Genomic DNA, 72,089 nt, shown 5'->3' with positions numbered 1-72,089 from the left:
CAGCATGTCAATTTTTGTGGTGGATTTTTAACGTGAATTTCACCCTTTGCAATGTATCCTGTGACGTCTTACTTCTGGTCTTATGAACATGACTAAGCCACATGCAGCAGGCTGTCCTGAGGTGTACAGAGTCACTGCGACTCTGGAATATGGAGCTGTAAGCATCCTGACTGCTTTTAGATGGTGTTATGGTGATCCCATCCATGGACGAGGAGAGAAAACACCTCATCCTACTGGGGGAAGAGAAATCAATGGTGGAGATCGCCGTCCAATATGTCACCACTAGGGATGAGTGAATAGCTTTGGATATCTCCTTATCCACATAGCTATAGCACTTACCGAATAGCTGCATCGAGAACCCAGATACCTGGAGCGCTCCCGATAATCAGCTGTTCGGCGCCGCAGCTGCATGTGTCACAGCTGTGTGACAGTCATAACACATGTATGGAGATCCCAACAAACTGACTCTCCATGCATGTGTTCTGACTGTCACACAGCCGTGACACATGCAGCTGCGGCGCCGAACAGCTGTATCGGGAACGCTCCAGGTATCCGGGTTTCTGATGTAGCTATTCGGTAAGCGCTATAGCTATTCGGATAAGGAGTTATCCGATTCTATACGCTCATCCATGTCATAAGCTGAGAGGATCTTAAGACCCCCAAACGGGCTATTACTGCCCAAACTGTGCCCCCCAACATCCCATCCCCATGACCCTGATCCCCTACCAGGTTACAATTACTTTTTCTTGCTTTTGCAACACTAATTTTATTTTGGTCCCGCCAATAAAGCTTATTTGAATTTGGTGTGTCTGGTCACACTGTTTTGTTAGATTATTCAGGTGACCGAATCATGCTGCTGGGGAAAATAATAGATCATAAAGGGGTTGTTGTTACACCGCTCCATCATACTCACCTGGCCTCCGCTCCCACGCCACTGCCGGCCTCCGCTCCCACGCCGCCTCCTCTCTCCTTCCGACGGCCGTGGCACTCACCTGTGACGGGCTCACGGCCGATGCCATCCCTGCATGCTATGCACATGTGCCATAGGCCGTGGCCGTGCCTCCCTCCGGCTTCTTGTGTCCGGCTATGCCCTGACCCGGGAGCACCTCCCTAACCAATGGCAGACCAGACAGGAGCATATCGGGCCGCTTCCCCCTGAGGGAGGTGCCTGATTGTTATGTTTCCTAGCACACTGGCCTTGCTGCATCATGTGCTCTCTGCTCCTGCAGTTCCGTTCTCACCTGCTCTCCGCAGCAGCCTCTCAGTCCTGCTACCCATGTTCCTTGCTCTCTTCTGCAGTCCTGTCTCCAGTGTTCCTGCCATCCTACTCCAGTCCTGCCTCTGGTGTTCCTGCCATCCTACTCCAGTTCTGCCATCCTACTCCAGTCCTGCCTCCGGTGTTCCTGTTCCATCCTGCTCCAGTCCTGCCGTCCTACTCCAGTCCTGCCTCCGGCGTTCCTGTTCCATCCTGCTCCAGTCCTGCCGTCCTACTCCAGTCCTGCCTCCGGTGTTCCTGTTCCATCCTACTCCTGTCCTGCCTCCAGTGTTCCTGTTCCATCCTGCTCCAGTCCTGCCATCCTACTCCAGTCCTGCCTCCGGTATTACAGTTCCTTCCAGCTTCTGTCCTTCTGTCCTCCTCCCATCCTTTCTCCTGTGTTCCTACTCCTGTCATCCCTCCTCGTTCCAGTCTACTATCTCACTCCATTCCTGCCTCCTGGTTCCAGCTCTGTCATTCTGTATTTCAGTTCCACAGTCCTACTCCGGTCCATCCTGAGCCGCCCCTCTCGGTACCGGCTACCGTGGTACTCGAACCCCTGGGCCTCCTCCTAACGGTCCCTGTATAGGGGTCGGTCCCACCTGGCAGCCCGCCCGGGGCCCCTCGGTGCCACGGTCCAGAGGGTCCTCTCCTGGAGTTCCAGGTCCAGACCAACCACACTAACAGTTGTTGAGCTTAGAGTGACTACAGACTTGTCGCCTATGTGACTGCAGACTTGTGAAATCTCACATCCTGTGCACTGCACGCTATGAGGATTCTCCATTGCATAGATGCGGTCAATTGCCAACCAGATGGCCAAAGCACCGCTCAGTGCAATTGTATTGAGTGACACTGGACACATCTAGTCGGAGTGTACCCGGAAGTATTGAAATCACATGTGGGCACGTGATTGACAAATTTGTCACCCCCACCACCGGCGCCGTTACTTACCTGCGCAATCCCAGGCGCACCTCTCGCCGCGCTCCCGCTCCACGGTGCGTCCCCGCTCCCGACATCCGGCCACCTCGATGTCGGTCCTGCGCGCCTGCGCCCGACGTTCCACCCGGTGCTCAGACTGATGGGACCTGTGACGCGGTGGCTCTGCCCCCACATGACGGCGCCCACCGTCTATTTCTTCCCGGCGTCTTCCCAGGTAAGACGCCTGTTTATCCTATGCGATGACGCTGTCCGTTCAGCCAGCGCTCACTCATCCTTCAGGCCCTGTATCGCTACTTTGATTTCCCTGCCGGTGCTACCGCTGGTAGCCTCTGTGTCCTCCTCCTGTCTATACTCGGTGTCCCTGTCTTTCCGGCTCTTGTGTCTCCCTCCGTGCTACCATCTCTGGTAGGCCCTCTGAGTGTATCCTGTCTTCGAGTTTCTTTGTCCTTCCTGAGGTCCTTGTCTGCTGTATTACCATATCTCTCCCTCTTTTGCAGCCTCCGCCAGTCCCGTGTGCTCCCAGTCCCTTAGTCTCTCTCGCTCCGTGGTCTCTGTTACCTCCCCCTGCTGTTGCATCTCGGACTCTCTACCTCTGCTTTCCTAGTGCCTACCCAGTCGTCCCTTTGGCTCCGGCTGTCATGGTTTCATCCCTTGTGGGCCTTCCCCTAACACTCCCTGTATAGGGGGTGGCTCCACCTGGTCAACTCGCCCGCAGGGTCTCTGAAGCCGTGACCCAGAGAGTCCACTTCCGGGTTGCACTAGTGTTCTCCCCTCACCATAGCACAACCGTAACACCACTCCTGCTGCCGGCATAGGAGAACTATCACAGCACGAAGTGGGTGAAGGTTAGCAAGTCTGCAGCAGCATAGAGTGACTGCAAACATTTAGCCTAAGGCAGGACAACCCCTTTAATATGGCATATGACTGAGTGTTTCATATTGATTTATCTCTTGGATACTTGGAACCCAAATGAAAGTCCTTCATTGAATTTGGGGACATATAGCATTAGAGTAGAGGTCTATGAGTTGGATAAGATGGCTTTGTCCAATTTTGAAGTCATGATAAGGTCAGGTGCCTGAGCCCAGACATTGTTCTTATGATTGCTATTCTCTCTAATTGATTGGATCCCTTAATTGGCTAATGTGGTTTTCACCCTCAGTGATTCATATAATAAATAAGTGAAATAAAAAAAGAATAATTCAAAAAGTAATAATTATATATTTGGGGTCCTGAGTTCAAATCCCACCAAGGACAATATCTGCAAGGAGTTTGTATGTTCTCCCTGTGTTTCCGTAGGTTTTTGCTTTGTACTCCAATCTCCCCCCACACTCCAAAGACATAATGAAAGGAGATTTGGGTTGTGAGCCCCAATAGGCGCAGTGAGGATCATGTCTGTAAAACGCTGTAGAAATTAATGGTGCTGTATAAGTAATTAAAAAAATATATATATATATATTATCTAAATTGAATGGTTTTAATGTTTTTCTGTGTTTTCACATGGCCTAGATTCATGCACATGTGCTGCTGTATTCTTTTTGTCTATATTGTGCAGTTTTTGCAGCTTGCACGTGTTCACACTGGGAGGTGCTAGTCGTTTTTTTTTCTATTTAGTTGCTGGATGCTAGCTGCCTCCAGTCTGATCTTGCACCCCTCGCATTGGCCTTGCAGGTGGCCGCAATCAGCTCTACCTGCCCATAAATTGTAGGCTTAGCCTGGTAGTGACATGTTTGTCCAAAATTGTAGGCTGATGGCCCAGAATTGGCTTGTGTACGGTAGAGCAGGGACCCATCAGGGGGAGGTCACCTTGCCGTGGTTGATGGGCTTACATGAATTGGCCAATTTGTGCACTAAGAACCATCATTTTCATCTTACTGTAAGTTTAAACAAATTTTTTGAAAAAAATATTTTTGAGGATTATTATCTAAATTGAATGGTTTTAATGTTTTTCTGTGTTTTCACATGGCCTAGATTAATATATATCTGTAACACATTTTGAGTCATCTAGGATATTTGAGTCATCTAGGATATTTTTTTTTCCTTTTTTCTTTTTTCTCACGTATTTTGTTTTTCTATAGAATTAATGAATAAGCCAAAAAAATAATTATGATAAGCAAGTGTAGATTGTGTGACTTCATCATTTGTAATTCTATTCAATTTGACAGTGTTTACACTTGTTAATGACTTTCTTTATGAGCGATAATTGATCTGCTTCATTATCATATTAAATCCTTGATCTTATGCCATTACCACTGAGTGTAATAAATGGTCTATTTGATTTCTAGTGTAATGAACTAATTAGACTAATTAAAATCAATACGTGTGCCAATATTAGCCTTTCAATCTGAATGCCGCTGCTTTCAGTTCTGCAAGCATTTGGTAAAATCACCAACTCAGTAAAAAAGGGGTATAATACTGATTTATGAGCACTCGATGCTTGTAAGACAGAATAAATTGCTTGTACTGGCAGACTCAACATTAGTGAAGTACAAGATACTTAGTACATTATAAGGTCAGGGATAAGGACATACTAACATGTGTAACTGGATGGCATCTTAAACCCTGTATAATATATCAGGTCTGCGAGCTTCCGAATGGATTAATCGGACTTTAATTGCATGTGCCAGACACACATTTACGCCTAAATCATTATTTCTTGAGTTTCTAAATTAAATGTAGCATTTCATAATATTAATATACTACTTGCAATAATAACTAATCATAGTAATATCTAATAGTACCAGTTCATAATGGCGCAACGTAGGGATCAGAACTTTTGGAGTAGAATCCCAGCACTTCATTTTTCTGTAAAAAAAAAGTTATTTCCATCTTTATATATAGGTATTTTGTATTTTTAATAGTACATGTAAAAACAAGTGTTTATTAAAAATCTGCAGCCGTTCTTGAGATGTCAGCATCTTCTGTTTTCTTTTGTATACATATCAATGGTAAGGAGACCGACCACCCCTGATGTCTAGCAGTGGTGGATAAACATGTGCAGGATAGAAGCTGAGCTGATATTTCAGCTAATAGAGGCAGTAAGGCCGGGGTCATACTTGCGAGTGTGATGCAAAAAACTTGCGCGAATCTCTCGCATTAATACCCGACCCTGCCACCGGCAATCGGAACCGGAGTGTGCGGCTGCATAGAAATATATGCAGCCACACACTCCGGTCCCGAGTGCTGGTTGGCAGTGCCAGGTATTGATGTGAAAGACTCGCACAAGTTTCTTGCATCACACTCGCAAGTATGACCCCGGCCTAATGCTCTGGATATACTTAAAAGTTCACATTCAGCCTATATTACTGAGAGAGACAATCTCTTGAGAGAAAAATCTGAAAATTGGCTCAAGCTGCAAATAGTATACCAGTGTGGTGAAGGGATCTGAAAATGAATTAAGAAATAATAATTTCAGATAAACTTAAACTTATTGCCATTTTAGCTACTAAAAGTAATCAACAGCATGTGTAAAAAGAAGTTTTTACACAAAGTTGTCCATATCTGTATACTGCATGGACAACTTGTTGATTTTAATGGTCACAATGCAATACCTAATTTTTCCCATGGTGGCGCTACAGGAGAATTGTACACTTTTCTGCTGATCTTCCCCATGGATCCCACTTGACTTTGCAGCTTGTCATGATCCCTAGTATAGTGAAGTAGTGAAATTGTCTCAAAGTTGTCACCATCAGACAGACTGTGGAATGATCATGCAATTTTTCCACAATAAGGGCTGGAAACGAATGCTCAGAAAGGATCACGATAGGGTATCTGAAGAAAAATACACAAAAAAATGAAAAGTTTGAAAATTGACAGATCTCCAAGTTATGGCAATCCTAAACTGGACCATTACAATTATCTCTATGACATCTCTTATTGCAGTAATTCAGAATTCCTAACAATTCTTCTGTAAATCCTTAGATTTCATCTTTCATCTAGTGGTGAACCATCCCGTGCTTGTGACTGGAACTTGTGTTGTCTCAATTTTATTTCATTCAAAATTAAGGGAATTTTTGAGAAGTCAAATATATATGGTCAATGCTTAAAATTGGCCATCATGGCTTGATAAATGGTCTCTAGCCTCCTAGTAGAATGAGGGAGTATAGTGCTCCAATACAGATAGGTCATCAATGTAAGACTCCCCAAAAACCCTTTAAAGCAGTATTCTCTTATAAAAAGTGGCATTATTTTTCTAACATTTGGATTCATTTTGTGATGTGTGGGAACTCTGGTATGATAGTGTAAAACAAGTAAAGTTCATTGGATGCAGTGAAGAGCCAGAGGCAGAGAAGGGGACAACAGGATTTACTGAACAGGCAATTAACAAGTAATACTCCACGCAGAGAGGGAAGAATAAGATATACAAAAAACAAGGTAACTTATTGCTTGTAGCTCTTGCAGGGGAAAGGCTGGAAAATCTCCTGACGGTGATGCAAATCGTGGACGAAGTCTCTAGCTCTGCTACGGAGGAATGAAACACTATCTCCCGATGGTGCTGATGGATCCAGTCCTGCTTGACTTGAGTGCGCTGGAGCATGGAAACAGTCCTTTATGTGGATTCCTCAGGAATGGCGCCAAACACAAGCCGTTGGCACGTTCACAGACTGCGGCAGTGGGCGGTCATTTAGTCTCTAGGCATCTTATCCGTTACCACAGACAAGACAGGGCTGTCCAGAAGAGCAGGGTCAGATGATAACTCAATAGCATCAAAGTCAATCTCATAGTCAGCACGCTGAGGGATGAGCGGCGTGGAGCAGCAGAGAGGGAGTCAACCTTCTCCTGGCGCTTTCCCCCCAAGTCTTACCTGTTCCTGCTCTCAATCCTTCTTATATACCCCATGCCCCCTGCTGTCCAGTGTGAAGGTCCTTCCCTCCCAGAAGAAGCCTCCCCTGGCAACAGTGATGACAGTCCCAATAATTACGGCCTTAAAGGGCACCGGGAACCGCTGACTCTGTCTCGGCTCATCTTCTTACACCAGCTAACCCCTAAAATGCTCTGCTACGATGATTTAGCACTGCGGCCCCTTTATAGTATTTCCTGCTCATAGACATTTCTGACCACCTGATTGTGTAGGAAACGGCAGGTGACCCCAATCACTTGAATTCAGTAGAATTATGTAGCCTTGTATGTTTCTTCAGGAAATGCCATGAGACAGCTTAACATTTAGAGGGATTGCTTCATTTTTTTGAATGATGGCATATCTAACATGGGACCTTCATATATCCATAGAATGGAGCCCTGTCATGCCCCAATGTTTGAAGAGAGGTTTCTCATTTAAAAGGAATATGTCAGCAGGTTTTAGTTATGGAATCTGAGAGCAGTATAATATAAGACAGAGAGTTTGATTCTTGGATGTGAAAGTTGCTCAGCAACTTGCTGTAGTTTCAATACAATTAGTGCTTTATCAGCAAGAGATTATCACTGCATGACTAGGTCTCGTGTGCAGGCCAGTCAGGCTAATCTGTGTAACCCTGCCCCCATCACTGATTGGCAGGTGATAGGAAGCTGTCAATCACGGGTGTGGGCGACGATACACACAGCTCAGTTTTCTGATGACTGCTAAATCTACAACAGAGAAAAAGGAGGAGCGAAAACTACACCATGCACCCTAGTAAGTGATACATCGCTGGAATCATGCTGTCTGTCCCTACATCATATTGCTCTTGGATTACATAGCAAAAACCTGCTGACAGATTCCCTTTCATTTGTATATTTACTCCAAAAATTGCTGAGCAAATGTTAGGACCCACATCTATCATTCATTTATTGCATATACCCTGTAGGGATTCACACTGTAAGGTAGGCATTAGGTACCGTTCACACAGGCACTGAATTGTTTTTGTCAAAACAATGTGACGTTTATTTTCACAGGTTGCACAGCACCAAAACAAAATCAAAAACATAAATCCCTAGTCTTGCCCAGGCACTATCTAAATAAGACAGAACCTGGCTACTGATACATGGCTCAGCTAGTCCCGATCCATTCAAACACAATGGCTATAGTCCAAAGCAACCAGTGATACTTGCAGTTTGGTGCCTACGGCCTGTACAGTCTCTTCTTGGAGAGATATTCTGGCTTGTCTGTCTCTTGAGCTCCAACACAAATCCACTCTGCTCAGCTTCTCCCAGCTGACTCACTTAGATGAACACCTAGCCTTGTTATATGGAGAGCTAATAAGAAACACCAAATCGTAGATAACTAGGTGAGGCAAAAGTCAAATTTATACAACCACAAGAAAAAAATAGACCCCTAAAAATTAACTTTTAATAATCTTTCTAAAATCATTAAAGACTCATCCCAAACAGCACATATAACAGACAAAAAAATGCTAGGATGTTGCAAGGTGTCCGGAATCAGTCAAAGTTTAGCAAGAAGTAAAGTTTGTGGACCTGATAAGCCCCTAATTCTCCCTTATTTCTTTCACTTCCTGGCAGTGTAGCTTGACAGCCTATTTTGTGCTTCGTGGCACCCCTGTTCAATGTCGGTGTCCCTATTCACCCTATTGCACTCTTGCCCAAATTGTAGACATAATACAAATAGAAAAAAGTGGGAAAAAAATTACAATATGTAGATCAAAGTCCCAAATTGATCTAATGGGTATATATCTGTGTATGCAGCCTGGTTTATTAGCATTTCTAGGATGTGAGTGTGCACCACATATAGATGGAGACGGCTAAGTCACAGAGATCACATATACAGATATTATCCCTATAAGCAATGATAATAAGGAGCCCTCTGTTTTAGAATATGGTTTTGGATGGTCATCACAATATACTGTCCCTCAAATTAGGGATCACACACATATAATGCAAGAGGTCCCAAAAGCTGGTTCTCACACTGTAAACCACCATTGAGGGTATAGTAATATCCACAGGGGCAAAAACACACACATGTAATACAATAGCAGTATCCCCAGTCAACGTGGACATTTTGGGCAGATATCGCCTCTTAACAAAAGAACCACCAATCTGGTATCAGAAAACACAACCATCAGTATGGTATCAGGGAAGTAAACGCACTTATTATAAATCCCTTATTCATATTTCCACCATCAAATATGTTATCAGAAACAGTAGACAATAATCTTTTAGAATTCCCTTTTTCATAGTCCCCTTCATAGTCCCGACGCATTTCTCCCTACGTTATCAGGGTTAATCAGGGGACAGAATGGGAGACATCACACTCTCTCCATGTGGCCAGACAGTGCTTATAACACCCTAGCATTTTTTGTCTGTTACACGTAGTGTTTTTGATGAGTCTTTAATGCTTTTAGAAAGATTGTTAACAGTTAATTTTTATGGGTCTATTTTATTCTTGTGGTTGTATATACACTGCTCAAAAAAATAAAGGGAACACTTAAACAGAATACAACTCCAAGTAAATCAAACTTCTGTGACATCAAACTGTCCACATAGGAAGCAACTCTGTCAATCAATTTCACATGCTGCTGTGCAAATGGAATAATAATAATAAATTTTATTTCTATAGCGCTGACATATTCCGCAGCACTTTACATTTCAGAGGGGACTTGTACAGACAATAGACATTACAGCATAACAATAATCACATAGATCATAACAGATACCAAGAGGAATGAGGGCACTGCTCGCAAGCTTACAATCTATGAGGGAAAAAAAAGGGAGACACGAAAGGTGGGTGGTAACAGTTGCCCTGATTGTATGGACCAGCCATAATGTTAAGTGTGTAACAGTACAGACGCAGAGGGCTAATGGATGCATAAAGCATGTGGGAACATGATGCGGGGAACCTGGTTATGGTAAAAACTTTTGGCTGTGCCACATAGGGATAGATTAGGTTAATGTGTTGAGGTGGTAGGCCAGTCTGAATAAATGAGTTTTCAGGGCACGCTTAAAATTGTGGGGATTGGGGACTAATCGTTTTGACCTGGGAAGTGCATTCCAAAGAATTGGCGCAGCACGTGTATAGTCTTGGAGACGGGAGTGGGAGGTTCTGATTATTGAGGATGCTAACCTCAGGTCATTAGCAGAACGGAGGACGTGGGTAGGATGGTATACTGAAACAAGGGATGAGATTGGAGGGGGAGAGTTTGGTAAGAGGGAGACCGATTAGAAGGGAGTTACAATAGTCGAGACGAGAATGAATAAGAGAATCAGTAAGAGTTTTTGCGGAGTCAAAAGTAAGAAAAGGTCGAATTCTAGAAATGTTTTTGAGGTGCAGATAACAAGAGCGAGCCAGTGATCGTATGTGGGGGACAAAGGAAAGCTCGGAGTCAAGCATGACCCCAAGACAGCGGGCATGTTGCTGGGGAGTAATAGTGGAACCACACACGGAAATGGCAATGTTGGGTATAAGTACATTAGTAGCGGGAGGAAACACCAGGAGTTCAGTCTTTGACAGGTTCAGTGTCAGATATAGTGAGGACATGATGTTAGACACAGCGTTTAGACAATCACTGGTGTTTTCTAGAAAGGCAGGTGTGATGTCAGGAGAAGAAGCATATAATTGGGTGTCATCAGCATAGAGATGGTACTGGAAACCAAATCTACTGATTGTTTGACCAATAGGGGCAGTATACAAAGAGAAGAGGAGGGGGCCTAGGACTGATCCTTGAGGAACCCTAACAGTAAGGGGAAGATGAGAGGAGGAGGAGCCAGCAAAAGATACAGTAAAGGAGCGGTCAGAGAGATAGGAGGAGAACCAGGAGAGAACGGTGTCCTTGAGGCCAATAGAACGGAGCATAGTGAGGAGGAGCTGATGATCCAGTGTCGAATGCTGCAGAGAGATCCAAGAGAATTAGCATGGAGTAATGACCATTTGATTTAGCTGTTAGTAGATCATTAGAGACTTTAGTGAGGGCAGTTTCAGCAGAGTGTAAAGAGCGGAAACCGGATTGGAGAGGGTCGAGAAGAGTTATCAAAGAGATAGCGGATAAGATGGGAGTGGACCAGGCGTTCCAGGAGTTTAGAGATGAAGGGAATATTAGAGACAGGTCTATAGTTAGAGGCACAGTTTTGGTCGAGGGATGGTTTTTTAAGTAGTGGATGTATGACGGCATGCTTAAATGAGGAGGTAAAGATACCAGAAGAGAGAGAGAGGTTAAATATTTTAGTTAGGTGAGGGGTGACAGCAGGGGAAAGGGGCTGGAGTAGATGTGACGGAAATGGGTCACTGGTGCAAGTGGTTGGGCGAGAAGATGCAAGGAGCCTGCTTACTTCTTCTTCTGTGACTGGTTCAAAATCAGAGAGTGAGCTAGATGCAGTGAGGGAGGACAGTGCATGGTATGAGGTGATTGGGAGATAATTTCCTGTCGGATCTGGTCAATTTATTTCTTTGAAGTAATTGGCCAGATCGTCAGCTCGAAGCTCCGTGGTTGGGGCCTGTACTCTTGGGTTGAGTAGAGAATAAAAAGTGTCAAAGAGACGTTTTGGGTTATTGGACAGTGAGGTGATGAGGGTGTTGAAATAGGTTTGTTTTGAGAGGTGAAGGGCAGTGTTGTATGTTCGAAGCATAAACTTATAATGGATGAAATCTTTGGTAGGTTGGATTTTCTCCACAGACATTCGGCGCACCTGGAGCACCGCTGCAGGAAATGTGTTTGCAGGGTGTGCCAGGGTTGTTGCCATCTGTGTTGTGGTGTTCTATGTATAGGAGGTGCAAATTCATCCAGGGCACTTTGAAGTGTTTCATTGTAATGCTTCAATGCAGAATCAGGACATGAGAGGGAGGAGATAGGGGCCAATGAAGACTGCAAGTTCTTCATAAGTTTCTGGGTGTTAATGGCCTGTATGTTTCTATAAATATGGACAGTGGGGGTGACCTGAGCAGCCTGGCAGTTCTTGATAGAGACTGAAAGAAGGTTGTGGTCAGAGAGCAGGAGAGGGGAGTTTGCAAAATCATCCACTGCACAAAGCCGAGAGAATAGACAACAGATGGAAATTATTGGCAATTATCAAGACTCCCTCAATAAAGGAGTGGTTCTGCAGGTGGGGACCACAGACCACATCTCAGTACCAATGATTTCTGGCTGATGTTTTAGTCACTTTTGAATGTTGGTTGTGCTTTCACACTCGTGGTAGCATGAGACGGACTCTACATCCCACACAAGCAGCACAGGTACTGCAGCTCATCCAGGATGGCACATCAATGCAAGCAAGCTGTGGCAAGGTTTGCTGTGTCTGTCAGCGTAGTGGCCAGTGGCTGGAGGCGCTACCAGGAGACAGGCCAGTACACCAGGAGACATGGAGGGGCTTGTAGGAGGGCAACAACCCGGCAGCAGGACTGCTACCTCCTCCTTTGTGCAAGGAGGAACAGGAGGAGCACTGCCAGAGCCCTGCAAAATGACCTCCAGCAGGCCACAAATGTGCATGTGTTTGCACAACCAGTTACAAACCGACTCCATGAGGATGGTCCGAGTGCGCGATGTCCACAGATGGGGGTTGTGCTCACAGTCCAACACTGTGCAAGACGCTTGGCATTTGTCACAGGACACCAGGATTGGCAAATTCGCCACTGGCGCCCTGTGCTCTTCACAGATGAAAGCAGGTTCACACTGAGCACATGTGACAGATGTGACAGAGTCAGGAGACACCATGGAGAGTGATCTGCTGCCTGCAACATCCTTCAGCATGACCACTTTGGCAGTGGGTCAGTAATGGTTTGGGGTGGCATTTCTTTGGAGGAACCAGGACTTTACCCTAGCCTACCTGGCACTGCTACAACCCCTTGAAGCCAACTACACGTTGTGCAAAGTGAATGAATAAACTAATATCCCTTTTCTCTCTTTACAAAGAAAATAGAATTTTAAGCTGCATTTACACTGCAAGATAATCCTGAAAGAGCTTTGTTAAAAAGTCCGGTCTCACGATTGTCTTGCAGTGTAAACAAGCTGTTGATCACCTGATGAGCTAGCAGAATGCTCATTAGTCGGGTGAAATGGTCTTTCACGCAGTGCAAAAAAAAATCATTTTTCTCTGGTGTCGCTCAATCCTTTGCAAACAGGACTCACATTGCAGAAGCTTGGCAGCCTACGTGCATCTATTACTGATCGTTCAGTACACAACGTCTATTTTTGGTCTTTAAACAACATTCAATTGGTAAAAGTTTACCAGTTGTCGGTCGTATCGTGCCACTGGTCGGTCCATGTAAATTGACCCTTATATGAAGCGATGGGTCTTTAAAAACTGAAATGTGGGCCCATTTATTTTTGTTATGCTTCTACAGTCACCTGTTTGTAAAGTGCAGGCTGCAGCATTAATTCTACCTCTGGCAGTGGGTGTATATATTTCACACTTTATACAATATTCAGAGGAAAACAGATCTACAGTAATGAAGTTTCTTCTTGAGATTGATCACCATAAAATCATTCAGCAATGGTGTAAGTTTTACTACCGGAATAGGTCAAATTATGACCCAGCTGTCACTGACGAAAGCATTAATGGGTGACTCATAGGAGAAAATTCAATATTACTACATTCATTTTATTCTTAAGTGATATATTTTAATCATTCCTGTGTACAGGCCCAGGATGATTTACAAAGTGTTACTCTGCCATTATTGCATGGTTACAGTTTAAAGTTACATCTCCATTAATCTGGCATCAGCAGGACCTTGTAGGTGCCGGATTAATAAATATTGTGGATTATTGGAATTTCATTCGAAAGTAATGAAACACTTTTAGAATTTAGAGCATTCAGGAAAAAAGCATAAAATTATATTTAATTTAAAATATGCAACTAAGATATATTTATTTATTAATTAATTGGTTTTCTTTGCTTAGTCTTCTGCTTCCGGATTTGGAAAATTGGAAAATGTTCGCAATGGGTCTCACTTTTACTGCAGACATATGCTGGATCATTAGACTTACTGAGTAATTGGATGCTGGATTAAAGAGAAATTCACTGTAATTATTATCTTATGCGTTTAAAGGGAACGTCAGATTTGTTTTCAGAAACTGGACTGAAATGTATCTAATATATAATTGTCCACGTATGTATGGCAGAGAACACTCCATCATGGGATAAAGCAGGGCCTTAAATTGCTTTAACGGCTAATGACTTCTGTAGAAAAAAAAACCCTTTCCAAGCAAAATATATCTGCATGTAGATAGGAAACCAATCATCCAGATAAAGAATTATCAATGTATCTGACTATATAGGGGGAAATAATAATTAAAGATTGCCTATGGGCTAAGCTGCACAAACCATTTATAGCATAACCATAAAACGTAAATCAACAGTGATAAGTTGCTGATTCTTAGAGCTAAATTATTCTCAATGATGGACTCGCAATCATGGAGACTATCTCACTATTCTAATGTGCAGCATAATCAGGTCTGATATCAGTGTCAGGAAAAGATGGATTTACACGGCCAAGTTTCTTCCCTTAGTGGGAATATAACAAGTTGATTGACGCCCATATCAGGCTCTTTCTCTCGGGGCTATGAAAACTGTACCAGGGCCAAATGATAATTTTTACCATTGTTTGGTAGACATACAGATTGCACATTGTTGGCAGCACATCCTAGTTTACACGTGAAGAGATGAGCCATTGACAAAGATTTTAGGTTCCCTGACAATCAGCTGATGGATAAGCTCTTTGCATGTTGATCACCCGATCGCTGCCATGTTTCCATGGGCCAATTATTAGGAGCAGCCATTCAGCCGAAAATTGGCAAGGCCAATTCAGTCCAAACAAATGGGACTAAAGGTCAATAGGTTTTTAGGGAATGATTCTCTATGCTTGTCAAGCCTGTGGTTGGAGGTAGATGTCAGGTCTTTATAACTATGACTTTCTCCGAAGGGGCACACATTTACTCCTGGATTTGGAGACTATGACTAAATCCTAAAATCAGCAATTGATCAGTTTGATTGCAATCATTTATACTGATTGGTCTAAAGGCCCCGTCACACATAGCGATCTCGCTAGCGAGATCGCTGCTGAGTCACAAGTTTTGTGACACAACAGCGATCTCACCAGCGAGATCGCTATGTGTGACAGCGATCAGCGACCAGCCCCCCTGCCGGTATCGCTGATCGCTCTTGGAAACCTCTGGACATTTCTTTCGTCGCTGATCTCCCGCTGGCTAGCACGCATCGCTGTGTGTGACAGGTGGGAGACCAGCGATCAGCGATAAAATAATAATAAAAAAAAAAATATTACTATTCTCACCTTCCGACGTCCCGCGCAGCATTCCCGCCTCTCTCCACGCTCCGGTCCCAATAATCCTTTGCAAGAATGACCGCGAGACTTCGCGATCCAGCGAGAACGGACATCATAGCGGTAATTCTCCCAAAGGATTACTGGGACCGGAGCGTGGAGAGAGGCGGGAATGCTGCGCGGGACGTCGGAAGGTGAGAATAGCAATATTTTTTATTTTAATTCTATTTTTGACATGAATCAGCGCTGAACACAGCGATGCCGCACGCGCGGCGTCGCTGTGCTAATCGCTGGTGAAGCTGTCTGTTTGACAGCTCACCAGCAATCACATAGCGATTCACCAGCGATCCTGACATGTTGATATCGTTGTCGGGATCGCTGGTAAGTTGCTTAGTGTGACGGGGCCTTTAGCCAAGACTTTATTTGTCCTAGTAAATTTTGCAAGTGTTAGAGAATCTTTTATGGGGAATGGGTCGTCAAGCTATAAGAGCTGAAGCATGAAACCCATTGTCACTGCCAATGTTACTGTAGGGAAGGTGACCTGACGTACGGACGGACGTGTCAGAATGGAGAAAGATAGGTATGCACAGTGTAGGTAGGTGTCAGTTATTATAGAGGGGAAACAGCTAGGAAAGTGTAGTGGACGTGCAGTACCTTGGGTGGACATTAGATGGCAGGGAGGAGTGTGAGCAAAGGACTTTACAGCAGCTTAGGGCTTTAGAAACCGTTGGTCATGGGGGGCGTGGTGACAGTTAGAGTGACAGTTTCAAGGAACCGGGAGAGTTATAAATACTGAGGGAGGGTTCCAGAAAGTTCCAGTCCCCAGGGGGAGCTCAGGTGACAGGAGGACTACGCCAGTCTGTGTGCCCTGAGGAGAATCCGACCAAGGGGACTGAGGAGAGGAAACGTCAGGGGGGTGGTCCTGACAGGAAAGGACCGCAGCAGAGACGAGGCTCTGGGTGAAGGACACCGTATGTAACACGACGACTGAGCAGTAGAAGCGCTGTTGGTTTACGGGCCTAAGGCGGCCACAGTGATGGACCTGTCAGGAGCGTCGACAGTAAAGGAGGGGACGGTGTGTGCAGACACGTCCCTAGTGTACGGTGTGAGAAGCGGCTCTGGAAACGGAGGGCCGCGAGGTGTGCCGTCAGTCGGACGGCCAGCGTGAATAAACTTGGACCTGTTGCACCCAGAATCTGCCTCCATCGTGTCTCTGTTATCATCTCTGCGCGGTAAGAAGTGGGACCACCCCCTATCATCCCCCAGCTCGGCCCACTACCGACACTACATTTGGCATAGTCGGCAGGATGGCCGCCGCTAATACCTCATCTTCTGCGGCAGACCTGCCTCAAAGAATGGAAAAGGAGTACTGGCGATGTTTATTGTTGAACGTTGAGTTTTAAAGCAAAAGAAAATGAAAAAAAAATAATATAAAAATGGGTACTTGTGCTATTATAAAGTTGTTTATTGTATAATATGCCAAAGTAAAATGCAACAGGTCCGGGTAAGGGAAGGTCTGCGGGACCAAAAGAAAGTGTGAGATCCGGTAGGGATCTAAGAGTTGAGGTCTGGGAGACCGGGACGCCGACCATGACATGTAATTGAAAGAAGGAAAATGAGTTGGAAGACGTGAGAGAGACAGCCGTCCTAGGTCAGGTCCCCAACACCACGGACACCCCTGAAGAAGGAAAGGCAGGCGCCGGCAATGATCTGGTAGGTGTGTGGCCTCAATCATGGCGTACCGAATAGTGAAAGGTGACAGAAGGGGAGAGTAGGGGAAAGATACACACCGTAGAGAGAATACGGGTGTACCTTGCCCAATGTGAAAGACGTTGTCATGTGGCGTGCGCGCTGGTGAGTAGCAGTAGGCTGCTCAGAGCATAGTGCTCCCAGTAAGGTTCGCCCCCTGCAGATAGTGGGTTTGGCTCAACAGCTGGTCCGACAACAGAATGTAGGTGTAGCTTCAGAACGACAAAGGCAGGGAAGACGATTGTCGAGGACGACAATGGACAAAGGAAGGGGGAGTGTAGGGAAGGTGACCTGACGTACGGTTGGACGTGTCAGAATGGAGAAAGATAGGTATGCACAGTGTAGGTAGGTGTCAGTTATTATAGAGGGGAAACAGCTAGGAAAGTGTAGTGGACATGCAGTACCTTGGGTGGACATTAGATGGCAGGGAGGAGTGTGAGCAAAGGACTTTACAGCAGCTTAGGGCTTTAGAAACCGTTGGTCATGGGGGGCGTGGTGACAGTTAGAGTGACAGTTTCAAGGAACCGGGAGAGTTATAAATACTGAGGGAGGGTTCCAGAAAGTTCCAGTCCCCAGGGGGAGGTGACAGGAGGACTACGCCAGTCTGTGTGCCCTGAGGAGAATCCGACCAAGGGGACTGAGGAGAGGAAACGTCAGGGGGGTGGTCCTGACAGGAAAGGACCGCAGCAGAGACGAGGCTCTGGGTGAAGGACACCGTATGTAACACGACGACTGAGCAGTAGAAGCGCTGTTGGTTTACGGGCCTAAGGCGGCCACAGTGACGGACCTGTCAGGAGCATCGACAGTAAAGGAGGGGACGGTGTGTGCAGACACGTCCCTAGTGTACGGTGTGAGAAGCGGCTCTGGAAACGGAGGGCCGCGAGGTGTGCCGTCAGTTGGACGGCCAGCGTGAATAAACTTGGACCTGTTGCACCCAGAATCTGCCTCCATCGTGTCTCTGTTATCATCTCTGCGCGGTAAGAAGTGGGACCACCCCCTATCATCCCCCAGCTCGGCCCACTACCGACACTACATTACCATCACATGGCTATGGACACCATTAAGTTAGAAAAGCTAGATTTTCACCAGGGGGAATAATTCAGGTAGCTTTCACATCCGCCATCTAAATACACTAGCCAAGGAAAAATGGATTTTTTTGTGCCTCCTAGGATTTAGTAGCTGGGGTGTATGCTTTGCCAGACCCTCGTCTAACCCCCATAGCTATGTTCCTACTTTTACCCATAAAGCCTCATAACGAAAAACTTAAGCTGAACCCAGAAAATTAAATCAATAAATAACAATATAGAAAGAAAATACAGACTACTTGATTCTAAATATATAAGTAAGAAAGTTGAAGCTAAAAAGTAAAAATAAATAACATTTCTCTAAAGCCATCGGTTTTGAAGCTTCTTGACATTCCTGCTATCGAGCGATTGTAAAGACAACACATCTAATAAGATGAATGAAAAGCATTAGACCAAATAGAATCCACATCACTAAATTCCATTAACTTTCATGAAAGCATCCATTTTATAGTGAAGAGAGAGCGACAACAGCTGCATTCACTGAAAACACAACTAATATGAAACATTTAAGGAGATATCGTTCTATATGAATATGTCTAGTATACCAGTGGAATATGTATGTAATATTTGTAGGATATCAGTATGTCACAGGATATCAGTAACATGTATAGGAGAACAATACATTCTGTTATGTATGTAATTAACATTTATAAGAAGTCTATTCTCTTAGGTATGTGAGTAACATGTACAGTGGGGCAAAAAAGTATTTAGTCAGTCAGCAATAGTGCAAGTTCCACCACTTAAAAAGATGAGAGGCGTCTGTAATTTTCATCATAGGTAGACCTCAACTATGGGAGACAAACTGAGAAAAAAAAATCCAGAAAATCACATTGTCTGTTTTTTTTCATTTTATTTGCATATTATGGTGGAAAATAAGTATTTGGTCAGAAACAAGCAATCAAGATTTCTGGCTCTCACAGACCTGTAACTTCTTCTTTAAGAGTCTCCTCTTTCCTCCACTCATTACCTGTAGTAATGGCACCTGTTTAAACTTGTTATCAGTATAAAAAGACACCTGTGCACACCCTCAAACAGTCTGACTCCAAACTCCACTATGGTGAAGACCAAAGAGCTGTCAAAGGACACCAGAAACAAAATTGTAGCCCTGCACCAGGCTGGGAAGACTGAATCTGCAATAGCCAACCAGCTTGGAGTGAAGAAATCAACTGTGGGAGCAATAATTAGAAAATGGAAGACATACAAGACCACTGATAATCTCCCTCGATCTGGTGCTCCACGCAAAATCCCACCCCGTGGGGTCAGAATGATCACAAGAACGGTGAGCAAAAATCCCAGAACCACGCGGGGGGACCTAGTGAATGAACTGCAGAGAGCTGGGACCAATGTAACAAGGCCTACCATAAGTAACACACTACGCCACCATGGACTCAGATCCTGCAGTGCCAGACGTGTCCCACTGCTTAAGCCTGTACATGTCCGGGCCCGTCTGAAGTTTGCTAGAGAGCATTTGGATGATCCAGAGGAGTTTTGGGAGAATGTCCTATGGTCTGATGAAACCAAACTGGAACTGTTTGGTAGAAACACAACTTGTCGTGTTTGGAGGAAAAAGAATACTGAGTTGCATCCATCAAACACCATACCTACTGTAAAGCATGGTGGTGGAAACATCATGCTTTGGGGCTGTTTCTCTGCAAAGGGGCCAGGACGACTGATCCGGGTACATGAAAGAATGAATGGGGCCATGTATCGTGACATTTTGAGTGCAAACCTCCTTCCATCAGCAAGGGCATTGAAGATGAAACGTGGCTGGGTCTTTCAACATGACAATGATCCAAAGCACACCACCAGGGCAACGAAGGAGTGGCTTCGTAAGAAGCATTTCAAAGTCCTGGAGTGGCCTAGCCAGTCTCCAGATCTCAACCCTATAGAAAACCTTTGGAGGGAGTTGATAGTCCGTGTTGCCAAGCGAAAAGCCAAAAACATCACTGCTCTAGAGGAGATCTGCATGGAGGAATGGGCCAACATACCAACAACAGTGTGTGGCAACCTTGTGAAGACTTACAGAAAACATTTGACCTCTGTCATTGCCAACAAAGGATATATCACAAAGTATTGAGATGAAATTTTGTTTCTGACCAAATACTTATTTTCCACCATAATATGCAAATAAAATGAAAAAAAAACAGACAATGTGATTTTCTGGATTTTTTTTTCTCAGTTTGTCTCCCATAGTTGAGGTCTACCTATGATGTAAATTACAGACGCCTCTCATCTTTTTAAGTGGTGGAACTTGCACTATTGCTGACTGACTAAATACTTTTTTGCCCCACTGTATAGAAAACCATCACATTCTTTTATATATGAGATTTACATCTATAAGATACTATTACATTTTCTTATGTATATGAGTAACATGTATAAGACACCAGTATATTCTGCTGTTTATGTATAGGATGTATACAGTATGTTCTGCTATGTATGTGAATTATATGTATTGGATACCTGTACCAGTATCAGTATGTTCTGCTGTATATATGAATAACATATACCTATATTTTTTGCTGTGTTTGTGAATAAGATGTATATTTATATTTATTTATTTATTTTACTCAATTAGGCCTCTTTCGCACTTAACTTTTTTGACGTCAGTCAAAATCCGCCGTTTTTATAAAAAAAGCGGATCCGCCATTTTTCTGGCGGATCCGTTTTTTTACCCCCATAGACTTGCATTAGTGGCGGACTCTGACTGATGGTCGTCCGTTGAATCCGTTTTATGACGGATCCGTTTGAATTTTAGCATCCGCCGGCTGGAGTAGACGGACAAAGGAACGTTTTTTTTCCCAGCGGCGGACCGCTATTTTAAACTGTGCATGCCCGGAAGCTTTTTCCTTTCATGCATTTTAACCCTAAACGGCGTTCTGGAAGCGGCGAAAAAAATCACCCTCTCTCTGTGTCCGGGTGCTGCTGCGGGTGTCTCTGGTGCTGTGGGTGCCCGGCGGTGGGTAAGGTATATGCGCATTATAAGATACACCCCCATTTTCCCCCCAAATTTGGGGGAAACAAAGTGCGTATTGTAATCCAAAAAATACAATGTATAGCAACATTAATTTCAGAGTGCTTTACAGACATCGCCGCCCCAGTTGGGTCTCACAATCTACATTCTCCCCTCTTATCTCCTCTTCCCTCAATCGCATACAAGATTTCTCCCGTGCATCCCCCCTACCATGGAAACTTTCAAAAGGAACCTGAAGACCCACTTCTTCTGACAAGCCTACAACCTGCAGTTACCACCAAACCACTACACAACCAGCTCTACCCTCACCTACTGTATCCTCTCCCATCCCTTGTAGATTATGAGCCCTCACAGGCAGGGTCCTCTCTCCTCCTGTATCAGTCATGATTTGTATTGTTTAAGATTACTGTACTTGTTTTTATTATGTATACCCCTCCTCACATGTAAAGCACCATGGAATAAATGGCGCTATAATAATAAATAATAGCAATGTCTTTGGAATGTGGGAGAAAACCAGAGAACCCGGAGGAAACACACGCAAACACAAGGAGAATATACAAACTTGGTGTGATTTGAACCCAGGACCCCAGTGCTGCAAGGCTACAGTGATAACCACTGAGCCACCATGCTACCCCATGCTCTGCTATGTATGTGAGTCACCTATATAGGATACCAGTAAGTTTTGCTGTGTATGTGAATAACAAGTATAGGGAACTAGTATGTTTTGCTACGTATGTGAATAACATGTATAGGATACCAATACATCCTGTTATGTATCTGATTAACATTTATAAGATGCATGTATATTCCGCTAGGTATGTGAGTAAGATGTATTATATTATTATTATGCATTTATATAGCACCATTTATTCCATGGCGCTTTACATGTGAAATCGGGAAATATAGACAAGTATAATAAACATGTGTAAGACAAGGGACACACAAGTACATAAGGAGAGAGGACCCTGCCCGCGAGGGCTCACAGTCTACAGGTGTATAGGAAACCAGTGCATTCTTCTTTGTATGAGAGTTACATTTATAGGATACCATTACCTTTTCTTATGTATATGAGGAACATGTATGTCAGTAGGGGCGTACAATAAAAATCATGGTGCTCTACAGCAGAATTTCTAATTGGACCGCTCCATCGCAAAAAATTATATTTGGCGAGGTCATCGAAGAGCATATCTAACAACTTTGCAGCACACCCTCTTTTCAGTTAAAGTATTATCTCGACCCCCCAACACAGTATGATGCCCCAACTGTATTATCCTAACACAGCCCTCCACACAATTTTGACCCCCCACAAAGGCCTAAATACAATACAATATAATGGCCCCAACACACATCTCCATACAGTATGTTGGTCTCAACCTAACCCTCCACCCAGTACGGTGGCCTCCACTAGTCTTCCAAATAGTATAATGGCCCTCATTAGCCCTCCAAATGATATAACCACAACATGATGAACCTCACACAAACCTCCACATTGCTCGCGTACAGTATAGTAGCCCCCAAAAGTGCTGCAAGAAGTATAATTGCCCCACGTAGCCCTGCAACCAGTATAATGGCCTCCATCTAACCCAGCAAATAGTAAAATAGCCTCTACATAGCCCTTCAAACAGTATAATGGCCCCCATATAGCCCTAAAAGCAGTATAATGACCACACATAGCCCTGCAAACAGTATAATCACCACCACTAGCCTTTCAAACAGTATACTGGCCCGAACCATTGTCCTTCAAGAAGTATAATGGCCCCCACCTATCCCTTCTAACAGTATAATGGCCCCCACATAGCCCTGCAAGCAGTATAATGGCCCCACATGGCCATGCAAACAGTATAATGGCCTACACATAGCTCTTAAAACAGTATAATGGACAACATATAGCCCTGCAAACACATAATGACCCCTAAATAGCCCAGCAAACAGGATTATGGCCCCTACATAATCCTGCAAACAGTGTAATGGTCCCAACATAGCACTCTAAAAAGCATAATAGTTCCAATGTAGCCCATCGAACAGTATAAATGCCCCAACATAGCCCTGCAAACAGAATAATGGCACCAACATAGCCCTGCAAACATTATAATAGATCCCATGTAGCCCTGCAAAACATTTAGTGGCACCCAAATAGCCCCGCCAACAGTATAATGCAATTCCGACCTCCCTTCCCCATATCTCTTCAAACAGTATAATGGCCCCCACAATGTACTCATTGATTAAAAATAAAATACTCACCTCTCCTTGTTCGCTCCCTGTTCCTGTCTTGGCGGTGAGTGTCCTGAAGCTCTGCACAGCTCGGCACAGTAGGTGCAATGTATTGACGTCATGGCACTTGTTGCACTGAGAAGTCAGAGCTTAGATACATAGGGAGAATTATGGAGGAGGTCGCTCATGGCATCCAGGATTATATTGAATTATAATCCCTGATTCTCTAGCACAGCATAAAAGTATTATCAGTCAGGGATGGCATTTAGGATTTTCACCTTTGTGTTTGGACCTGAGGAAAAATCGCTTGTGAGAACTGAATGAGGGCCAGTAGCCTGATAGCGTTATGCCTCAATCCGATACTTGGTGACCAAACCTGTCGAAAAGCAATGACAATGAATCTAGCTACATTCCATTATTATTGGTCACTGTTTATCAACCAATTGCTCACACATTATTGAGGCACCTTTTGCCAATATTATTTCAACACTATGCATACAATGTATTTTTTAATACTATGTGCTGCAACATAAGGGAATACGTAGTGCACATGGCACCATCCAAGCAAACACTGGCTCTGCTGTCAGTAGTGCACAGAGACGAGGGAATCTGACAAAATTTGAATTGCTTAAACTTATCCAGGAATTTCAATTTGCATCAACTTTATTCAATGGAAATTGATGAAAAAATACATTTATGGTACTCTGAGTACTAGACACGGTGAAATAACAAACAGAGGAATTAAAAAATAATAAGAAAAAAAGATTATACTCCCACAGCCTCATCTTCATTCCTGGTCCTCCACTAGCTTCCTCCATCCAGCTCTGGTCTTCTTCTCTTCAGTTTTAACTTTTCAATATCTCGACTCTAACTTTGCAATCATGATATGCATCACCCCACAATGTCATGACATCTGGGGTAACACAGATCATAGCTTTGAATGAGGCCAAGTCAGAGCCAGAAGCACCAAAGGGTGAAGACTGAAAACAAGAAGCCCAAAGCCACTGGGAGGGAGAGAGTGTTGAATTTGGTAGGAAGATGTGGCAATGAGATACATGATAGAAGAGGTGAGTATAAAAATTGTTTTTATCCCTTTCCCAGCCCTAAAAAGAATATTCTGTATTCGAGTGATTCTGTTGAATCCATTTTTTTATGACACTCACAGCAAACTTAGTTTGATCATTTCTAGCACTGTTTCTTCTGGAATGGTGACCACGACATGGAACCTAAGTTCACAGCAGGTAGTCACTTTGCTGTCAGGTGGGAGGCCAACGACAACCTTCATCGAAAATGCCAAACAATATCTCAGCTTTCTTCAAATATATTCAGAAAGGGTTAGTATATATCAAAAATAAAAAGAAAGAATCACCAGAGTACCTCTTTACGTTTGCCAAACCCCCTTCATACCATATGCCCCATTCATATGAACATATGAAAAAAAACCCAGCTGAGACATGTCTTTTGTTCTTTTGTACACTATAGATATAATTTCCAGGATTTTTGATAATTATTCATCGCCATCTGTTTGTGAATAATTAGCTAAATGATATAAATATTAATTACTCTTGCTCAGTTATTAAACATAAACCTTCGGGTATGTAGTTATAACCACGGGGTTCCTGTCATTTATTATATGTGTTTATGTTTCCTTTCCGTTGTTACTTTGTGTTTTTTTTTTTTTTTTCAAGCCAGGTCTCCTGTTAATTACATGTTTATATCAGATTGCTGCATGCAGTACAACAGGTACGGGATAAACCGGCAATAAAACAGTCATCATCACTGTTGGGACTGGAAATCCCTTCTCTTTGCTTTTTCTGCTTTCCTCAGCTGGAAAGTTTTGACATCTGCTGGTCTGGGACATTGCTGAGCAGCTGTCAGCAGTAGGGTAGCTGCATGCAGCAGCAGTTGGTGGGATGGCACGGTGCCAGCTTATACCATCTGTGTGCCTGACATTTCCTTCTAATTAACAGTGGGGTTAATTGTTCTGGCAGGCTCAAATGTAGTGTCTAACATTACCCAAGGGAAACATGTACAAGCACCGGAGTGGCAGGGAGATGGGGATGGCATTCTTAACAAACCTATCGAAGGAAACCGCTTAACAGCCACTGATGTTTTACTAGATGGGTGCGTGCAATAAAAAAGCGTTTTTTTTCCCGTTCTCCTGATAAATTATGCCAAGCCTTTAATGATGTCGAAAGAATCAAGCTAAGAGAGGCTGAAACTACTGCCTTGGGGCAATTGTGAAGGAGCAATTTGCATATTATTACTGCATATTCATACCTAATTGTGTTAGCCTTTGCTAATGGAGCAGATTGACAACATGAAGAATTGTGCAGATGCTTTGTAGGCTGAACAGGCGGTTTACCCCGAGCATGTTTGTGTTTTGTGTGATCATATAGACACCTTACAGATTGTCAGGAGGTCATTAGGTATTCGAGCTTTAGTTTATAGAGATAGAGGATAGAAAGAAAGTATGTCAGACCACCGATTATATTGATTTGGCAAAGCTTTGTAGATGTTGTGCCATTCCTTACCGAGTCTGATGGTGGTAAATTATAGCATTTGGAGAGAGAAAGAAAGAAAAAAGTCTTGAGGCTTGTCTCTGTGCTGTTTTGAGTATTGTAGGCAAGATACTTTGTGGCATTTGCGCTGTAATGGCTTTCTTCTGGCGACTCGACCATGCAGCCCATTTTTCTTCAAGTGCCTCCTTATTGTGTATCTTGAAACAGCCACACCGCTAGTTTTCAGAGCGTTCAGTATTTCAGCTGATGTTATTCGTGGGTTTTTCTTTTGCATCCCGAACAATTTTCCTGGCATTTGTTACAGGTCACAGGTAAGGATTTGCCTTTAGGGCTCATTCCCACCTGCAATGAAATCGGACGAATGCAATCAGATTGAATTTGGACCAATGTTGTTCTATGATTGTGTCTTCATCTGCGTTTTTTTTCCAGCTCGGATCGGATCACGATCGGACTGGAAAAAAATCGCAGCATGCTGCGATTGTAATCGGTACTCAGATCACATCTTGCAATAGAAGTCACTGGGTGCGAGAAAAAAAAATTGCACAGCATTCTGACCACGCGAGTGCTATCCGATTTTTAGGCGCCAGAGTCCTTTGAAAAGCCGGCAACTCATATGCGGGTACAGTAAAATCACACTGACAAGTTACAATGGAATAGATAGAATAGATAAAGATGTGTGTGTGTAAAGAGTACACTTAAACAACAAAATGTATCTCTAAATCAGTCACACTTCTGTGAAATCAACACTGATTGTGATTCAATTCCTCCTGCTGTTGTGCAAATGGAATAAACAACAGTTAAAAATTATAGGAAAGTCACTAACATCCATGTGTCTGCTCAATAAGAGTGTCCAGGGTTCCCTTTATTTTTTTGAACAGTATATATATATATATATATATACAGGGGTGGATTAAGGGTAGCCAGGGCCCGGGGCAGTTCAGACTCTGTGGGCCCCCCTCGTCACGTGACGGGGGTCACGAATCGTAGAGCCACACTCTACATAGAGAATAATGGGGCCTCCAGCACCGACCTCCACCCGCAGAGCCACACTCCACATAGAGAATAATGGAGCCTCCAGCACTGACCTCCACCCGCAGAGCCACACTCCACATAGAGAATAATGGAGCCTCCAGCACATACCTCCACCCGCAGAGCCGCACTCCACATAGAGAATAATGGAGCCTCCAGCACCGACCTCCACCCGCAGAGCCGCACTCCACATAGAGAATAATGGGGCCTCCAGCACCGACCTCCACCCGCAGAGCCACACTCCACATAGAGAATAAAGGAGCCTCCAGCACCGACCTCCACCTGCAGAGCCGCACTCCACATAGAGAATAATGGGGCCTCCAGCACCGACCTCCACCCGCAGAGCCGCACTCCACATAGAGAATAATGGAGCCTCCAGCACCGACCTCCACCCGCAGAGCCGCACTCCACATAGAGAATAATGGAGCCTCCAGCACCGACCTCCACCCGCAGAGCCCCACTCCACATAGAGAATAATGGAGCCTCCAGCACCGACCTCCACCCGCAGAGCCGCACTCCACATAGAGAATAATGGAGCCTCCAGCACCGACCTCCACCCGCAGAGCCACACTCCACATAGAGAATAATGGAGCCTCCAGCACCAACCTCCACCCGCAGAGCCCCACTCCACATAGAGAATAATGGGGCCTCCAGCACCGACCTCCACCCGCAGAGCCACACTCCACATAGAGAATAATGGAGCCTCCAGCACCGACCTCCACCCGCAGAGCCGCACTCCACATAGAGAATAATGGGGCCTCCAGCACCGACCTACACCCGCAGAGCCGCACTCCACATAGAGAATAATGGAGCCTCCAGCACCGACCTCCACCCGCAGAGCCGCACTCCACATAGAGAATAATGGAGCCTCCAGCACCGACCTCTACCCGCAGAGCCGCACTCCACATAGAGAAAAATGGAGCCTCCAGCACCGACCTCCACCCGCAGAGCCCCACTCCACATAGAGAATAATGGAGCCTCCAGCACCGACCTCCACCCGCAGAGCCCCACTCCACATAGAGAATAATGGAGCCTCCAGCACCGACCTCCACCCGCAGAGACCCACTCCACATAGAGAATAATGGAGCCTCCAGCACTGACCTCCACCCACAGAGCCCCACTCCACATAGAGAATAATGGAGCCTCCAGCACCGACCTCCAACCGCAGAGTCGCACTCCACATAGAGAATAATGGGGCCTCCAGCACCGACCTCCACCCGCAGAGCCTCACTCCACATAGAGAATAATGGAGCTTCCAGCACTGACCTCCACCCGCAGAGCCGTACTCCACATAGAGAATAATGGAGCCTCCAGCACCGACCTTCACCCGCAGAGCCACACTCCACATAGAGAATAATGGAGCCTCCAGCACCGACCTCCACCCGCAGAGCCGCACTCCACATAGAGAATAATGGGGCCTCCAGCACCGACCTCCACCCGCACTCCACATAGAGAATAATGGGGCCTCCAGCACCTACCTCCACCCGCAGAGCCCCACTCCACATAGAGGATAATGGGGCCTCCAGCACCGACCTCCACCCGCAGAGCCCCACTCCACATAGAGAATAATGGAGCCTCCAGCACTGACCTCCACCCACAGAGCCCCACTCCACATAGAGAATAATGGAGCCTCCAGCACCGACCTCCAACCGCAGAGCCGCACTCCACATAGAGAATAATGGGGCCTCCAGCACCGACCTCCACCCGCAGAGCCTCACTCCACATAGAGAATAATGGAGCTTCCAGCACTGACCTCCACCCGCAGAGCCGTACTCCACATAGAGAATAATGGAGCCTCCAGCACCGACCTTCACCCGCAGAGCCACACTCCACATAGAGAATAATGGAGCCTCCAGCACCGACCTCCACCCGCAGAGCCGCACTCCACATAGAGAATAATGGAGCCTCCGGCACCGACCTCCACCCGCACTCCACATAGAGAATAATGGGGCCTCCAGCACCTACCTCCACCCGCAGAGCCCCACTCCACATAGAGGATAATGGGGCCTCCAGCACCGACCTCCACCCGCAGAGCCGCACTCCACAGAGAATAATGGGGCCTCCAGCACCTACCTCCACCCGCAGAGCCCCACTCCACATAGAGGATAATAGGGCCTCCAGCAACGACCTCCACCCGCAGAGCCGCACTCCACATAGAGAATAATGGGGCCTCCAGCACCGACCTCCACCCGCAGAGCCGCACTCCACATAGAGAATAATGGGGCCTCCAGCACCGACCTCCACCCGCAGAGCCGCACTCCACATAGAGAATAATGGAGCCTCCAGCACCGACCTCCACCCGCAGAGCCACACTCCACATAGAGGATAATGGGGCCTCCAGCACCGACCTCCACCCGCAGAGCCGCACTCCACATAGAGAATAATGGAGCCTCCGGCACCGACCTCCACCCGCAGAGCCACACTCCACTTAGAGAATAATGGGGCCTCCAGCACCTACCTCCACCCGCAGAGCCCCACTCCACATAGAGGATAATGGGGCCTCCAGCACCGACCTCCACCCGCAGAGCCGCACTCCACATAGAGAATAATGGGGCCTCCAGCACCGACCTCCACCCGCAGAGCCGCACTCCACATAGAGAATAATGGAGCCTCCAGCACCAACCTCCACCCGCAGAGCCGCACTTCACATAGAGAATAATGGAGCCTCCAGCACCGACCTCCACCCGCACTCCACATAGAGAATAATGGGGCCTCCAGCACCGACCTCCACCCGCACTCCACATAGAGAATAATGGGGCCTCCAGCACCGACCTCCACCCACAGAGCCACACTCCACATAGAGAATAATGGGGCCTCCAGCACCGACCTCCACCCGCAGAGCCGCACTACACATAGAGAATAATGGAGCCTCCAGCACCGACCTCCACCCGCAGAGCCGCACTCCACATAGAGAATAATGGGGCCTCCAGCACCGATCTCCACCCGCAGAGCCTCATTCCACATAGAGAATAATGGAGCCTCCAGCACTGACCTCCACCCGCAGAGCCGCACTCCACATAGAGAATAATGGGGCCTCCAGCACCGACCTCCACCCGCAGAGCCGCACTCCACATAGAGAATAATGGAGCCTCCAGCACCGACCTCCACCCACAGAGCCCCACTCCACATAGAGAATAATGGGGCCTCCAGCACCGACCTCCACCCGCAGAGCCGCACTCCACATAGAGAATAATGGGGCCTCCAGCACCGACCTCCACCCGCAGAGCCGCACTACACATAGAGAATAATGGAGCCTCCAGCAACGACCTCCACCCGCAGAGCCGCACTCCACATAGAGAATAATGGAGCCTCCAGCACCGACCTCCACCCGCAGAGCCGCACTCCACATAGAGAATAATGGGGCCTCCAGCACCGACCTCCACCCGCAGAGCCGCACTCCACATAGAGAATAATGGAGCCTCCAGCACCGACCTCCACCCGCACTCCACATAGAGAATAATGGGGCCTCCAGCACCGACCTCCACCCGCAGAGCCCCACTCCACATAGAGGATAATGGGGCCTCCAGCACCGACCTCCACCCGCAGAGCCCCACTCCACATAGAGAATAATGGAGCCTCCAGCACCGACCTCCAACCGCAGAGCCGCACTCCACATAGAGAATAATGGGGCCTCCAGCACCGACCTCCACCCGCAGAGCCTCACTCCACATAGAGAATAATGGAGCTTCCAGCACTGACCTCCACCCGCAGAGCCGTACTCCACATAGAGAATAATGGAGCCTCCAGCACCGACCTTCACCCGCAGAGCCACACTCCACATAGAGAATAATGGAGCCTCCAGCACCGACCTCCACCCGCAGAGCCGCACTCCACATAGAGAATAATGGGGCCTCCAGCACCGACCTCCACCCGCACTCCACATAGAGAATAATGGGGCCTCCAGCACCTACCTCCACCCGCAGAGCCCCACTCCACATAGAGGATAATGGGGCCTCCAGCACCGACCTCCACCCGCAGAGCCCCACTCCACATAGAGAATAATGGAGCCTCCAGCACTGACCTCCACCCACAGAGCCCCACTCCACATAGAGAATAATGGAGCCTCCAGCACCGACCTCGAACCGCAGAGCCGCACTCCACATAGAGAATAATGGGGCCTCCAGCACCGACCTCCACCCGCAGAGCCTCACTCCACATAGAGAATAATGGAGCTTCCAGCACTGACCTCCACCCGCAGAGCCGTACTCCACATAGAGAATAATGGAGCCTCCAGCACCGACCTTCACCCGCAGAGCCACACTCCACATAGAGAATAATGGAGCCTCCAGCACCGACCTCCACCCGCAGAGCCGCACTCCACATAGAGAATAATGGAGCCTCCGGCACCGACCTCCACCCGCACTCCACATAGAGAATAATGGGGCCTCCAGCACCTACCTCCACCCGCAGAGCCCCACTCCACATAGAGGATAATGGGGCCTCCAGCACCGACCTCCACCCGCAGAGCCGCACTCCACAGAGAATAATGGGGCCTCCAGCACCTACCTCCACCCGCAGAGCCCCACTCCACATAGAGAATAATGGGGCCTCCAGCACCGACCTCCACCCACAGAGCCACACTCCACATAGAGAATAATGGGGCCTCCAGCACCGACCTCCACCCGCAGAGCCGCACTACACATAGAGAATAATGGAGCCTCCAGCACCGACCTCCACCCGCAGAGCCGCACTCCACATAGAGAATAATGGGGCCTCCAGCACCGATCTCCACCCGCAGAGCCTCATTCCACATAGAGAATAATGGAGCCTCCAGCACTGACCTCCACCCGCAGAGCCGCACTCCACATAGAGAATAATGGGGCCTCCAGCACCGACCTCCACCCGCAGAGCCGCACTCCACATAGAGAATAATGGAGCCTCCAGCACCGACCTCCACCCACAGAGCCCCACTCCACATAGAGAATAATGGGGCCTCCAGCACCGACCTCCACCCGCAGAGCCGCACTCCACATAGAGAATAATGGGGCCTCCAGCACCGACCTCCACCCGCAGAGCCGCACTACACATAGAGAATAATGGAGCTTCCAGCACTGACCTCCACCCGCAGAGCCGCACTCCACATAGAGAATAATGGAGCCTCCAGCACCGACCTCCACCCGCACTCCACATAGAGAATAATGGGGCCTCCAGCACCGACCTCCACCCGCAGAGCCCCACTCCACATAGAGGATAATGGGGCCTCCAGCACCGACCTCCACCCGCAGAGCCCCACTCCACATAGAGAATAATGGAGCCTCCAGCACCGACCTCCAACCGCAGAGCCGCACTCCACATAGAGAATAATGGGGCCTCCAGCACCGACCTCCACCCGCAGAGCCTCACTCCACATAGAGAATAATGGAGCTTCCAGCACTGACCTCCACCCGCAGAGCCGTACTCCACATAGAGAATAATGGAGCCTCCAGCACCGACCTTCACCCGCAGAGCCACACTCCACATAGAGAATAATGGAGCCTCCAGCACCGACCTCCACCCGCAGAGCCGCACTCCACATAGAGAATAATGGGGCCTCCAGCACCGACCTCCACCCGCACTCCACATAGAGGATAATGGGGCCTCCAGCACCGACCTCCACCCGCAGAGCCCCACTCCACATAGAGAATAATGGAGCCTCCAGCACTGACCTCCACCCACAGAGCCCCACTCCACATAGAGAATAATGGAGCCTCCAGCACCGACCTCCAACCGCAGAGCCGCACTCCACATAGAGAATAATGGGGCCTCCAGCACCGACCTCCACCCGCAGAGCCTCACTCCACATAGAGAATAATGGAGCCTCCGGCACCGACCTCCACCCGCAGAGCCACACTCCACATAGAGAATAATGGGGCCTCCAGCACCTACCTCCACCCGCAGAGCCCCACTCCACATAGAGGATAATGGGGCCTCCAGCACCGACCTCCACCCGCAGAGCCGCACTCCACATAGAGAATAATGGGGCCTCCAGCACCGACCTCCACCCGCAGAGCCGCACTCCACATAGAGAATAATGGAGCCTCCAGCACCGACCTCCACCCGCAGAGCCGCACTTCACATAGAGAATAATGGAGCCTCCAGCACCGACCTCCACCCGCACTCCACATAGAGAATAATGGGGCCTCCAGCACCGACCTCCACCCGCACTCCACATAGAGAATAATGGGGCCTCCAGCACCGACCTCCACCCACAGAGCCACACTCCACATAGAGAATAATGGGGCCTCCAGCACCGACCTCCACCCGCAGAGCCGCACTACACAGAGAATAATGGAGCCTCCAGCACCGACCTCCACCCGCAGAGCCGCACTCCACATAGAGAATAATGGGGCCTCCAGCACCGATCTCCACCCGCAGAGCCTCATTCCACATAGAGAATAATGGAGCCTCCAGCACTGACCTCCACCCGCAGAGCCGCACTCCACATAGAGAATAATGGGGCCTCCAGCACCGACCTCCACCCGCAGAGCCGCACTCCACATAGAGAATAATGGAGCCTCCAGCACCGACCTCCACCCACAGAGCCCCACTCCACATAGAGAATAATGGGGCCTCCAGCACCGACCTCCACCCGCAGAGCCGCACTCCACATAGAGAATAATGGGGCCTCCAGCACCGACCTCCACCCGCAGAGCCGCACTACACATAGAGAATAATGGAGCCTCCAGCACCGACCTCCACCCGCAGAGCCGCACTCCACATAGAGAATAATGGAGCCTCCAGCACCGACCTCCACCCGCAGAGCCGCACTCCACATAGAGAATAATGGGGCCTCCAGCACCGACCTCCACCCGCAGAGCCGCACTCCACATAGAGAATAATGGAGCCTCCAGCACCGACCTCCACCCGCACTCCACATAGAGAATAATGGGGCCTCCAGCACCGACCTCCACCCGCAGAGCCCCACTCCACATAGAGGATAATGGGGCCTCCAGCACCGACCTCCACCCGCAGAGCCGCACTCCACAGAGAATAATGGGGCCTCCAGCACCTACCTCCACCCGCAGAGCCCCACTCCACATAGAGGATAATAGGGCCTCCAGCACCGACCTCCACCCGCAGAGCCGCACTCCACATAGAGAATAATGGGGCCTCCAGCACCGACCTCCACCCGCAGAGCCGCACTCCACATAGAGAATAATGGGGCCTCCAGCACCGACCTCCACCCGCAGAGCCGCACTCCACATAGAGAATAATGGAGCCTCCAGCACCGACCTCCACCCGCAGAGCCACACTCCACATAGAGAATAATGGAGCCTCCAGCACCGACCTCCACCCGCACTCCACATAGAGAATAATGGGGCCTCCAGCACCTACCTCCACCCGCAGAGCCCCACTCCACATAGAGAATAATGGAGCCTCCAGCACCTACCTCCACCCGCAGAGCCGCACTCCACATAGAGGATAATGGGGCCTCCAGTACCGACCTCCACCCGCAGAGCCGCACTCCACATAGAGAATAATGGAGCCTCCGGCACCGACCTCCACCCGCAGAGCCGCACTCCACATAGAGACTAATGGGGCCTCCAGCACCGACCTCCACCCGCAGAGCCGCACTACACATAGAGAATAATGGAGCCTCCAGCACCGACCTCCACCCGCAGAGCCACACTCCACATAGAGAATAATGGAGCCTCCAGCACCGACCTCCACCCGCAGAGCCGCACTCCACATAGAGGATAATGGGGCCTCCAGTACCGACCTCCACCCGCAGAGCCGCACTCCACATAGAGAATAATGGAGCCTCCGGCACCGACCTCCACCCGCAGAGCCGCACTCCACATAGAGAATAATGGAGCCTCCAGCACCGACCTCCACCCGCAGAGCCGCACTCCACATAGAGAATAATGGGGCCTCCAGCACCGACCTCCACCCGCAGAGCCGCACTACACATAGAGAATAATGGAGCCTCCAGCACCGACCTCCACCCGCAGAGCCGCACTCCACATAGAGAATAATGGAGCCTCCAGCACCGACCTCCACCCGCAGAGCCGCACTCCACATAGAGAATAATGGGGCCTCCAGCACCGACCTCCACCCGCAGAGCCACACTCCACATAGAGAATAATGGAGCCTCCAGCACCGACCTCCACCCGCAGAGCCACACTCCACATAGAGAATAATGGAGCCTCCAGCACCGACCTCCACCCGCACTCCACATAGAGAATAATGGGGCCTCCAGCACCGACCTCCACCCGCAGAGCCCCACTCCACATAGAGGATAATGGGGCCTCCAGCACCGACCTCCACCCGCAGAGCCGCACTCCACAGAGAATAATGGGGCCTCCAGCACCTACCTCCACCCGCAGAGCCCCACTCCACATAGAGGATAATAGGGCCTCCAGCACCGACCTCCACCCGCAGAGCCGCACTCCACATAGAGAATAATGGGGCCTCCAGCACCGACCTCCACCCGCAGAGCCGCACTCCACATAGAGAATAATGGAGCCTCCAGCACCGACCTCCACCCGCAGAGCCACACTCCACATAGAGAATAATGGAGCCTCCAGCACCGACCTCCACCCGCACTCCACATAGAGAATAATGGGGCCTCCAGCACCTACCTCCACCCGCAGAGCCCCACTCCACATAGAGAATAATGGAGCCTCCAGCACCTACCTCCACCCGCAGAGCCGCACTCCACATAGCGGATAATGGGGCCTCCAGTACCGACCTCCACCCGCAGAGCCGCACTCCACATAGAGAATAATGGAGCCTCCGGCACCGACCTCCACCCGCAGAGCCGCACTACACATAGAGAATAATGGAGCCTCCAGCACCGACCTCCACCCGCAGAGCCGCACTCCACATAGAGAATAATGGAGCCTCCAGCACCGACCTCCACCCGCAGAGCCGCACTCCACATAGAGAATAATGGGGCCTCCAGCACCGACCTCCACCCGCAGAGCCACACTCCACATAGAGAATAATGGAGCCTCCAGCACCGACCTCCACCCGCAGAGCCACACTCCACATAGAGAATAATGGAGCCTCCAGCACCGACCTCCACCCGCACTCCACATAGAGAATAATGGGGCCTCCAGCACCGACCTCCACCCGCAGAGCCCCACTCCACATAGAGGATAATGGGGCCTCCAGCACCGACCTCCACCCGCAGAGCCGCACTCCACAGAGAATAATGGGGCCTCCAGCACCTACCTCCACCCGCAGAGCCCCACTCCACATAGAGGATAATAGGGCCTCCAGCACCGACCTCCACCCGCAGAGCCGCACTCCACATAGAGAATAATGGGGCCTCCAGCACCGACCTCCACCCGCAGAGCCGCACTCCACATAGAGAATAATGGAGCCTCCAGCACCGACCTCCACCCGCAGAGCCACACTCCACATAGAGAATAATGGAGCCTCCAGCACCGACCTCCACCCGCACTCCACATAGAGAATAATGGGGCCTCCAGCACCTACCTCCACCCGCAGAGCCCCACTCCACATAGAGAATAATGGAGCCTCCAGCACCTACCTCCACCCGCAGAGCCGCACTCCACATAGCGGATAATGGGGCCTCCAGTACCGACCTCCACCCGCAGAGCCGCACTCCACATAGAGAATAATGGAGCCTCCGGCACCGACCTCCACCCGCAGAGCCGCACTCCACATAGAGAATAATGGAGCCTCCAGCACCGACCTCCACCCGCACTCCACATAGAGAATAATGGGGCCTCCAGCACCGACCTCCACCCGCAGAGCCGCACTACACATAGAGAATAATGGAGCCTCCAGCACCGACCTCCACCCGCAGAGCCGCACTACACATAGAGAATAATGGAGCCTCCAGCACCGACCTCCACCCGCAGAGCCGCACTCCACATAGAGAATAATGGGGCCTCCAGCACCGACCTCCACCCGCAGAGCCGCACTCCACATAGAGAATAATGGAGCCTCCAGCACCGACCTCCACCCGCAGAGCCACACTCCACATAGAGAATAATGGAGTCTCCAGCACCGACCTCCACCCGCACTCCACATAGAGAATAATGTGGCCTCCAGCACCGACCTCCACCCGCAGAGCCCCACTCCACATAGAGGATAATGGGGCCTCCAGCACCGACCTCCACCCGCAGAGCCGCACTCCACAGAGAATAATGGGGCCTCCAGCACCTACCTCCACCCGCAGAGCCCCACTCCACATAGAGGATAATAGGGCCTCCAGCACCGACCTCCACCCGCAGAGCCGCACTCCACATAGAGAATAATGGGGCCTCCAGCACCGACCTCCACCCGCAGAGCCGCACTCCACATAGAGAATAATGGAGCCTCCAGCACCGACCTCCACCCGCAGAGCCACACTCCACATAGAGAATAATGGAGCCTCCAGCACCGACCTCCACCCGCACTCCACATAGAGAATAATGGGGCCTCCAGCACCTACCTCCACCCGCAGAGCCCCACTCCACATAGAGAATAATGGAGCCTCCAGCACCTACCTCCACCCGCAGAGCCGCACTCCACATAGAGGATAATGGGGCCTCCAGTACCGACCTCCACCCGCAGAGCCGCACTCCACATAGAGAATAATGGAGCCTCCGGCACCGACCTCCACCCGCAGAGCCGCACTCCACATAGAGAATAATGGAGCCTCCAGCACCGACCTCCACCCGCAGAGCCGCACTCCACATACATGGCTGCTCTCAGTGCTGTGCGCACAGGACCTGTGATTAGGTCACAGGAGGGGAGGAGACAGGGGTCACATGATCGGGGGCCCTGACACCTTACCTCCTGTGATCTCATCACAAGCCTTTGCACGCTACCAGCAGCATCAGCGTTCACGCTACTTGTAGATGCTGCTGGTAGCAGAGCACATAATGCCGCCCCCACGGTCACTCACTTTTAGGTGGGGAGAAGATGGAGTGCCATAGAATCATAGAATCATAGACTCGTAGAGTTGGAAGGGACCTCCTGGGCCATCTGGTCCAACCCCCTGCTCAAAGCAGGATTCGCTAAATCATCCCAGTCAGATGTCTGTCCAGCCTCTGTTTGAAGACTTCCATTGAAGGAGAACTCACCACTTCTCGTGGCAGCCTGTTCCATTGCAGCATCCAGCAGGAATGTGGCGGGGGCCCCCTTAGAAGCTCTTGTGGTGGGGGCCCCGGGGCTGAAGCCCCGCCTGCCCTGCCTATAATCCGGCCCTGCGCGGTGGCGGATTATAATGGGGCAATTTACTGGCCTGGGCTGTGGGCCCCTTAACCCCACTGGGCCCGGGGCAACTGCCCAAATTGACCTCATTATAATCCGCCTCTATATATATATATATATATATATACAGTCAGTGTGTCCGTTAATGCATGGTGCACTTTTGACCAGTCACAGGAAAGCAACAAAAGATGACAGAAATGTGAAATCTGCTCCAAATAAAAGTAAAATGCTCCCAGTTATGGGGTTATGTGAAGCAACATGTGTACATTGAACGTATCAACGACATTAATCACTTAAAACAGAGAATCACAGACGTTATTCACTCTGTTACACCAGACATCTTTACCCGTGTGTGGCAAGAACTTCGCTATCGTTTGGATGTGTGTTGGGCAACAAATGGAGATCAAACTGCACTGAATAGGTATGAAACTGTCAGTGACACACACATATATACACTGCTCAAAAAATAAAGGGAACACTTAAACAACAGAATATAACTCCAAGTAAATCAAACTTCTGTGAAATCAAACTGTCCACTTAGGAAGCAACACTGATTGACAATCAATTTCACATGCTGTTGTGCAAATGGAATAGACAACAGATGGAAATTACTGGCAATTATCAAGACACCCTCAATAAAGGAGTGGTTCTGCAGGCGGGTACCACAGACTACATCTCAGTACGAATGCTTTCTGGCTGATGTTCTGGCCACTTTTGAATGTTGGTTGTGCTTTCACACTCGTGGTAGCATGAGACGGACTCTACAACCCACACAAGTGGCTCAGGTAGTGCAGCTCATCCAGGATGGCACATCAGTGCGAACTGTTGTCTATTCCATTTGCACAACAGCATGTGAAATTGATTGTCAAACAGTGTTGCTTCCTAAGTGGACAGTTTAATTTCACAGAAGTTTGATTTACTTGGAGTTATATTCTGTTGTTTAAGTGTTCCCTTTATTCTTTTGAGCAGTGTACATATATACATATAGGTCTTAATATTTCATAGAGAGATAGAAGAATAGCCTGTAATTCATTTGTCACTGCGAGAGCCGACAGAATAGAAGACATGGCTTACATACAATAAATAGGTGCAGAATAGGTAGATATATAGATGTCAGTGACCAAACCAATTAGTAGTGTGTGTGTGTGTGTGCAAATTAGGGGACATGTGTGTAATTAATAAAACATTCTTTTTGGGGAAAAAAATTGCGTGGGCTCCCGTGCAATTTTCAGAACCAGCAGAGGGAAAGCCAGCGCCTAGGGGCTGTTATTAATAGCCTAGGAAGGGACTATGGTTATTGGCCCCCCCAGCTAAAAACATCAGCTCCCAGCCACCCCAGAAAAGGCGCATCTCTAAGATACGCCAGTTCCGGCACTTAGCCTTGCTCATCCCACTTGCCCTGTAGCGGTGTCAAGTGGGGTAATAGTTGTGGGGTTGATGTCACCTTTGTATTGTAAGCATAGTAATGGAGAGGTGTCAATAACACACATTTCCATTACATATCCTATAGTTGTTGCATGTTAAATAAAGACACAGTCAGAATAAAGTCTTTAACTCGTTTACACCCAAAGGGTGGTTTGCACGTTAATAACTGGGCCAATTTTTACAATTCTGACCACTGTCCCTTTATGGGTAATAACTCTGGAATGCTTCCATGGATCCTGGTCATTCTGACGCTGTTTTCTCGTGACATATTGTACTTCATGATAGTGGTAAAAGGTCTTTGACATGACTTGCGTTTATTTGTGAAAAAAAATAGAAATTTGGATAAAATTTTAAAAATTTTGCAATTTTCCAACTTTGAATCTTCATACCCTTAAATCACTGAGATATGTCACACAAAATACTTAATAAGTAACATTTCCCACATGTTTACTTTACATCAGCACAATCTTAGAACCAAAATTTTTTTTGTTAATAAGTTATAAGTAGTTTTGAGCATTCCGATACTGCAAATATCGGGTATCGGCCGATATTCGCTGTATCGGAATTCCGATACCGAGTACCGATATTTTTACAATATTGAATACTGGAATCAGAAGTTCCCATAATGCAATGAGCCTGTGTTGTGGCTGTAATTGGCTGCTGAAATGATGTCATCATGATGCGCGGTCTGTGCCCATCATGATGCGCGGTCTGTGCGGGCCTGCCGGGGGTCTGTGCGGGCCTGCCGGGGGTCTGTGCGGTCCTGCCGGGGGTCTGTGCGGGCCTGCCGGGGGTTGTGTGTGTGTGCAGGCATCGTCCGATGGGACTACAAGTCCCATCTGGCTATGCCTGCTACAATGACAGTGATTGACACATTAGCCAGTGATGGGACAGTAGTAGTCCCATCATCTGGCTAATGTGTTGAATGTAAAAAAAAAAAGCATACATACTACATACATACATACTACATAAATACTACATATATACTACATACAACATGCTACATACATACATTATACAGTACAGACCAAAAGTTTGGACACACCTTCTCATTCAAAGAGTTTTCTTTATTTTCATGACTATGAAAATTGTAGATTCACTCTGAAGGTATCAAAACTATGAATTTACACATGGGGAATTATATAATTAACAAAAAAGTGTGAAACAACTGAAAATCTAGGTTCTTCAAAGTAGCCACCTTTTGCTTTGATTACTGCTTTGCACACTCTTGGCATTCTCTTGATGAGCTTCAGGAGGTAGTCACCGGAAATGGTCTTCCAACAGTCTTGAATGAGTTCCCAGAGATCCTTAGCACTTGTTGGCCCTTTTGCCTTCATTCTGCGGTCCAGCTCACCCCAAACCATCTCGATAGGGTTCAGGTCTGGTGACTGGAGGCCAGGTCATCTGGCGTAGCACCCCATCACTCTCCTTCTTGGTCAAATAGCCCTTACACAGCCTGGAGGTGTGTTTGGGGTCATTGTCCTGTTGAAAAATAAATGATGGTCCAACTAAACACAAACCAGATGGAATAGCATGCTGCTGCAAGATGCTGTGGTAGCCATGCTGGTTCAGTATGCCTTCAATTTTGAATAAATCTCCAACAGTGTCACCAGTAAAGCACCCCCACCCCATCACACCTCCTCCTCCATGCTTCACGGTGGGAACCAGGCATGCAGAGTCTATCCGTTCACCTTTTCTGCGTTGCACAAAGACACGGTGGTTGGAACCAAAGATCTCAAATTTGGACTCATCAGACCAAAGCACAGATTTCCATTGGTCTAATGTCCATTCCTTGTGTTCTTTAGCCCAAACAAGTCTCTTCTGCTTGTTGCCTGTCCTTAGCAGTGGTTTCCTAGCAGCTATTTTACCATGAAGGCCTGCTGCACAAAGTCTCCTCTTAACAGTTGTTGTAGAGATGTGTCTGCTGCTAGAACTCTGTGTGGCATTGACCTGGTCTCTAATCTAAGCTGCTGTTAACCTGCGATTTCTGAGGCTGGTGACTCGGATGAACTTATCCTCCGCAGCAGAGGTGACTCTTGGTCTTCCTTTCCTGGGGCGGTCCTCATGTGAGCCAGTTTCTTTGTAGCGCTTGATGGTTTTTGCCACTGCACTTGGGGACACTTTCAAAGTTTTCCCAATTTTTCAGACTGACTGACCTTCATTTCTTATAAAGTAATGATGGCCACTCGTTTTTCTTTACTTAGCTGCTTTTTTCTTGCCATAATACAAATTCTAACAGTCTATTCAGTAGGACTAACAGCTGTGTATCCACCAGACTTCTGCACAACACAACTGATGGTCCCAACCCCATTTATAAGGCAAGAAATCCCACTTATTAAACCTGACAGGGCACACCTGAGAAGTGAAAACCATTTCCAGTGACTACCTCTTGAAGCTCGTCAAGAGAATGCCAAGAGTGTGCAAAGCAGTAATCAAAGCAAAAGGTGGCTACTTTGAAGAACCTAGAATATAAGACATATTTTCAGTTGTTTCACACTTTTTTGTTAATTATATAATTCCACATGTGGTATTTCATAGTTTTGATGCCTTCAGAGTGAATCTACAAATTTCAGAGTCATGAAGATAAAGAAAACTCTTTGAATGAGAAGGTGCGTCCAAACTTTTGGTCTGTACTGTACATACTACATACAATACATTCATACAATACATACATATAGACATACAGTACATATAACATAGAGTACATACTCACCATCACTTGTCACTTTGATCCCCAAAGCCAGAGTCATCTCACTGTAAAAAATATTAAAATAACAAACAACCGATATACTCCCTGATCCGCAGAAATCCACGAGTGTCCCACGACGATCTCCTGCAGTGCATCACTGAGAGGTTACTATAGTTCACTGGTCTCACTTTATGGCAAAAGCTGCGTGGGAACTTTCTCACACAGCAATGCCAAAAGTGAGACTAGGGACTATTTTTTTACAGTGGCGGAGGAATACAGTGCGGAAGGATACCTACCTCCCGTCATTGTATTCCTGGGGACCCTAGAGAGTGGTCGCATCAGCTGATGCTGCTGTACTCCACTGGAGATCATCGTGGGACACTCGTGGATTTCTGCAGATCAGGGAGTATATTGCTTGTTTGTTATTTTAATATTTTTTACAGATGACACTGGCTTCGGGGATCAAAGTGACAAGTGATGGGGAGTATGTACTCTATGTTGTATGTCTGTATGAAAGTATTGTATGTAGTATGTATGTAGTATGTCTGTATCATGTTTTATGTATGTAGTATGTATGTACTATGTATGTATGTGGTATGAATGTAGTATGTATGTATGCTGTATGAATGTAGTATATATGTAGTATGTATGTATGTATGTTGTATGAATGTAGTATGTATGTAGTATGTTGTTTAAATGTAGTATATACTGTATGTAGTATGTATGTTGTATGAATGTAGTATATATGTAGTATGTATGTTGTATGAATGTAGTATATATGTAGCATGTATGTATGCTGTATGAATGTAGTATGTATGTAGTATGTATGTTGTATGAATGTAGTATATATGTAGTATGTGTGTAGTATGTATGTTGTATGAATGTAGTATATATGTAGTATGTATGTAGTATGTAGTATGTATGTATGTTGTATGAGTGTAGTATATATGTAGTATGTATGTTGTATGTATGTATGTTGTATGAGTGTAGTATGTATGTTGTATGAATGTAGTATATATGTAGTATGTATGTAGTATGTTGTATGAATGTAGTATATATGTAGTATGAATGTAGTATATATGTAGTATGTATGTATGTAGTATGAGTGCTTTTTTTTTTTTACATTCAACACATTAGCTGGATGATGGGACTACTACTGTCCCATCATTGGCTAATGTGTCAATCACTGTCATTGTAGCAGGCATAGCCCGATGGGACTTGTAGTATGTATGTAGTATGTAGTATGTATGTATGCTGTATGAATGTAGTATATATGTAGTATGTATGCTATATGAATGTAGTATATATGTAGTATGTATGTTGTATGAATGTAGTATATATGTAGTATGTATGTAGTATGTAGTATGTATGTATGTATGTTGTATGAATGTAGTATATATGTAGTATGTATGTAGTATGTATGTATGTTGTATGAATGTAGTAAATATGTAGTATGTATGTTGTATGTATGTATGTAGCATGTATGTATGTAGTATGTATGTTTTTTTTTTACATTCAACACATTAGCCGGATGATGGGACTACTACTGTCCCATCATTGGCTAATGTGCCCGCACAGACCCCCGAGAGGCCCGTACAGACCCCGTCCGCACACACAGACACACACAGTGTCCGCCCACGCACCGCCCACACTGTTTCCAACTCCCGAACTGGATGTGCAAGTAAATAAAGGGTTTTTTTTAATTCCGATATTTGTGCCCCATTGACTTGCATGGGTTTCCGGTATCGGAATCGGCGATACCCGATACTTCCTGATATCGGATGGTATCGCTCAACACTAGTTATAAGTGTTAAAATTTAAACAGTGATTTCTCATTTTTACAACACCATTTTTTGGGACCACATCACATTTCAAGTCACTTTGAGGGGTCTATATGATAGAAAATACCCAAAAGCGACACCATTCTAAAAACTGCACCCCTCATGGTGCTCAAAACCATGTTCAAGGATTTTGTTAACCCTTGAGGTGCTTCACAGGAATTTATGGAATGTTTTTTTTTTTAAATGAACATTTTAGTATTTTTACAGAAAAAATTATATAAGGGTCCAATTTTTTTATTTTACCAATGATAACAGGAGAAATTGGGCCCCAAAAGTTGTTGTACAGTTTGTCCTGAGTACGCTAATACCCCATATGTGGGGGTAAACCACTGTTTGGGCGCATGGCAGAGCTCGGAAGGGAAGGAGCACTGTTTGACTTTTTCAATGCAAAATTGGCTGGAATTGAGATCAGATGCCATTTCACGTTTGGAGAGCTCCTGATGTGCCTAAATAGTGGAAAATCCCAATTCTAACTCCAACCCTAACCCTAACACACCCCTAACCCTAATCCCAGCCCTAACCATAACCCTAACCACAAACCTAACCCTAACACACCCCTAACCCTAATCCCAACCTTAATCCAAACCCTAACTTTAGCCCCAACCCTAACCCTAACTTTAGCCTCAAACCTAACTCAAACTTTAGCCCCAACCCCAACCCTAACTTTAGCCCTAACCCTAACTTTAGCCCTGACCCTAACCCTAATGGGAAAATGGACATAAATACTTTATTTATTTTATTATTTTCCCTAACTAAGGTGGTGATAAAAGGGGATTTGATTTACTATTTATAGTGGGTTTATGTTTGGCAGCTGTGACATGCTAAAAAACGCTTTTTATTGCAAAAAATTGTTTTTGCGTCACCACATTTTGAGAACTATAATTTTTCCATATTTTGGCCCATGGAGTCATGTGAGGTCTTGTTTTTTGCAGGACGAGCTGACGTTTTTATTGTTACAATTTTCGGCCAATGATCGGTTTTTATTACGATTTTTTGGGAGACAGAATGAACAAAAACCAGCAATTCCTGAATTTCTTTTGGGGGGGGCGTTTACACCGTTTCGCATGTGGTAAAATTGATAAAGCAGTTTTATTCTTTGAGTTAATATTACAGCGATACCTCATTTATATTATTTTTTATTTTTCGGAGCTTTATAACAATAAAAATTATTTTATATAAGAAATAATTGCTTTTGCATCGCTTTATTCTGAGAGATGTAACTTTTTATTTTTTCGCTGATGATGCTTTATGGTGGCTCGTTTTTTGCCGGTCAAGATGACGTTTTCAACGGTACCATGTTTATTTATATCCATCTTTTTGATCACGTGTTATTGCACTTTTTGTTCAGCGGTATGATGAGAAAGCATTGGTTATTGCTGTGTTTTTTATTTGTTTTTTTACGGTGTTCACTGAAGGGGTTAACTAGTGGGACAGTTTTATAGGGCGGGTCGTTACAGACGTGGTGATAATAAATATGTGTACTTTTATTTTTTTTTTATTTACATAAATTAATGTATTTATTGGAGAAATATTTCTTTTTAATTAAAAAAAAATATTTTTAAAGGTTTAATATTTTTTTTTAACTTTTTTACATTGTCCCAGGGTGGGACATTACTATTCAAAGTCAGATTTCTGATCTGACACTTTGCAGAGCTCTGTGACAGATCAGCGATCTGAAAGGCAGTGTCATCATTACACCGATGCCTCTACCTTGTGCCAGTCATTACACTGGCTACCCATCCACTCCAGAATCCAGTACAAACTTATTACCCTCACCCACAAAGCCCTCCATGGCTCAGCACCACCCTACATCTCCTCCCTTGTTTCAGTATACCATCCTACCCGCGCCCTCCATTCTGCTGATGACCTGAGGTTAGCATCCTCAATAATCAGAACCTCCCACTCCCGTCTTCAAGACTATACACGTGCTGCGCCAATTCTTTGGAATGCACTTTCCAGGTCAATACGATTAGTCCCCAATCCCCACAATTTTAAGCGTGCCCTGAAAACGCATTTATTCAGACTGGCCTATCGCCTCAACATATTAACCTAATCTATCCCTGTGTGGCACAGCCAAAAGTTTTTTACCATAACCAGGTTCCCCGCATCATGTTCCCACATGCTTTATGCATCCATTAGCCCTCTGCATCTGTACTGTTACACACTTAAGATTATGGCTGGTCCATACAATCAGGGCAACTGTTACCACCCACCTTTCGTGTCTCCCCTTTTTTCCTCATAGATTGTAAGCTTGCGAGCAGGGACCTCATTCCTCTTGGTATCTGTTATGATCTATGTGATTATTGTTATGCTGTAATGTATATTGTCTGTACAAGTCCCTTCTGAAATGTAAAGTGCTGCGGAATATGTCAGCGCTATAGAAATAAAATTTATTATTATTATTATTATTATAGGGGGCATGCCAGTGCCTGCTCTCAGCAGGCACTGAGAAGACACCTCTCTGCAGGACCCGGAAGGACCCCGCGGCCATCTTGGATCCGGGGGCATGCAGGGAGGAGAACCTCAGAACAATGCAATCACATCGCGTTGTTCTGAGGGTCTCAGGGAACTATGCAGGGAGTACCCTCCCTGCGCGATGCGTCCCTATGCCACCGGAATGCTGCGATCTTGTTTGGGGTTAAAGTACCGGGAGCGGTCCATGACGTATTATCCCCTCCATGGTCAGAATGTCACGGGATTCATGGACGGGATACTACGTCTAATGTCAGAAAGGGGTTAATTAAATAAAACACAACACAATTTTCCCATTTTATTATTACTCCTAATCCATGCGACGCCCTCGATCTCCTGTAATAGAAATAAATATAACAAACCAACAATATACCATATACCTGTCCAAGGTTGTGTCCCACGCTGTAATCCACATCTGGGGTATATACAATTTTCAACCAGGATGGTGCCAAGATGCGACCACCCCAGCTGAAAATTGCTGGTGAATGAGATGTTGCTTGCACCCGCAGCTTCAGTGACTAGCAGTGACGTCACTGATGCTGTGCTGCCTCACAGCCTGACCTGCGCTGAACTCTGGAGCGTGGGAAAATCCATCATCTCCTCATTCACCAGTAGTTTTCACTCGGGGCTGAAATCTGCTATTTCCTGGTATGTGAATTTTATAAGTGACCCCGGATCTCACCGCAGCTCAGCCCGGCTGGGAACAGAGCTGTGACCAAAGGAAACCTCTATGACGTCACCCCGGTTACTGACACTGCTTTCCCAGCAGCTCATTCACCAGTGGTTCTCAGCGTGGATGGTTGCATTTTGGCACCGTCCAGGTTGAAAACTAATGTTTTTATATTTGGCTGCTGTTACAGGCTAAAAGACGCTTGTTATTGCAAAAAATAGTTTTCGCATCACCATATTTTGAGAGCTATAATTTTTCCATATTTTGGCAAACAGAGTCATGCGAGGTCTTGATTTTTGCGGGACGAGCTGACGTTTTTATTGATACCATTTTAGGGTACATAATATTTTTTGATCGCATTCTATTCTGAATTTTGGGAGACAGAATGAGCAAAAACCTGCAATTCATGAATTTATTTTTGGGGGGTTGTATGATTATAGCGATACCGCATTTATATTTTTTGATGTTTTGGCGCTTTTATACAATAAAAACTATTTTATAGGAAAAATAATTGTTTTTGCATCACTTTATTCTGAGAGCTATAACTTTTTTATTTTTCGGCTGATGGAGCTGTATGACGACTTGTTTTTTGTGGGACAAGATTTGATTTTCAACGGTACCATGTTTATTTATATCCGTCTTTTTGATTACATGTTATTCCACTTTTTATTTGGCGGTATGATGGTAAAGCATTGTTTTTTGCCTTTTTTTATGGTGTTCACTAAAGGGGTTAACAAATGGGGCAGTTTAATAGGTCGAGTCATTATGGACACGGCGATACCAAAAATATGTACTTACAAGGGGCGCCTGAAAAGTTTGAGGCCCACCCATGAAATCTTTTTTGCATGGTCTTGTTTTGCAATGCAATATGTTATTTAGTTAGTTGAATGGTCTCATGAGCAATCTAGATTTATTTTGATTTTTTTTTTTTACGTTACAGCATTTTAAAGTTGGGTCGCAAGGCTGAAATATGGAAATGGAGAAGTTGGCAAATCGGCTGTTGCAATGGCTGCAATTCACTCCTGTGGTTTCCAACTGCTTCAGCACCTACCCTATTCCCCTGATTTGGCTCCCTCAGACTATCACCTATTCCCACATATGAAAAATCACCTTGGTGGAAGTCGTTTTCCTTCTGATGAAGCCGTCATGGCCAACTTCTCCATTTCCATATTTCAGCCTTGCGACCCAACTTTACAATGCTGTAACGGAAAAAAAAATCAAAATAAATCCAGATTGCTCATGAGACCATTCAAAACAAGACCATGCAAAAAAGATTTCATGGGTGGGCCTCGAACTTTTCAGGCACCCCTCGTATATTGTTTTGTTTTTTTTCATTCACATATATATTTACAGATATATATTGGTTTTTTTATTATTATTATTTTTTTAAAATATTTTTACAATTATTTAAAAAAAATTTTTTTACTTTTCTACTTTGTCCCACTATGGGACAATCATTTTTTGCAGGCTGATGACTTCTATGGCATGCAGATGAAGCAGAGAGAGACTTGCTGATCATGCACTGCACATGATCAGCAAGTTCACTTAGTTCTGGTGACCTGGATGATGACATCTGGCTCACCATGGCAACATCAGGACCCCGTGTCATGCTGCGGGGTCTCCGATACAAAGGGAGAGGGGCTGTCAGCCGGCTCTTTGCCGGCTCCTGAATACTGCAATCTTGTTAGATTGCAGTGTTGTGAATTCGCTTTCTGACCTACCTATGGTTACTAGTGAAGGTAGTGGAGCTGGTTATATTGATAGAGGGTTCGTGATTTCTCTTCCCGAGCTCCCTCTGGTGGTTACTGGAGGTAATGGAGCTGATCTAATTAACAGAGGCCTGCCACCTGATAATGAGGAGGATGACTGGAGATCTGGAGTTTCTGACTGGATTTAAGACAGCCGACTGCCTCTATCCCTGCTGATTTTTTTCCTGCCTCCTGAGGTCTTAGTTTCCAGCTCAGTCCTTGCATGCTCAAGCTAAGTGTTCTTTTGCTATTGCTCACATTTGATTTGGTTTTGTCTACTTCAGTTTTGTGTGGCCAGCCAGCCCCAGCTGGGGCTGTGCTCAATTTCCATCCTTATGTTACTGTTTGTGCCAGTTTGTTTTTGTCCTTTATTAGATTGGCCTCTTTTTGCTCTGTTTTCAGAATATACCAGAGTGCTGATATAGTGGGCGAAGTCTAGTGACTTCAGTATTTTTCTATCAGACGTGTTGGGCATTTTTTGCAGGGTTTTTTGCGTGATTGCTGACAGAGTCTTTCCTTTCCTGTCCTGTCTAGTTAGTGTGGGACCCATCGTTTGCTCAGTCTATTTTCCTACCTGCGTTTGTGTTTTCATCTTGTCTCACCGACAATATATGTTTGGGGCTATCTATTCCTTTGGGATCTGCTCTGGTACAGTTTAGATTTCCCCTTTCTTGCTTTAGGCTTATTTAGTTCTCTGGCTGTGTTGAGGCATCTAGGATCATCGTAGGTACGCTCCACGGCTACTGCTAGTTGTGGGGATAGGATCAGGGGTCTGTAATCCGCTTAGTTACCAACTTCTCTGGTTTTCTGTGGCTTAGCTTGGTCTTGCTTTCCTCCTCGGTGACCTAATCATAACATTGCAGTATTTCGAGGCTTAAAGTGCCAGGAGCGGGTCTGTGGCCGCTCCTGGCACCTAGTTCCAGGTGTTAGCTGTCGGAATCAGCTGACACCGGCCACGATCGATCGTGCTTCCCCTGTGAGCTCACACTAAACCTCAAGCAGCATGGATTGTCTTTCTCTCCACTCTTCCTCCAGACTCTGGAACCTTGATTTCCAAGGTCTAGTGTGAAGTATCCACAATCAGTGACGGTTTGGGGAGCCATGTTATCTGCTGGTGTAGGTCCACTGTGTTTTATCAAGACCAAAGTCATCCCAGCCATCTACCAGGACATTTTAGAGCACTACATGCTTCTCTCTGACGACAAACTTTTTGGAGATGGAAATTTAATTCTCCAGCAGGACTTGGCACCTGTCCACACTGCCAAGAGTACCAATTGCTGGGCTTTCACAACACTTCAGCAGTGCCACAGGATGATCGCTGCCATGCCACATTGATGCAGTAATTGATGCAAAAGTAGCCCCGACCAAGTATTGAGTGCATTTACTGAATATACATTCCAGTAGGCCAACATTTCAGATTTTAAAATAATTTTTTCAAGCTGGTGTTATAAAGTATTCTAATTAACTGAGATAATGACTTTTGGGTTTTCATTGGCTGTAAGCCATAATCATCAACATTAACAGAAATAAACACTTGATATACTGTATATCACTGTGTTTGTAATGAGTCTATATAATAGGAGTTTCACTTTTTGTATTGAAGAACTGAAATAAATTAACTTTTTGATAATATTGAAATTTTGTGAGATGCATCTGTATATGACAATAGTTAATTTCTGAACATCAAAATTTGTACAGCTGTAACAGGCCAATTTTTATTTTTATTTCAAACCAAAAACATTTCACACAAACCAAGTTCTACAGTACACAGTTATGTGAAAAAGTGTTTGCCCCATCCTGATTTCCTATTCTTTTGCATGTTTGTCGCACTTAAATGTGTCAGATCACTAAATAAATTTAAATTTTAGACAAAGATAACACAACTAAACACAAAAAGCAGTTTTTAAATTAAGGTTTTTATTGTTAAGGAAATAAGAAATCTAAACCTATAGGTCACTGTGTTTGATTGCCCCGTAAACCTAATAACTGGTTGGGTCACTGTCACGCTGTGATGTTCTTAGTGGGGAGCTTGGGATGAAAAGCTACAGGAATGATTACGGGGACCACCTAATAAGAACCAATAAAAATAGGACCTAATTTCCATGGAGGAACTTTCAGTTTAATGTTTTTGATGCTTTGCTACAATTATTGATTTGAAATGCCATTCCCTTCAGATAAGTGGACACTTTCGTGTTAATCTATCTGGGTGACCAGCCAGAGCTGAGTCATGATGTGCCTTCAAAATTTCAAGACACAGATGAACAGATACGTACAATTTTCCTGAAGGATCAGCAGGGGAATGCCCTGACACTTCAGTACCTCACTCTCATGTTCAGAACACACTCCGGAGATGAACACCCATTGTAAAATAGTGACAGCATCGTCAGTACTCCCACACCCAGGAAGACTCCGAGACAAAGCATCCGCCAGGACAGTCATACACACAATGTGGAGGCAGTTTTTCCCCCCTTTTCAGAGAACACTTTTTGAAAATCGGACAGGAAAGATGGAATGATTTTAGTGGAGACACTAGAGATAATAGCACATAGGCAATTATTTTTTGCAAGGATCACTCCACTTAATAATCTTTGTGGACTGCCAGTCTATGACCGGATTATGCTTAGTCAATCAGGGAGTAGTAGTAGTAGGGGGTTATCAAGGTATAACAAGAAAGGAGCTCCCTGTGAAGATCCCCCAATGCGCTGGTTCACACCATGCACTATTTGCTTAAAATTTCTTGATCAAGAGGCGCAAAGTCAATTGCAAGCATGGGGACGGGCTTCGCCAGAGTACTACAGGAAAGACCAAGGTCGCATGCGAACCAAGCATCCACCATATTGACTCCCACCCCACTATTCAACAGGATGGATATTTTCTCAGGTTTTATACCAATAACCACTTGTGTGGGAAAGAAAAACTGAGATACACATGCAGAGGAGAAGTAAACACCCAGGTTGTCGTCCTCCATATAACCTGGGGTGAAAAGTTTTCCTATAACTTTTTGTGCTTTAGGTTAAGAAGTACAGACCACAATGAAATGCCCTTTTGACCACAGAAAAAACCCAAACCTGTTTTGCGGCGGACCGTAAGAGACCCAAACCGAGGGGAGGAAAGTCAGGTCCCCTACTGGATGATGCTCAGAGCACAAGAATTTTTTTGTGGCCTCTTGTTCAGGCCTCTATAACACACTAGATGCTACAAACTATTTTAATGTCAGGTCCCCCTGTAAGACACTAGGAACAGAAGAATTTTTGGTGGCCTCTGGATAAGGCCTCTATAACACACTAGATGCTACAAACTATTTTAAAGTCAGGTCCCCTACTGTACGATGTTAGGAACACAAGAATTTTTTGTGGGCTCTTGATCATTCTTCTATAGCACACTAGATTCTACAAACTATTTTAAAGTCAGGTCCCCTACTGTATGACATTTAGCAACAGAAAAACATTTTTGGTTATGTTTTGTGAGATCTGCAGACAGCTTAATTTCAACCCAACAAAATGACAAAGTGTGATACGGCAGGCTGCCTAATTTTTTGCAACTGAAAAATTATAATTTTTTTTAATGTGCGTTATATCTGCAAACAAGTTTCATATCACCACAGCACTAAAAGACAAAATGGAATACAGCAGGCTGTTTCAGATTTAGCTAGTGAAAAAATATTTTTTAGGCTGGTTTCACATTTGCGCATGCGTTTTTTCCCCTATATTTAACATGGGTGCGCATACCTGCGCGCTGGTAAGCGCATGTATGCGATTTTCATGCGCTGCGTTTTTTTGGGGTGTGCGTTTGTATTTTCCAGACGCAGCATGTTGCATTTTTTGGCCCTGCAAAAAAGCGCATGCGCACATATGCGCACGTTTTGCGCTAAAAATGGCCATTATAGCCTATGGATGCGCATATGTGCGCACTGGCATGCTCATGTATGCGTTTTTTTTGCACATGCGTTTTTTTTGGTTAACCATGGAATTTAGGGGTTTGGGTTAGAGTTAGGGTTAGTTAAGGGGGTTTAGGGTTAGGGTTAGGGTCAGGGTCAGGGTTAGGGTTGGGGTTTGGGTCAGGGTTAGGGTTAAGTATGGTTTGGTTAAGGGTTAGGGTCAGGGTTAGGGTTAGGGTTAGGGTCAGTGTTAGGGTTAAGTATGGTTTGGTTAAGGGTTAGGGTCAGGGTTAGGGTTAGGGTTGGGGTTTGGGTCAGGGTTAGGGTTAAGTATGGTTTGGTTAAGGGTTAGGGTCAGGGTTAGGGTTAGGGTTAGGGTTAAGATTAGTTAGGGTTTGGGTTAGGGTTAAGTATGGTTTGGTTAAGGGTTAGGGTCAGGGTTAGGGTTAGGGTTAGGGTTAGGGTTAAGATTAGTTAGGGTTTGGGTTAGGGTTAAGTATGGTTTGGTTAAGGGTTAGGGTCAGGGTTAGGGTTAGGGTTAGGGTTAAGATTAGTTAGGGTTTGGGTTAGGGTTAAGTATGGTTTGGTTAAGGGTTAGGGTCAGGGTTAGGGTTAGGGTTAGGGTTAGGGTTAAGATTAGTTAGGGTTTGGGTTAGGGATAAGTATGGTTTGGTTAAGGGTTAGGGTCAGGGTTAGGGTTAGGGTTAGGGTTAGGGTTAAGGTTAGTTAGGGTTTGGGTTAGGGTTAAGTATGGTTTGGTTAAGGGTTAGGGTCAGGGTTAGGCTTAGGGTCAGGGTTAGGGTTAGGGTTAGGGTTAGGGTCAGGGTTAGGGTTAGGGTTAGTTAGGGTTTAGGGTTTGGGTTAGGGTTAAGTATGATTTGGTTAAGGGTTAGGGTCAGGGTTAGGGTTAGGGTTAGGGTCAGGGTTAGGGTTAGTAAAGTCATGGTTTGGGTTAGTGTGAGGGGCCACCTAATGTTGGAAAAAAACGCAAACGCGGTAAAAACGCACTAAAAATGCATACAAACGCATAAAAACGCTGCGTTTTTTTCATGCATGCTCATAAAAATGCTTGAAAAAAACGCAGCAGTTGTATGCGTTTTTTCAATGCGTTTTTTTGCGGGAAAAACGCGCTGCAAAAAAAAACAAGTGTGAAACTAGCCTTAGAATGCTATACTCGTGCATGGAGCACAATAGAAGCAGTGCACAACACACTTGTAGGACATGTGCCCTGTTGGCTTTGTCTGTGGACCTCAGTAATGGCCAAAAAAAATGTTGGAAGGTAAATTTAACAGCCACAGTGGACACTAGCTAGCTACACTATCTGACTGATATGCTGCCTAGCTAACTAGATAAATTCTTGCAGCTATCAGTGCCAGTGTCATTGTGTAACAGGCACAAAACATGTGGGGGCAGAGAACATTAAAGCACCCAGATACTTGAGTGATATCAGAGCATCACCAAACATGATCGCTCATCCCTAGTAAAATGTAATCATCCATTTTTGGCAATTTGCTCAAATTGATCACAAAGATTTCGATCTCGCAGGGCCAAGTGAATTACCAAAAATTCCACACAAATTTAATTTGCATTGAATCAATTCGTTCATCTCTAGTGTATATTTTATAATTATTCATGTATTATTATTCATGTATTCCTTAAAATCAAAGAAATATGCAAATAATGGGAACAAAAAACTACAAGTTAAGCCTTTCTATTATTGATTTTACCGTTATTCTCTTACGCGTAAGCTACATAGACAAAACACATTTTCTTCTAAAATCTGACAAAATTCTCCCCTACATGAACTGATGGAGTAAAAAATCTGACCCAACTTTCCAGTTGACCAAGACCTGATAATGTGGAATTTATTTGTCTCTCGTCTGGTGCTCACGTAACTTTCACAGGGCATACATGCTAAAAATTATGACTTAGGTTTTCATTGACTTTCAGCGGGTTTAGGCCAAGTAGCTTCTACATTTCTGCAGCATCCCTATGGGAGCTCCCAAACCACCATAGTTATAAATCTGAAATACCACAATTTTCTGATCTTGCTCTATTGTAAAACTCAGTGCTGGGACTGTTATATCAACATATTACATGGAAGGTTTACTAATTACTCTCCACAATATAGAGACTGTCACTGCATGAAGACCCCTAAGCTTTAAAAACAGCTATGCATAATGTACATGTTTATAGAGATTATTATATGTGGAACTATTACATGGACTAATAAACTATTCTCAGCGATTATGAAAGGAGTATTATATGGATATGTCCAAAATATTACATGGGGTCAGTTTCATAGCGTTTTAGATGTCTGTTGTTTTTTTTTTTACAGTTACAATAATATTTGGATTAATTACATTTGTTCACAATATTATAATATAGAGGAAAAAGATACTGAACTATTATCAGGATGAGTATGCCTGATACAATTATGCAGGAGAAAGATGAGATGATCCAGCTTCCAATTCAAAATCCCAAACCATATTAAAAATGTAAGCACTGGATTATCAACATTAAAAGATGGCAACAAAAAGAAATGTGTACAAAAAAACACACCAAAAATCTGTAGGTGAGAGGAGAGACATGGAGAACTAATATCAATGCCAGACATTTTTCAAATGCAATCTGTGTTTCAAACCAAGTTTAAGAACGCAAGTTGGGTTTGAAATGCGTCTGGCATTGGCATTAGTTCCCTATGTCCCCCCACACATCCAGATTGTTGGTGTGTTTCTTTTATACATATTTCTTTTAGTTGTCATATTTTAACTTTGATAATAAAGTACCGTACTTAAATTGTTAATACGATTTTTGATTGGAAGCTGGATCATCTTGTCTTTCTCCAGCATTACCAAATGCCATGCAGTGACGTGGATCACGGGCTTCCACACTGATTGAATTGCTTGGAGTGTTAGCTGTTTTTTTTCTTCTATGTACCGATACAGATATTCATGAAGTGGATACTACATTCAATCCAGTTTTTTATTCAATATTTTCACCATACAGAGCATTCCCATCTAATAAAAATGCTCTATGCTGTATGTTTCTGGTAACAAATGACTATAATTAGATTATAATGGTTTATAAATAAGGAGTAGAGATGTGTGAACCCGAACAGTAAAGTTTGAGGTCCATGCCGAACACATAGTGTTTGGTCACGGACCCCGAACTTGGACTTCTCCAGGAAGTCCATGTTACTGTTCTGGTTCGACTCCCCGAACATCGGGAGTTTCCCTCTCTGTCATCTGCATGACAGCACAAGAAACAAAGGTGGCTCTGATTCGAGGTAAGATTATTACTGCTGGTCAGAAATATGTGCTTCCCATGCTCTCAAATGCCAGCATGAGCCAGCAGCAGTAACTGTTGGTAAAAAGTGTACTGCCACTCACTGGCGTTGACTGATGAAAGAGGACTACTCCCATCAGCCTATGCCTGCTGTCTCTGATAACAGCCAGAGCAGGTGCCCCTGATAGAAGCATTCATCAGCCAGTGCCTGTGCTATAAATAAATATTTTTTTTTATAAATTACGTGGTGCCTCTTCTATTTTTGATAACCAGTGCAGGAAAAACTGATAGTTGCGGGCTTCAACCCTCAGCTGTCAGCTTTATCATGGATCCACATGTTATTTTTTTAATTATTTAAATTTTTTTTTTTTTAAAACGGTGTGGGGTTCCTCCCATTTTTGACAGCCAGCCAAGTTAAAGCCATTAGCTGTGGGACTGGTATTTTCAGACTGGTATGGGGTCTTGGATATTTACCCCACCAGCCTAAAAATAGCTGGTTGCAGCCGCCCAAGAATAGGTGCATCGATTAGGTGCACCAATTTTGTAGCTCTGCCCGACTCTTCACACTTGCTCTGAGTGGTGGCAAGTAGGGTAAAATTTGTGGGGTTGATGTCAGCTGTTTGATGGCCACTGCCATCAAGCCCACAGGATAGTAATGGAGAGGCACCTATAAGACGCCTATCCATTACTAACCCTATAGTTTGATTGTAAAAAAGACACAGCCAGAATAATATCCTTTATTTGAAAGAAAAACACTGTCTCTGACTGTATGAAAGAAAAAGAAAAATGCACATTAATACTCGCCTTACTGCCATTTCTTTGAAATCCTTGTCACTTGTAAAAAAATAGAAAATATTAAACAACTATGATACTCACCTTACACACATTCCATGGAAACCCTTGTCCCCTGTAAAAAATAAAACATTATAAACAACCATATCCCTCACCTGTCTGAAGTGAAGATGTCCCACTCTGTAATACATGTCTGCAATGTGTAGTTTACAACTTGAACGGTAGCATGATACGACTGTCCAGGCTCAAAACCATGGGAAAATGTGGTGCTGGGAACATAGCTTCAGTGACTAATGGTGATATCATTGAGATTACAGTAGGTCTGTAGGTTGCATTCCCACCAGCACTTAATTGTGACCTGGAACGATGAACTGTGTTAACCTCAATGAAATCACCACGAGCACCATGTCATGTCATCATGCAGATTTTTTTGCTACTTTTCATATCACTGATACTCTATATGTGGGGGTAAATCACTGTTTGGGTGCACAGCAGAGCTCGGAAGGGAAGGAGCACCATTTGACTTTTTCAACTGGCTGGAATTGAGATCAGACGTGTTTGGAGAGCCCCTGATGTGCCTAAACAGTGGAAACCCCCCAATTCTAACTCTAACCCTAACCCCAACACACCTCTAACCCAAATCGCAGCCCTAACCATAACCCTAACCACAAACCTAACTCTTGCACACCCCTAATCCCAACCCTAACCCTAATCTCCACCCTAACCGTAACTTTAGCCCCAACCCTAACCCTAGCTTTAGCCCCAACCCTAACCCTAGCTTTAGCCCCAACCCTAACCCTAGCCATAGCCCTAATGGGAAAATGGAAATATATACATTTTTTTCAAATTAGTTTTCCCTAACTAAGGGGGTGATAAAGGGAGCATTTGATTTACTATTTATAGCGGGTTTTTATGTTTGGCAGCTGTCACATGCTAAAAGACGCTTTTCATTGCAAAAAATAGTTTTTGCATCACCTCATTTTGAGAGCTATAATTTTTCCATATTTTGGCCCACAGAGTCATGTGAGGTCTTGTTTATTGCGGGACGAGTTGACATTTTTATTTGGTACTATATTCGGGCACATAACATTTTTTGTTCGCTTTTTATTACAATTTTTGGTAGACAGAATCAGCAAAAACCAGCAATTCATGAATTTCTTTTTTGGGGGGGGCGTTTATACCTTTCAGCGTGTGGTAAAATTGATAAAGCAGTTTTTTGTTCAGGTTAGTACGATTACAGCTATACCACATTTATATCTTTATGTTTTGGCGCTTTTATACAATAAAAACTATTTTATATAAAAAATAATTATTTTTGCATTGCTTTATTCTGAGAGCTATAACTTTTTAAATTTTTGATGATGACACTGTATGGTGGCTCATTTTTTGCAGGACAAGATGACGTTTTCAGTGGTACTATGTTTATTTATATCTGTCTTTTTGATCACATTTTATTCCACTTTTTGTTCAGCGGTATGATAATAAAGAATTGTTATTTGCCTCATTTTTTATTATGGTGTTCACTGAAGGGGTTAACTAGTGGGACAGTTTTATAGGTCGGGTAGTTATGGATGCGACTATACTAAATATGTGTACTTTTATTGTTTTCTTTAATTTACATAAAGAAATGTATATTTTGGAACAATATTTTTTTTTCTTTATTTAGGAATTTTTAAAAAAATATTTTGACAGTATAATTTTGTTTTTTTACACCACTATATAGTGTCAGATCGCTGATCTGACACTTTGCAGAGCACTGTGTCAGATCAGCAATCTGACAGGCAGTGCAGGAGGCTTGCTGGTGCCTGCTCTCAGCAGGCACTGATAAGCCACCTCCCTGCAGGACCCAAAAGGACCCCACAGCCATCTTGGATCCGGGGGTCTGCAGGTAGGAGGCTCTCGGGAACAACGCGATCACATCGCATTGTTCTAAGGGTCTCAGGGAAGCACGCAGGGAGCCCCCTCCCTGCGCGATGCTTCTCTATGCCACCGGAACACTGCGATCATGTTTGATTGCAGTGTGCCAGGGGTTACAGTGCTGGGAGCAGCTGTGCTCTCCCTGTGAGCGCAGTAGCAGCTTCAGTGTATATAGAGGTGATCCGATAGCTGCTATTGCGCATGCATTGGCAACTCCATCTTGCTGTAGAAAAAAAACATTTCCTCCTCCAAGATGGCGCCGCCCGTGCCTGCGCAGTAGCAGCTCTCAGAGATAGCGCTGCCATCTTGGAGGAGGAAATATTTTTTCTTCTCCAGCAAGATGGCCCCCACCTCCAACAGGCTGACCCCGGACTACGAGCATATCATTAACTCAAAACTGAAAATGCAGATTAAATAACAACCACAAGATGGATTCCATCAACCAAGGTATTATTTTAATCAGTATAACGGTGCCAAACTGACAGTGTCTGTAGGTTACTGTGCACAATCTTGCTGACAGGTTCCCTTTAAGTATGAGGACGAGCAAAGAAAGTTCACATACTGGATGTATGGTATATAATTGTGCATGTCGCAGTAAGAGTGTAGAGAGCACAATTTGACTGCTATCTGGAATGATGGATCTATTCTGTTATCATTAATATAGTACACCAAGTTTTATAATAAATAAATAATTTTATTTGTATAGTGTGAACAAATTCCGCAGCACTTTACCATTAAGTGGGAACATCTACAGACAATAAAGACGATGTAAACACAGAATTCTCAGGAGTGAGGGTCTTGCTCGCAGCTTACAATTTATAAAGAGATGAGGAGGGAGACAATATTTAAAAATTGCTAGTCATGTATAGTCCAGAGATCACGATAATAAGTAGGGCATCTCAAATAAGCTGCATTTTAAGGTCATGAGCCAGTACCCATCTAAGTACAGTTACAATGTGCTATTGATGGTGGGGAGACAGATGAATAGAAGGGATCAGAATCAGAGGAAAATTTAGAAAGAGGGAACAGGGAAGAGTTTGCTTAGTGAAGGGAGGTGATTGGTCTGTCTATAGGCATGTGATGTGAAATGTGAGGCCAAGGTATTAGTTGGATTATGTGGAGTAATGCATCCTTGAAAATGAATGCAGCAAGACAGAAGTCAATAAGACTTAGTGCAAGGTTCAGATTATGGAGGATGTCACGCTTAGATCAGTTGCAGAATCGAGGGCACCGGTAGGGTGATGGACAAAGTTGAGGGAGTAGATATAGGGTGGTGCAGAACTGTGGAGAGGTTTGTTGGTGAGATAGATAAGCTTGCATTGTATTCTGAAGTGAATGGGTAACCTGTTGTGAAATCCCTTGCTCGGACTTCTGAGACGGAGCTCCCTCTGCTCCTTCTCGTGGTTACTGGGAGTAGTGGAGCTGGCCAGGTTGATGGAAGTTTGCCACATGACGACGATAATTGGGAATCTGGGATTACTGGCTGGGAGCATATAATTGAGCAGGTGTCACGTCGCCGCCAGACTAGGGCCTGCTGCGATTAATGGTACATCTATTATCCAGGGTGGAGTGGAATTTGTCACTATAGAAATTGCTATGTCAGTGGGACATTACACACCAAACATATGTCGTTTTTTGTTATTCACAATTCATCACATGCAGTTGTTTTAGGTATGCCATGGTTGCGCCAGCATAATCCTGTTAATGACTGGCGCCTAGGTGATATCGTGCGCTGGAGTCCACAGTGTCAGAATAACTGTATGTCGCTGTCAGTGAACCAAATTAAGATTAAAACACCCTTTATACCATATGCATTCAGGGACTATGAGGATATCTTTTCCATAGTGGAGTCTGAGAAATTACCACCTCATAGAGAGTATGACTGTCCTATAGACTTGCCCCTGGTTCCCGTCTCCCTAAGGGGAGGATATTTAATCTCTCTGGTCCAGAGCGTGTAGCCATGAATGACTACATAGCAGACAGCTTACGAAAAGGCTTTATTAGACCATCCACTTCTCCTGTAGGAGCTGGTTTTTTCTTTGTGGAAAAAAAAGATGGTGGACTCAGACCTTGCATTGATTATCGTGAGCTGAACGCTATTACTGTAAAAAATCAGTATCCGCTTCCACTCATCCCTGATCTTTTTAATCAGCTACTGGGAGCCCGTTGGTTTACTAATAGAGTTGAGCGATACCAGCCGATACTTGAAAATATCGGATCGGAATGGATCGGCCGACCTTAAAAAAAAGTTATTCCCATTATGGGAATGTGGACAGAGCAGGCGACATTGCCGGACACACATCAGGGGATTAACTGACCGGACTGAACACCTGTAACACAGGAACAAGTGTGGATTGTGCAGACGCCACTTCGGAGCTGTAACTGGCGGGGTTGGAGGACAGGGGAAAAACGAGAGACAGTGGAGCCACAGGCCTAATTGGAGCACGGTTAAAAATCAGTAGTGGTATGACTGTGTAGGCAGCAGGAGACTTTGCCATCCACACAGCAGGGGATCAGCTGACGTTACTGAACCCCACTGAGACACGGGAGCAAGTGTCTCTTTCCGTGTAGACGGCACTTCCGAGCTACAACTGGCTGTGTTTAAGCCCAGGAAATAGGAGGGTGTAGGCAGAGGCCTACTGTATTTGGAATGAGGTGACAGCAGGAGAGACTGCCATCCACACAGCAGGGGATCAGCTGACATTACTGAACCCCACTGAGACACGGGAGCAAGTGTCTCTTTCCGTGTGGACGGCACTTCCGAGCTACAACTGGCTGTGTTGAAGCCCAGGAAATAGGAGGGTGTAGGCAGAGGCCTACTGTATTTGGAATGTGGTGACAGCAGGAGAGACTGCCATCCACACAGCAGGGGATCAGCTGACGTTACTGAACCCCACTGAGACACGGGAGCAAGTGTCTCTTTCCGTGTGGACGGCACTTCCGACCTACAACTGGCTGTGTTGAAGCCCAGGAAATAGGAGGGTGTAGGCAGAGGCCTACTGTATTTGGAATGAGGTGACAGCAGGAGAGACTGCCATCCACACAGCAGGGGATCAGCTGACGTTACTGAACCCCACTGAGACACGGGAGCAAGTATCTCTTTCCGTGTGGACGGCACTTTCGAGCTACAACTGGCTGTGTTGAAGCCCAGGAAATTGGAGGGTGTAGGCAGAGGCCTACTGTATTTGGAATGAGGTGACAGCAGGAGAGACTGCCATCCACACAGCAGGGGATCAGCTGACGTTACTGAACCCCACTGAGACACGGGAGCAAGTATCTCTTTCCGTGTGGACGGCACTTCCGAGCTACAACTGGCTGTGTTGAAGCCCAGGAAATAAGAGGGTGTAGGCAGAGGCCTACTGTATTTGGAATGAGGTGACAGCAGGAGAGACTGCCATCCACACAGCAGGGGATCAGCTGACGTTACTGAACCCCACTGAGACACAGGAGCAAGTGTCTCTTTCCGTGTGGACGGCACTTCCGACCTACAACTGGCTGTGTTGAAGCCCAGGAAATAGGAGGATGTAGGCAGAGGCCTACTGTATTTGGAATGAGGTGACAGCAGGAGAGACTGCCATCCACACAGCAGGGGATCAGCTGACGTTACTGAACCCCACTGAGACACGGGAGCAAGTGTCTCTTTCCGTGTGGACGGCACTTCCGAGCTACAACTGGCTGTGTTGAAGCCCAGGAAATAGGAGGGTGTAGGCAGAGGCCTACTGTATTTGGAATGAGGTGACAGCAGGAGAGACTGCCATCTCCACAGCAGGGGAACAGCTGGCAGTGCTGAACCCCACTAACACTCGAACGAATGTGTTTGGCTCTGTGGAGACGACACTTCTGAACACCAACTGACGCTGTTGGAGCCCAGGATTAGGCGAGGAGCAGGCTGGGGCCTGTTGCTTTTGGCAGCTGAAGGCAGCAGGAGACTTGCCATCTCCACAGCAGGGGAACAGCTGGCAGTGCTGAACCCCACTAACACTCGAACAAATGTGTTTGGCTCTGTGGAGATGACACTTCTGAGCACCAACTGATGCTGTTGGAGCCCAGGATTAGGCGTGGAGCAGGCTGGGGCCTACTGGATTTTGGCAGGTGTAGGCAGCAGGAGACTTGCCATCTCCACAGCAGGGGAACAGCTGGCAGTGCTGAAACCCACTAACACTCGAACGAATGTGTTTGGCTCTGTGGAGACGACACTTCTGAACACCAACTGATGCTGTTGGAGCCCAGGATTAGGCGAGGAGCAGGCTGGGGCCTGTTGCTTTTGGCAGGTGAAGGCAGCAGGAGACTTGCCATCTCCACAGCAGGGGAACAGCTGGCAGTGCTGAACCCCACTAACACTCGAACGAATGTGTTTGGCTCTGTGGAGACGACACTTCTGAACACCAACTGACGCTGTTGGAGCCCAGGATTAGGCGAGGAGCAGGCTGGGGCCTGTTGCTTTTGGCAGCTGAAGGCAGCAGGAGACTTGCCATCTCCACAGCAGGGGAACAGCTGGCAGTGCTGAACCCCACTAACACTCGAACGAATGTGTTTGGCTCTGTGGAGACGACACTTCTGAACACCAGCTGACGCTGTTGGAGCCCAGGATTAGGCGAGGAGCAGGCTGGGGCCTGTTGCTTTTGGCAGCTGAAGGCAGCAGGAGACTTGCCATCTCCACAGCAGGGGAACAGCTGGCAGTGCTGAACCCCACTAACACTTGAACGAATGTGTTTAGCTCTGTGGAGATGACACTTCTGAACACCAACTGACGCTGTTGGAGCCCAGGATTAGGCGTGGAGCAGGCTGGGGCCTACTGGATTTTGGCAGGTGTAGGCAGCAGGAGACTTTCCATCTCCACAGCAGGGGAACAGCTGGCAGTGCTGAACCCCACTAAAACTTGAACGAATGTGTTTGGCTCTGTGGAGATGACACTTCTGAACACCAACTGACGCTGTTGGAGCCCAGGATTAGGCGTGGAGCAGGCTGGGGCCTACTGGATTTTGGCAGGTGTAGGCAGCAGGAGACTTGCCATCTCCACAGCAGGGGAACAGCTGGCAGTGCTGAACCCCACTAACACTCGAACGAATGTGTTTGGCTGTGTGGAGACGACACTTCTGAGCACCAACTGACGCTGTTGGAGCCCAGGATTAGGCGTGGAGCAGGCTGGGGCCTACTGGATTTTGGCAGGTGTAGGCAGCAGGAGACTTGCCATCTCCACAGCAGGGGAACAGCTGGCAGTGCTGAAACCCACTAACACTCGAACGAATGTGTTTGGCTCTGTGGAGACGACACTTCTGAACACCAACTGACGCTGTTGGAGCCCAGGATTAGGTGAGGAGCAGGCTGGGGCCTGTTGCTTTTGGCAGGTGAAGGCAGCAGGAGACTTGCCATCTCCACAGCAGGGGAACAGCTGGCAGTGCTGAACCCCACTAACACTTGAACGAATGTGTTTGGCTCTGTGGAGACGACACTTCTGAACACCAACTGACACTGTTGGAGCCCAGGATTACGCATGCCGCATGCAGAGGCCAATGGGCAGCGGTTTTTATGGAGGTTGTTGACTACTACTGATTCTAACCATGCTCCACTTAGGCCTCTGGCTCCACTGTCTCTACTATTTACCCTGGCCTCCAACCCCGCCAGCTACATCTCTGAAGTGGCGTCAGCACAATCTACACTTGTTCCTGTGTTACTGGTGCTCAGTCCCGTCAGTTGATCCCCTGATGTTTGTCCGGCAAGTTCGCCAGCTCTGTCCTCATTCCCACTACTGGTTATGGGAATGTGGACAGAGCAGGAGACCTTGCCGGACACACATCAGGGGATAAACTGATGGGACTGAGCCACAGGAACACAGGAACAAGTGTAGATTGTGCTGACGCCACTTCAGAGATGTAGATGGCGGGGTTGGAGGTCAGGGGAAATAGTAGAGACAGTGGAGCCAGAGACCTAAGTTGGGCACGGTTAAAAATCAGTAGTGGTTTGAATGTTGATGGAGCTGGTGACTTTGCCGTCCACACAGCAGGGGATCAGCTGGAGTTACTGAACCCCACTAACACAGGAGCTAGTGTGTTTCTCTGTGCAGACGACACATCTGAGCGACAACTGGCTGTGTTGAAGCACAGGGATTATAGTTCAGGTGGTAGAAAAATGAACACACCAGCAGACCTGGATACAGTTGCCAACCACTAATTTAGTCTGTAAGAGGAATGGCAAAGTCTTTGGAGATCCAGGCCTTGTTCATTTTCAGAAAAGTCAGCCGGTCAACATTATCGGAAGATAGTCGCGTGCGACGGTCTGTTAGTACACCACCTGCGGCACTAAAGACACGTTCCGATAATACACTGGCAGCAGGGCAAGCCAGCACCTCCAATGCATACTGGCTAAGCTCTGGCCATGTATCCAGCTTAGAGACCCAAAACTTGAAGGGGGAAGAGCCATCTGGGAGTACAGCGACAGGGCAAGACATGTAGTCTGACACCATCTGACGGAAGCGTTGCCTCCTGCTGACTCGAGGCGTCGCTAATGGTGTAGACAATTGTGGTGGACACACAAAACTTTGCCACATTTGGGCCATAGTGGTCTTGCCTTGTGCTGCGGCGCTGCCTCTGCTCCCTCTTTGTGCAGAGTTTCCTCCACTGCCTCGACGCACAGAGCTGCTTTGTAAAGCACTAGCAACAATGCTGTCGGGTGGAATGGAAAACATTATGGACTGCACCAGTGACTCTTCGTACTCCCGCAGTTTACTCTCCCGGTTCAACGTTGGTATGAGCCTTTGTACGCTGTCCCGGTAGCGAGGATCTAGGAGGGTGTACACCCAATAATCAGCTGAGATGAGAATGTGGGCGATGCGGCGGTCGTTTCTCAGGCACTGCAGCATGAAATCAACCATGTGCTGCAGACTCCCAACTGCCAAAGAACCGCTGTCCCCTGTTTGAGGCGTGACCTCGGCCTGCTCTGCATCACCCCACCCTCGCTGTACATACTGAGTAGAGGTTTGTGTACCTCCCTCCTCTGGAGAGATGTCTTCCTCCTCCATCGACTCCTCCTCATCCTCCTCACAAAGTGTCCCCTGCCTAGGCCTTTGTGAGGAAACACGTAGCGCAGACTGTCCAGAAGCAGATGGCATTTGGGACTCCTCATCCTCCACCTCTTCCGAAACCTCATCCCTTAGTGCTTGCAGTGTTTGTTGAAGCAGGCAGATAAGGGGGACAGTCATGCTGACTAGTGCATCATCTGCACTCGCCATCCGCGTGGATTCATCGAAGGCACGCAAAACGAGGCAGATGTCCTTCATAGAGGCCCACTCAATGGTGCTGAAGTGTGAACGGCGCACAGTGCGACTTGTTTGCGCCTGATGCAGCTGGTACTCCATGACTGCTGCCTGCTGCTCACACAACCGCTCCAACATATGTAACGTTGAATTCCACCGGGTGGGTAGGTCACATATGATGCGATGTTCCGGAAGGCCAAATCGTCGCTGCAGAGCAGCGAGGCGCGATCTTGCCGTGCTGGAACGTCGCAAGTGAGCGCACTCTATGCGGACCTTGTGCAACAGTGCATCAAGATCCGGATAGTCCCTCAGAAAGCTCTGCACGACCAAGTTAAGCACATGTGCCAGACATGGGATGTGTGTGAGGTTGCCTAGGCCAAGAGCTGCCACCAGATTTCGGCCATTGTCACACACTACCAAGCCCGGCTGGAGATTCGCTGGCCCAAACCACACATCGCTCTCCAGCTTGATAGCATTCCAGAGCTCCTGCTCTGTGTGGCTTCGATTCCCCAAATAAATTAATTTGAGTACAGCCTGTTGACGTTTGGCCACGGCTGTGCTCATATCGGTCGTAACAGGCTCCTGCTCTGCTGTTACTGAGGAACTTGAGTAGGAGGAGGAGTCTATGTGTACAGACTGGAGTCCTGCAATCCGTGGCGTTGGAAGAACACGTACAGCGCCACTCTCCAGATCTGTACCCGGCTCCACAACATTGACCCAGTGGGCAGTGAGGGAAAGGTATCGTCCCTGTCCATGGTTACTGGTCCACGCATCGGTGGTCAGGTGGACCTTGCTACTAACGGCGTTTAGTAGCGCATGTTTTATTTTGCCCTCAACATGTTTCTGCAGGGCAGGGACGGCTCGCCTGCTGAAATAAAAGCGGCTGGGCACGTTGTATTGGGGGACTGCCAATGCCATTAAGTCCCGGAAGGTGTCAGTGTCCACCAGCCTGAATGACAGCATTTCAACTGCCAGAAGTTTGGCAATGCCAGTATTCAGAGACTGTGCTCGGGGATGGTTTGCCGAGTAAGGGCGCCTTTTATCCCATGCCTGTGCTACCGATGGCTGTGATGGATGGGAACGTGCTGCTATGGGTGGAATCTGACAGGGTCTCCGGACAACAGTGGCAGAGGTTCTTCCTTGGCGATCCTGTGAGGAAGCCGAACCAGCAGTGTGTGAGCTGGAGGAAGAGGCCCCAACACGAACTGAAGAGGTGGTAGGTGGTGCTGTACGTTGGCCTACGTCTTCAGGGTGTCTCTGCAACTCCAACTCGTGCTTGGTGCGCACATGTTTCCACATATTTGTGGTATTGAGGTTGCTGACATTTCTCCCTCTTTTGACTATCTGATGACACAGCTTGCATTTGACAAAGCAAATGTCATCTGCAACTGTGTCAAAAAAGGACCACGCACTGCAACTCTTGGGAGTGCCCGGTTTGCCTTTGGAATGAGGAATGCTCCTAACGGGTGCCGAAGTGGAGGGTACAGGCAACCAAGTCTTCCCCCTCCCTCTGCCTCCTGTTTTGGCCTGTAGGGGAATCTCTTCCTCCGAGCTGCTCCCACCACCTTCCTGTTCCTCACGCCATGATGGGTCAAGGACCTCATCATCTTCCCTCCCCTCTTCAAACAGCTGCTTCTCCGGGGTTGTCTCGCCAGCACCATACACACCAGAAAGTGGCAACTGAGTCTCGTCATCATCTGATGCGTACTGAGGTGTGCTGACCATAGGCACTGGCCCACTCACCTCTTCAGATTCAGAGGGACAAAGAAGTTGCGCATCACTGCATACTCCCTCTTCTTCACATTCAGGAATGCTGCTTGGCTGGCCCCCTCTTTCCAAGCCAACAGATTCCGAGAACAGAAGTAGAGACTGTGATGGCTCCTGTCCATGTCTCTCTGACTGCCTGGGCACTTTGGCAGGTGGTGAAGAGACAGATGGTTGCTCTTCGGTGCTCTGATCCTGAGAGGATGCGGAAGTAATTGAAGTCGATGCGTTAGCTGCCATCCATCCGACAACGGCTTCAATTTGTTCCTCCCGCAGCAGTGGGGTACGTTGAGGTCCTACAAAGCTGCGCATAAAGGACTGTTGCCTGCTAAAACTGGGGGATGCTGATCCACTGGTGCCCGCAGCAGGCCCAGAATCCCCACGTCCTCTACCTGCAGAATCCCCACGTCCTCTCCCTGCAGAATCCCCACGTCCTCTCCCTGCTGACACTCCACGCCCACGCCCACGCCCTCGCGCCTTACTCCCTGCCTTCTTCATCTTGCCAGACTGCTTAAGATAGGCAGAAAAGTACAAAGGGGGGCCTTAGTGTGCTTATTCCTGAACAGCTGGTTACAGGTACAAGAAACACTAATTTTATGAAGTGTGTGTGTGTGGACTACACTTTAATAGGAGCTGATGTGGCCTACACAAGTTCCAAATGTAGTGTTTGGTGAACTTTTTTTGTGGTTTCTTTGTTGGAAACAAACTCAAAGTATGTGAACAAAGAATTGAAACTGATAGTATCACCAACTTTTTGGAGCTATTACAATGCAGGCAGGTAACCTACAATGCAAAAGATGAGGCTCCAAAAAAATTGGGTAATACTAATCTGGCTGCGCCGGCAGGGCACAAGCCAGAAAAAAAGGCTCCTCTATCTACTCCTATATAGTGTTTGCAACCAACCAATGTTGATGGATACGGATGGATGCACACTAATAGGAGAAGAAAAAATGAGCTGCACTCAAAGACAAATATGTGTGAGGCAGTGACGCACGTTGAGCGTCCTACAACCAGACGTAGCTGCAGGACACTCTACTCAGCGTGAGCTGCACTCACACACAGTCAGAGACCTCTCAGACAGCCGTCAACAGTGCAGCTAAGTGGGCACTGGCACTGACAGGCTGCAGAAAGGCTCCGCTGTGTACTCCTATATAGTGTTTGCAACCACCGTAGATGGAGACGGATGGAAGCACACTAATAGAATAAAAAATGAGCTGCACTCAAATAAAAATATGTGTGAGGCACTGACACACGCTGAGCGTCCTACAGCCAGACGTAGCTGCAGGACACACTACTCAGCGTGAGCTGCACTCACACACAGTCAGAGACCTCTCAGACAGCCGTGAACAGTGCAGCAAAGTGGACACTAGCACTGAAAGGCTGAAGAAAGGCTCCACTGTCTACTACTAGTGTTTGCAACCAACGTATATGGATACGGATGGAAGCACACTAGATTGAAATTATGTAAAAAATGCAGCTCAAAAAATAAAAGATGTATGAGGCAGCAGTGATCACACTGGGTGGCCTACAGCCTGACGTGGCTGCAGGACCCACTCCACAGCGTGAGCTGCACTCACACAGCCCTTGCAGACAGCTGTGAACACTGCTGCTAGGGCAAAGAAGGCTACAGTGGTGGTTTATGTAGCCTGGGTAAAGCACTAGATGTTTGGTGGAATCGCTATTTCTAACTGTCCCTCACAGTCTTCTACAGCAGCCTGTCCCTAACTGAATTCACAGCAGAGTGACCAGAAATGGCGGCTGCGGTGGCTTTTATAGTGCATCATGACATCATTTCGGCAGCCAATCACAGCCATGCCAATAGTTAACATGCCTACATGCCTAACAGGATGTGCCCACACTTCGGAGGATTCCCATTGGCTTAATCAAAGCAAGCAGGCTCATAGCATGATGGGAACTCCGGAATTCGGAATTCCGATACCGCTAATATCGGCCGATACCCAATACTTGCGGTATCGGAATGCTCAACACTATTTACTAAGCTTGATCTCCAGGGAGCTTACAATCTTGTCCGCATAAGAGAGGGAGACAAGTGGAAAACCGCGTTTAACACACCCCTTGGTCATTTTGAGTATCTTGTTATGCCGTTCGGGTTAAGTAACGCACCTGCCATGTTCCAAAACTTTGTGAATGATATCTTCAGGGATATGTGGGGTATATGTAGTGATTTATTTAGATGACATCCTGATCTACTCTGCTGATGTTCTTACACACGCGCAACATGTCTGTTCTGTGCTCCAGAGACTTCGAGAACATTCCCTATTTGCCAAGCAGGAAAAGTGTGTTTTTATGGCTGAGGAGGTACAATTTTTGGGGTACATGATTTCTGCTAAGGGGTTCAGCATGGATCCTGGCAAGATCCGACCCATTAGAGAATGGGTGCAACCCAAAACTCAGAAAGCACTGCAGCGATTCTTGGGGTTTACAAATTACTACCGTAAATTTATCAAAGGCTTCTCTGAGATCGCCAAACCGCTCACGGATTTGACCCGGAAGAGGGCAGACGTGGTTAATTGGAAGCCTGAGGCATTTCAGGTATTTTCTGTTTTAAAGGATTGTTTTTCTGCCAATTCGATATTAATCCAGCCTGATCTAGACCGCCCCTTTGTGGTAGAGGTCGATGACTCTGAGGTTGAAGTAGGGACAGTGCTTTCCCAAGGCACTGCCTCCCTCACTCAACTCCGTCCATGTGCCTTCTTTTCCCGAAAATTCTCTTCTACTGAGAAAAATTATGATATAGGGAATCGGGAATTGTTGGCCATAAAATGGGCCTTCGAGGAATGGCGCCACTTCTTCGAAGGTGCTAAGCACAAGATTACAGTGATCACAGATCACAAGAACCTGACCTACTTGGAGTCAGCTAAAAGACTGAATCCTAGGCAGGCTAGGTGGGCTTTGTTCTTCTCAAGGCTTAACTTTGTGGTCACGTTTCGTCCAGGGACTAAAAATGTAAGGGCTGATGCCCTCTCTCGAAGTTTCTGCCCCTCACAAGCCGAGGACTCGGAACCAGTTCCAATATTGGCCAATGGGATCGTTGTGTCGGCAGTGTCTCTGTACCTTCTGGAGGAGATCCATAGGTCCTCAGAACCAGCCCCTGACATGACGCCCACCCAGAAATTGTTCGTTCCAGCCCCATTTCGTCTACAAGTTCTGAAGGAGTCGCATGACTCTGTCCTGGCAGGCCATCCTGGTGTCAATAATACCACCAGACTAGTGACTAGGAATTTTTGGTGGCCGACGGTAGTTAAGGACTGTAAAGATTACATACTAGCTTGCGAAATCTGTGCTCGCGCCAAGTCCCCCCATAATCGGCCTGCCGGCTGGCTCCAGTCCTTGCCTGCCCCAGAGAGTCCATGGACCCACATCTCCATGGACTTCATTACTGACCTGCCGCCCTCAGAAGGGAAGACATGTATCTGGGTGGTGGTGGACAGGTTCAGTAAGCAGTGCCATTTTGTTCCCCTGTCTGGACTACCTAATTCAGAAACTTTGAGTAAGTTGTTCGTTTTTCATGTAATACGACTGCATGGCACTCCGGTGAATATCGTGTCCAACCGAGGTACCCAGTTCGTTTCTAAATTCTGGAGGGCATTCTGCAAACGCATTGGCATTGAATTATCCTTCTCCTCCGCTTACCACCCTGAGACCGATGGTCAAACTGAGCGCACCAACCAGGACCTAAAGCAGTATCTCCGCTGCTATGTCTCGGAACATCAGTCTGATTGGGTGGAACATCTCCCGTTAGCCGAGTTCGCCCTAAATAACCAATAACAGGAATCCATCAAAACCACCCCGTTCTCCTGCAATCATGGTTTGCACCCACGTTTTGGTTCATTTTCGGCCAAGATGTCAGAGCTCCTGGGGGTAGAGAAATCCATACATCACTTAAGGACAATCTGGTCGGAGGTGAACACAAACTTGAAAGGATCCCAGGTCAGGCAGGCATCGGCCACAAATAGACGGCGGTCCAAGGGGCCACATCTAGGAGTTGGGGACAAAGTTTGGCTGTCTACCAAGAACATTAAGCTTAAAGTGCCATCTGCCAAACTGGGTCCCAGGTTTATTGGTCCCTATGAGATATTAGAGGTAATTAACCCGGTAGCCTTTCGTTTAAAGCTCCCTCAGTCTTTTAAAATACCCAATGTTTTCCACAAATCCCTCCTCAAGATGTACCGCTCACCAATTCATCCTGTCCAGTCCCCTCCTCCTCCAGTTTTGGTCAGGGGTGCCTTGGAGTACGAAGTCCAGGGTACACCTGATTCCCGTTTGGTGAGAGGGTCCATGCA

General features: G+C 46.5%; 1 long non-coding RNA gene across 1 annotated transcript; it reads right to left on the bottom strand.

Annotated features, from left to right (window-relative positions):
• Positions 1-25,010: 25,010 nt before the first annotated feature.
• On the bottom strand, positions 25,011-34,444 carry LOC141053077 (uncharacterized). Its single transcript, XR_012220961.1, has 2 exons — positions 34,269-34,444; positions 25,011-26,212 (listed from the first exon to the last, which is right to left on the bottom strand). It is a non-coding gene; the product is annotated as an uncharacterized lncRNA (long non-coding RNA).
• Between the last annotated feature and the right edge of the window lie 37,645 nt (positions 34,445-72,089).

This window comes from Dendrobates tinctorius, unplaced genomic scaffold (assembly GCF_039654945.1).
Source record: "Dendrobates tinctorius isolate UK_male_01 unplaced genomic scaffold, ASM3965494v1 ptg000165l, whole genome shotgun sequence".
Taxonomy (NCBI): Eukaryota; Metazoa; Chordata; class Amphibia; order Anura; family Dendrobatidae; genus Dendrobates; species Dendrobates tinctorius.
This window is presented reverse-complemented; position numbering and strand designations above follow the sequence as displayed.